The 72,089-nt window shown below is 33.8% G+C and overlaps 2 protein-coding genes and 1 non-coding gene across 5 annotated transcripts; 1 reads left to right on the top strand and 2 right to left on the bottom strand.

Annotated features, from left to right (window-relative positions):
• Positions 1-1,276: 1,276 nt before the first annotated feature.
• LOC130962170 (transcription factor bHLH57-like) lies at positions 1,277-5,301 on the bottom strand. Of its 2 annotated transcripts, none has more exons than XM_057888290.1 (4): positions 4,773-5,301; positions 3,464-4,210; positions 2,425-2,907; positions 1,277-1,660 (listed from the first exon to the last, which is right to left on the bottom strand). In XM_057888290.1, the coding sequence occupies exons 1-4, from the start codon at positions 4,803-4,805 to the stop codon at positions 1,580-1,582; spliced, it is 1,344 nt and encodes a 447-aa protein (XP_057744273.1). In that variant the 5' UTR covers positions 4,806-5,301; the 3' UTR covers positions 1,277-1,579. The 2 variants fall into 2 exon arrangements, with proteins under 2 accessions (XP_057744273.1, XP_057744274.1); XM_057888291.1 differs by having other exon boundaries at positions 3,464-4,146.
• An 18,272-nt stretch (positions 5,302-23,573) lies between these two features.
• LOC130963956 (small nucleolar RNA R71) lies at positions 23,574-23,681 on the top strand. Its single transcript, XR_009080071.1, has one exon. It is a non-coding gene; the product is annotated as a small nucleolar RNA R71 (small nucleolar RNA).
• Positions 23,682-46,416: 22,735 nt separating this feature from the next.
• On the bottom strand, positions 46,417-50,191 carry LOC130962119 (metal tolerance protein 1-like). Of its 2 annotated transcripts, XM_057888214.1 has the most exons (3): positions 50,122-50,191; positions 49,779-49,866; positions 46,417-48,303 (listed from the first exon to the last, which is right to left on the bottom strand). In XM_057888214.1, exon 3 carries the CDS (start codon positions 48,301-48,303, stop codon positions 47,011-47,013), a length of 1,293 nt encoding a protein of 430 aa, XP_057744197.1. In that variant the 5' UTR covers positions 49,779-49,866; positions 50,122-50,191; the 3' UTR covers positions 46,417-47,010. The 2 variants fall into 2 exon arrangements, with proteins under 2 accessions (XP_057744197.1, XP_057744196.1); XM_057888213.1 differs by lacking the exon at positions 50,122-50,191 and having other exon boundaries at positions 49,779-50,073.
• Positions 50,192-72,089: the final 21,898 nt, after the last annotated feature.

The raw sequence follows: 72,089 nt of genomic DNA, 5'->3' as shown, positions 1-72,089 counted from the left end.
CCATCCTTCCAAATCTCTCAAATACTTCAATCATATTTTAAACTATGACCTATTCATCTTCATCATTAATAATCACTTCAATGGAATAAGATCACCATCACCACTTGTTTCATTATTATATTTTATTTGTATTTTATTAATAAAAATGAGAATCTTACTCAAAACAATTTTAAAATTGTTGAAAATGATAATAGATGAAAATATATATATATATATATATATATATATATATATATATATATAGATATCTGATTTTTATTCACAAAACATTAATATAAAAAATATATTAATGAAATGGTTGATCTTAATCTAGTTAAAGTGATAAATATTTTAGTCTTTTAATCAAAATTTTAGATTAAAATTTTAAAAATAGAAACAATTCTTGTTATTAGGAGATCTAACACGACTCTATATTTTATAAGTTAAATTAAATCCATCAAGTTCTTGATAATATAAACTATTGAATTAAGCGCTTTGCCAAAAAAAATATTATTATTATTATTATTATATTCTGTTTTAGCTAGTTCTCTTTTATTTTTGATATATTGAATTTTATATTTTATTCTAATTTATTATTAAATAAAATATAAAATATTAATTTTTGTATCTTTGTGTTGTGTCTTATTTTTAATGTATTATCTTGTCTTATTCTCAAAACCAAAAACAGCATAATTAATGCTTCTATTTCTTATAACTAACTTGCTAACACTAGGTAATTTCATCTTCCTAGATCATTCAAATGATGAAATTCAGCTTTTGGTGTTCTTCATCTCATTAATGCAAAATTTATTGCTTCTATTAATGCATTGAGCTTTTGGTGTTCTTCATCTCATTAACCAAAATTTGCAAAAAGATAATAACATCCTTCTATGTATAAAGTAGATTTAACAAACAGTTCTCTTTAATTAATATACTGATCAATGTAAATAAATTTTATTTATTATTCTTTTCAACCGAAAAATAAAAGAAAATATCAACTTAGATAGATTTTGGCTAACGAATGCTGTTACATTTTTTAAGGATTTAAAAATACAAAAAAAAGTTGGATATATACATGCATGAAAAAAACTTACACTTTTCATTATACAAAATATTTTATTTTTTACTCTTTAAAAAATGTTATATTAAATTTAGACCTTAATTATCCAATGGTAGACAAATAATATATTGGGTAAGAGTATAATATATAATCATGAATTAATGATAACTAACTAGCTATATATTATTAAAAAAAAAAATAAAAACAAGAGCATTTCTCAAACAATTAAAAATTACAATATGAAAAACATATCATACAATATTAGACTTCTAATTAAAAAGAAAAATTAACACCCACACACACACACACATACACATGACACATACATTCAAAAAAAAATATCAAAATAGATATATGATCACATGTATATAGTTGGAGTAGTAACCCCCCTCTATAATAATATAATCACCTAACATGGACATTGATACATGTAGACAAGATAATGAGTGCCATGTGTTCCCCGTTTCCCAGCCATTTCTGCCATTTTTGCTTTGGTCCTTTTATTCCTTAAGCTTCTTCTTTCATAATAGAATAATGAAGCTAACCATTAATGAAGTTGAATATGTGATGAACTGCTTCAGCTATCTCATTTGCTGATCTTAGCCTACACCCTTCTTCAATCTGCTTCACCACACAACATGCCAACTTTATTTATATTTATTACACAAAAATTAAAGAATGTACATGTATCTATTTAATGGTGCTACAGCAAAAAGAATATATTAAAGGCTTGTCTACTCTAGAATAATTAGATTAAGATAGGTGTAATGATTACTGTAAAAAAAAAGTGTTTTATTTTTTTTAGAAAAAAATTATTATTTATTGTTGTATTGACACATGTAATTTTTTTCTTTTTTTAGTAGTTTTGGTTTAATTTAAGATTTTTTTTTTAAATGAAAGTAAAATTTGTCTCTATCATCATCTTGAATCACAGGTATGAACTTGAACCACAGAATGAAATAGGGGATGGCTTTATTTATTTTTTTAAAATGTTTAAACCAAATTAACAAGAAAAAAAATTATAAATGCAAATACCATTAAATTTTACTTTTTGTATAATAATGGTTTTCTTCTTTTTGTTTATATATTATTTTGAAATATAGAAATTAGGAAGATGAAGAAATAAAAATTTTTTTGCACTGAAATTTTGAATTTCAAATAACCTAAACATGAACTAGCTGATAATTTCAATTTATCAAGATATTAACTAACAACAATGTTGGAAACAGGGAAGCCATTCTTTTTTTTTTTTTTAATTTTTGCTGAGCTTGCAAGTCAGAAGAGAACAGTACACTGACTTGATTCCACTTTCATGAGTTTGACCAAAAATTTAAAAAAGAAAAAGAAATGTATATGAAGTGATGAAAGAAAAGACAATGTAATACCTTGAGATTGAGGGAGTAGAGTACAGAATCATCAGAAGATGAAGTAATGTTGAGGTGCAAAATTGATAGCCTAAGATCTTCCAAAGCAACTATAGCTTTTACCAATTGACCATGCCTCCTTTTGCATTGAATCTTCAAGTTCACATGTGTTTGAATCAATGTCACTTCTATCTCTGCTGATTCTGATTTGTTCTCAGCTTTTAATTCATCACCATTACCACCGCCACCACCACCAAAGTTTCCTTCTTCAGTGGATAATAATGATAATGATGTTGTTGATGATCTCATTATTCCATCATAACCACCATTTGTTGTTGAAGAAGAATTAGAGGAAGAACCAAAACCAATAGCATCTTCATTTTTGTTACTACTATTATTATTGTTCTTTCTTCTCATTCTTTTTTGTGCTTCAAGGGATTGAAGCAATTGCTCTAATTCCTTCACAAAATCAATTGCACCTCCAATGATTGAAGCTTGGTCACCCTACCACACCCCATTTAACACTTCATCATCATCAAAATATAAATAAAGCATTAAAATATATATTTTTTTTTCAAAAAAAAAAAGAAAAATTTACTGTGTTTTAACATGTGAAACTGAAAAAGATTGGATTTTTAACATTAACAAAGCAAAAGAAACTATTTTGAAGAAATGGGGTTTGTTTATTTACAGAATGCAGAAAATTTTCTTTTACTTTAGCATGTGGGACTGTAAAAAGATTGAATTTTTATGATGAACCAAGTAAAAGAATCTATTTTTTAGAAATGGGGTTGTTTTATTCAAAGAGAAAAATCAGTGTAACCTGTTATTTTTTGTACCCATTATTTGATAATAACAAAAATAATAATAATATACTAAGTAATGAGTATGTAATGAATATAAAATAATAATTCCATTGTAATTTGCCCTTGAAATTTTGTACATTAAAGTAAGTTAAAAAAAAAATTAATTTTGAAGCATTCAGAAACTCATGCCAAAAAAAAGAACACTCAAAATCTGACATACATTCATAATTCATAAATATAAACTTAGAACATACCCTTTGAATATAGGAAGGGGGCATGAGGGACCTTAGAACACTGAGATGATCATTCATTTGGCGCCTTCTATTTCTTTCAACAGCAATGTGAGTCATTCTTTGATTCTCCACATCTTCTTTGTTCTTTGCAGGCCTTGTTCTCTTCCTCTTCTTCCTCTCCCTTGTTGTTGTTGTGGCAACACTTCCCACCTGTTGGGATTTCTGGCACACTTCTTGAGTGTTGCTATTTCCTCTTCCACCACACTTCTCAGTAGCAGCAGTAATAGCTTTTGTTGGTGTGGTTTTGTTATTATTATTCTCAACACAACATGAAGCTGAGGCTGAAGTTTGGTGGTGTTGTTGATGAAGCTCATAGCTCTCAGATTTCACTGGTGAATGTGATTGTTGTTGTTGTTGTTGTTGCATCTCTACCATGACATCATGTGTGACACAACTCTTTTGATCAAGTTCTTGAACATTATTATTATTGTTGTTGTTGTTGTTGTTATGGTTTTTCAAGTGTTGAAGCCTTAGAAGAGTTTGAAAGTTTGTTGGATCTTTGAAAGGGAAGAAGCATTGTTGTTGTGATGAGTAGTTTGGAGAATATTCCACACTTTGAAGCATTTGAAGGAATGGCATGTTATCTTCTAAGCTTGATATCATTAAGACTTGTTCTTCTTCTTCTTCAAGCCTCAATGCTGATTCTGAATCCAAAACCAAACCTTGTTGCTCTAAATAGTTCAATTCCAAATGTGACTCACCAAAGAACTACAAGAAAAAAAAAAGAAATAAAGATAATTAATTTTTTTGTCTTTGTTTGTCTACACTACTAGGTTTATTTAAGCCTTGATAATAATAATAATTATTATTATTATAAAAAAAATAAAATTGGGATTTTTTTTATTTTTCAGTTCTCACACACCCAAAAAAGTAAACCTTTCAAAAAGAAGTAAGGAATATATATTATGCTACCATTAATGGAGGGATGGAGCTAGAAAAGGGTCAAGTCTATAAGTCTATCTAGCTATATATGCAGAATTGAAGAGAGAAAAAAAAAAGTCAAAAAAACATAAATAAAATAGGGAGCAGAGGTAGAATGTCAACAGAGAAGGGAACCTTTTCAGCAGAGAGGGAGCACAGAAGATACATCTTTTTCTCCTTTTGTTTTTCTCAGAAGAAAAAAAAAAGTAATAATGGCAATGCAATGTTGCATTTAATGCAAAAGTGTTTTGAAATGAGCAAAATGGCAGTGGTACCTTTTCCTCAATTCCTTGAGTCTATAGAAAAAGAAAATGGAGATTGTAGAAAATAATTAAATTAAAAAACATACACATGAATTGAGGGGTCCTTGGAGGCTCTCCATATTGAAGGGTGAAGAAGAATGATGAATAGTAGAAATGGTTTTGAATTGTTTCTTTGTTTCTAGTAGATGAGAAGAGTGACCAACATTCCTTAGAATAGTATATATAGTGTTTCCCTCTTATGAATACTATGAAAAGAATGGTAATTAATGTAATGCAGAAGCAGAAGCAGGAGTATAGGACCCCATTTGAGTATCATCACTATATTCCTTTCTTCTTCTTGTGCACTTTCATATATACCCTATTACACTCTCCCTCTCCCCCTTTATATATCTATAGAGGAATGTAATAAATGCTTGTTACTACTATGCACTTTGAGAATGAGAAAGAAAGGAAGATGAGAGAGAGAGAGAGAAAGAAACTAAACAACGGTGGTTGTTGATTGGGGCCTAGATAGCTAGATAGAGAAGAGTTGAAACATGGAACAGTAGTGGAAGCTAAGAAGGAAAGGAAGGGAAGGTGGTAAGAAATGAAAGGTGGGAAATTGAGAAATGGGGTTTGAGCTTTTAGGAATAGATAATAACACTACTAATATAGTAGTATGCTGGTATATAGTAGTAGAAGATGATGCATTTGAAGTTGTCAATACATAAAGGGGTTACAAGAAATCAATTTGTGTTACTAGAGTAACCAACTCACTCGCCAACTTAATCAAATATTGAAAATTTAAAGATGAAGTATACAAAATTAATGAAATATCTGTACAATATGTACAACAAAAATTTAGGAATGTTCGATTTAGATGTTTATTATTTTTTGGTACCTGGATGATTATTTTAGATAATATGAATGTATTGTGTTTGAGAAATTAATAATATTTTAGTTTGAATGTTCATTTTTTAACTCATATTAAACCAAATAAATAATCTATTGCACACAGTGTATAAATATTTCATTAACTCTCTAATGAAATTCAAATTTAAATTATACTTTATATATATAATAATTTATTAGTTAATAATAAATTTTTATTCATAAAGAATTAATTCTTAATTTATTAAATTTATAAAAAATAAGAGAGAGAAAAGAGGAGGACTAAATAACTAATAAGGTCCCAAAGAGGCATTATTGGCGGTGGCAGTTTTTTGTCCAGCAGGGGGGACACAAGGTTGTGGGACTCTCTTCTACCCTTCTCTCTTTGCTATAATAAGGTCTAAATATTAGAAGTAATATTCGGAATTAGTTTTCAGAAAATATTTTATATGATACTTTTATTTTTAATAAATTTTAATTATTTGAACTTGTGTTTTAGTTTTTTATTTTGTTCAACAAATTAATTGTTATTTTTTTATATAAAAGAATTAATTAGAGAATTTTAAATTTTTTAGAGATTTGTATACTTTTATTATAAGAACTGATTTTATATAATTTTTAAATTTGATGTGAAAATTAATCTGTTTAATAAAATAAAAAATAAAAAATTAATTTAATAATCAAAATTTATTAAAAATTGAATTGAATTATTATATTTATTAATAAATTTATTCATTTAGTTTGAGTTTGAAACATATATATATATATATATATATATATATAAGTAAGTAATAATTAATTTTATAAGTAGTTAATCTTAACATCAAATCTGTAAATTTATATATTACTATTGCTAATTTTAAAGTGTGTAATTGAATTGAAGTGGTTATTTCTTTTTAATTAAGTAAATTTATATATAACTATTGCTAGTTTAGAGTGTGTAATTGAATTGAAGTGATTAGTTTTTAATTAAGTATTAATAATTTAATTATCAACGAACTATAATTTAATGATATAATTTTTTTATTTTTATTTAAAAATTTTGAGTTCAAATTTCATTCTTAACTTTAAAAACAAAAGTAAATGTCAATAATTCAATTATTACTTTAAGTATGAAGACGCTTAAATAAGATCTATATATAGATGTATATATGTAACATCTATATATACGTACTAATTTAAATTGGTTAAATGGTCAGTTTACTTATTTATTTAATTTAGTGTCAAAAATTTAAATATTTTTTGAAAATATAATAATTTATTGATTAATAATAAATTCTTAAATAAATTTAAATTTACGATAAATTAATTATTAATCTATTAAAATAAGATGATAAGCGATTTAATAAGCAACAAAAAAAATCTATATATCCATAAACAAGAAAGAATAAAAGAAAATTGTATTATTGTTGATTTCTCTCTCTCTCTCATGTATATTGACTAGTGAGAAGGAGAGAGTGTACGGCAAGGCAGGCTAAGCAGAGCTTTGGAAAGGGCTTCCATGGATTGTGTGGTCGGATAAGATATGATGGATGGATCATTTATCTATCACAAAAATACTCAAAATAACGTTTAGCTAGCTGTTTTCATGGCAGAAACACCTTCAAAAAAAAACTTTATTACTTCTTATGGATTTTATATATTTTCATTTATTGTTTTGGGTTTGACTTTATTCTGCCATGCATATTATTTTGGTCTTCATACTGTATACTAATTTTTCCAATTTGTCAACCATATAAAATATGAGTATTAAGATAATACATTCTTCAGAAATTTTGCCATGAATTTATTTGTAGGTTTTTTAACAAAATAAGTATTAAATAATAAGATTTGATAAAATTTTGTGATAAATATATATACGTTTTTTTCTATATATATATATATGTGTGTCTCTTTAAAAAATTAGATCTATAAGTTTATAATTGATAATATAAAAAGTTGACAGATGGAAGATAGGTGTCAAATGTATTTTATCAGTAAGTACAGGGAAGAAAAGAAATTAGTCTTATATAAAAAAAGAAAAAAAAATGAAGGATATATAATATAAGAGACATGTAAACTCTGTATGATCCAACCATGTAATTATTAAAATTCTAAAAATTAAATCGGTAATAAAATCAATAAAATTAAAAATTTAAAAGTTTAATTAAAATTTAACTGAAGTTAAATTGAATATAATAAAATAATATATTTATATGTAAAAAATATTATTTTAAAAAATATTTTATTATTTTAAATTGATTAATTATTAAAAATTAAACTGATTCAGTCGAATAACAATTGTTTACTTAATTTTTTTTTTATTTTTTGATTGATTTATTGTTGATTGATTTTTAGTCTGAACTGAATTGATTTGATAATTTTTAATTAATTCGATTATACAATTAGTTGAATCTAGTTCTAAAAATTAAATCGGCAATTGAATCAATAAAATTAAAAATTTTAAAATTAAAAAATTTAATCAGAGTTTAACTGAAATTGAACTGAATATAATAAAATAATATATTTATATATAAAATATATTTAAAAATAATTTTTTTATATTTTATTATTTTAAATTGATCAATTATTAAAAATTGAACTGATTTAATCGAATAACAGTTGTTTGATTAATTTTTTAATTTTTTGATTGATTTATTGTCGACTGATTTTTAGTCTGAACCGAACTGACTTGATAATTTTTAATTAATTTGATTGTACGATTAGTTGGGTCCAGTTCTTAGAACAATTATAATTAGACTTAGTGGTGAGACTAGCCCAGAAACGCCCCACTTGAAAGAACAACTCTAGCCTGTAAAAGAAAAACATTCGGATGGTATCTTGTAAATCCTGACATATATCCCGGATGCATTCATTTAAATCTTCAACAAATTCACCCTGTAAATATTATAACTCATAGCATTTAATTGTTGGTTGTCATTTTTCACATTGGATACTCCCTTCTAGCATTGGCATTTTGTTAGACAATACACTAAATTTGTTAGTGTCCATGTTTAGAGCTTATCCTCTTACTTTCTTATTATCTAGCTCTATATAGCATTAGGTTAACATATTCATTTATAGTGCCTTACTTATTTGTACTTGATTGTATTATAAGAAATTTTAACTATTATTTTAATTTTTCTATTTTAAAATATTTATTTAAAGCATATTGCGAAGAGTAAGACTAAATACACTAATATGTGACGGTATTTAATTATGTCTAAGTGTGTTTTGGAAAGAATTTTTTATTCTTTATTAAGATACGGTCAAACACAACAAACACGTATGTCGGACGAATATCGATAAATATCGTGTCCGAAATGTGTCTAATACGTGAACGCAATAACTCAGCAAAGTATCCGCATTTCATAAGGTATATATATATACAAAAAATTAAGTTAAATTATATGTATTTATATACAAATACATAATAGTTAATTTTTAGTATATATATAATATAATTATAAATTAATTATAAGATCAAGGAAATTAGAATAAATCTTAGCAACATTTTAAAATATAATATTTTGGCTTTTAATATTTTTTTGTTGAAAACTACATTTAATATTACTTGACTAGTAGTTGTCAAACTAGAATTTTACAAAATTGTTTTTTTCTAACATTGTCTCTGCTCTAAAGAGTCAAAACTGAACGTTCAATTTTATCCAGGCTAAAGTGCCACTAATTGTCAATTTATACAGCACATGGGATGGGACCATGCCACGTACGCCTTCAAAAACTATATAGCAGCTTTTTAATATAATTCTTCAAATAAAATAAATAACACTGCTTCCTTAAAATTGAGTTTGAAATTGCATTTGCAAACACATATGATCATTTATATTTCTTTTTTTATCGGATTAAATATTTTAAAAAAAATTATAATATAATATTAAAATTTTTATAATTTAAAATTTTAAAATTTAATATTTAAAAATAAAAAAAAAACATATAAAAATTATATAAAAATTTACGCAAACTTAAGAAATTTTTAAGTACGGTGCATTTTATAACAGATACAAACATTAAATGGAGTATAAAGAATTATTTTGCTTACTAATATTAAAGTCATTTTTAATATTTCAAATAGCAATTTTTTTTCTAAAATTATTCTTCTCTGTTAACTTCAGTATCAATAAATCAGTTTTTTACCATCGTTAAAACTCCAATACTAATGTTGTGGTCACCACTGCTATCACATTCATGGCCTCTGTCACCGAAACTATAAATAAATCTAGTAAGTTTATTCATTTTGATATATCTTCCTTTTTTTATTTATTTTCTCTTCTATTATGAAATTATTTTTTTAAACCTAAGATGATAGAGAAAGGAAAAAGGATAATTATATATCTAATATTTTGTACCTTTTAATTTTTTTCTATTTATTTTGGCTTTATTTTTAAGTTATAAATAGTGTAAATTTAGTTTCTACGCCTCAATTTATTTTTTTGTGTTATTTCTTGCGGTAAAACTAAAAAGGTATGCCTTACTTCAGGTTTAATGTTTGTCTAAATGCAATAATGTACAACGTAACATACAAAATGTTATATATGACGATATATATACTTGGTTAAATTTAGTGTTTATTGTACCAGATGACCTAATAGTGTGTTTAAAATTACTCGACAAACACCTTTTTATTTTAATATATATTTTATTAATTTAAAAAATTGTTGAAAATAATTTTGGATGCGTATTTACTATTTAATATAGTATAGTGTTCATTGTTCAATGTTATATCATTTGTATGCAAGTCTAAGCGGATGTCCTCACCTATAGGAATGCTAGTATGGATATAGAATACGACACGATATAAAATATGTGATTATATGAAATTTAAAATTTTATAATATAAAATATAAAATATAATAATATTTTAATATTTTATTGATATTACGTATATCGAACAAATATCATATTTAAAATATATTCAATACATAAATATAATAACTTAGTGAAGTATTCATATTTTATAGCCTCTCCTCTTGTTTCATCAAAATTAGTTCAAAAATAAGATGAGACCTGTCAATCCATAAAAATAAAGAGATACTCTCGTCAAATAGTTTTAAAACACTTTTTTTTTTAAAATGCTTAAATGTCAAACTATGATTGGATGTATTTAATAAATTGTTTAATAATTAAGAGATTAAAAATCAGAAAAAATCGATCTTTTATAATAATATCAATAAATTTAATTGTCCAGACCATAATTATTAGATTCGGTTCAATCCGGCCCATTTACATAATCAGACTGGGTCATGTTTTATTTTTGAGGTAAATACTAAATTGGTACTCGAAAGATTTTGGCGCTGGCAAAATGGTATCTGATTTTTGTTATTGATAAAATGATCCCTGAAAGATTTTAAAATTTGACAAACGTATCCCCGAACTCGTCGGAACACATCTTCAGCATGTTCTGGTGACCTGGCAACCCCCAGCCCAAACCCTAATCTCTCCCCCCCACCCCCAAACACACTCCCCTCTCTAACGCACTCTGATCTCCCCCTCCCCAATGTAGCCTCCCTCACCTTCCCCAACGCACTCTCTCCCTTTCCGACACAGTTTACACCATTGTTCTTATATTTTTTCTGCCGATTTGCCATCTCTCTCTTCTTCTTTCTCTTTCTGACATCCTCTGTTTTAGCTTAGAACAGAGCTTTGAGCTTTCACAGAGACCAATAATGAAGATACATGGTAAGTGCTTGAAACCACAACTCAATCGCTGCAACACCATGTAGAACATCACTTACGAAGTCCCCTCTTTTTTCACCTCTTCCTCCATTGATCTTTCTCTTTCTTTGAATAGCAAAAAAAGCTTCAGGGTCAAGGTCATCGATGATGGCGAATTTGACCCCCATCTTCCGCACCCTCGATATCTTTGGACTCGAAGACTTTTCTTTTCCAACTGCAGCTTAGGAACAAGCCCAAAGGTCTCACCTTTCTCCTTCTTCTGTCACCAACAAGAACATCATCAACCTCCATGTTGTTAACGAAGGACATGAACACTAAGTCTCACTTCTAATTCCACCTAAAACTGAATCTGGGGTTAGCTTCAATGTTGATGTTAGGCTAAAAAATCTAAACTTTCAACAACTTGCTCAACATAATGTTAATAATGGTGGTGATGATAGGGGCATCAAAGGTGTGAAGCCTCCATTGGTGATGTTGCAGCCACCACATGATGATGATATTGTGGATTCACCTTTAAAGGAGGGAAAGGAGGTTGCGTTGGGAAAGGGGAGTGCGTTAGAGAGGGAGAGAGGGGAGGAAGGGAGGGATTAGGGTTTGGGTTGGGGAGTTATCAGGTCACCAGAATACGATGGCCATGCCAACATCGTGCTCGTCGGAGATGTGCTCCGGCGAGTTCGGGGGTACATTTGTCAAATTTTAAATTTTTCAAGGACTACTTTGTCAATAACAAAAGTCAGTTACCATTTTGTCAGCACCAAAATATTTTGGGTACCGATTTAGTATTTTCCTCTTTATTTTTTTCCTTCTTTTAATTTGCAAGAACGACGTCGTTCATTAATCCTAAGTTTCCTTCCTCAACGTCAAACTCGAGCTCTGTGGCTCACTGCGTGCTCTCCCGCCCAAGCTCTCTCCCTCTCTCGGCTCTGGTCTCTCTCAGTGTCTCCGATGTCGTGCTCTCTTCATTGTCGCTCTCATGGCTCTGGTATCTCTCACTCTCTCCGGTCTAGCACTCAATTGCAATCGTGCGCCATTCCTACAATCGTCGTCGCTGGCGGCAGACGCAGCAGGTCCCGGGATTTGTCTTCATCCCTCCCTGTCTCGTCACCGTCTCGCAGTCAGTCCCACGCCTTCATTTCGCTCGCAGTCGTCTCCGCCCCCTTTCCCCACAATTTCTCTTGGTATGTTGCAGTTTCTCTTCATAACTTGGTTTTAATTTATCAATTTCTGCTTGAAGGTTTGATGGTCTTGGTGTAGTTACTTCTAGAGATCCTTCAGTTAGGACTTGTCGTTTTATTTTGAGTGTTAGGGATAGCTTCTGATTCATCTGCTTCCCATATAACAACAACATATAAATATCATTTGTGCATTATGCTGATAATTTTAATCATCCAATAAATTTTTTAAGTAATGTGTAAATTTAGAAGTTTTATAATCGGGTTTTTGAGGGATGATGGATATAAAAGTTAAAGTAGAATTATGTAGTTTTATAATAGGGTTTAGAATTGAATTTGTATTATTATTAACTTGAATTTGTATCACATTTGAATTGAATTCTGAACTTATTTGCTGAGAATTTGATTTTTTTTAATTTTTTCGATTTTGCTATGCCTTATGTATTGAGAATATTTTTGTATTACAGTGAAAAACATGCTTTTTGATTTTATTAGATCGGTTTTGAACGATCTGTTTCCACCCTCCAATAGCTAGTACTTCTATGTTTCCATGGAAGTTTCTTCGCAAGACAAGTTCTTAGCAGGTCTGGTGGGTTTCTTAATCGACGCAGCAATCACCGCTACGCTCTATTTGGGTTACCAGCGGAGATCCCACTGGCGTTTACAGATGAGAGACTCGTTATGGCTAGTGCTAGTGGCGCTTTCGCAGCTGCCGGTGAGCAACGCATTCGTTATGGATGTCGATGTGATTATTGTAACACCCTACCACACGGAGTCTTATGCTTAAGTCATAAAGCTGAGGTGGCAATGTATTACGACCTCTAGAAGGAATATATATATATATATATAAAATAACGATAGTAATCGAAAGGAAATTATACTGAGGAGCCTGTGAAGAAAAGTTTATAACAAAAGTCGTAATGCTCAGATAAACGGAAAACTTAGGTGCGAGAAAACCTAAAATTCATAAGTATAGTAAACAGAAAGTAGGAATAGAGGGTCAAAAGTACAAAATAACAAGCTCCTAACTCAGCCTGCGAAGCTAAGGCTGGCAGGAGAATATTTACATACTTATATACAAAATCTGAAACCCAAAATACATACATAAAACCCTAATTCTTCATAAACCTCTATAAGGAGCAAATAAACAAGTTTATCAGAGGAGAATTTATATATACATATATCAAAAGATTAAAAGACACCCCAAAAGAAACCACTTCGCTTCAGAAGCTCCAGACGCCTAACGAGGTGCCTCTCGACCTGCATCTCAAAAACACAACATAGTATGGGATGAGAACTGGAGGTTCTCAGCATGGTAAAGGTGCCACGCACATAAGATATAAGGTCCTGAGAATGCCAGAGGCAATCCTAGAACGCTGACACTCATATTATAATTCTTAAAGAACTAAAACAGAAACCATAATAAGCAGGGGTAGATATCCAAGGTTCTTAAGGTTCTAACTCAATCCTAACTTATTAATCTCTCAAATTACAATCCACTCACTGTCTCATTCAACTCTAACCCTTGCCACTGACCTAACCAGTCACGACCTACAGCCCAAATCAAACCAATACGGCCTCCGGCCCAAATAAACTCAACCCGGCCTCTGGCCCATTCCAAATCAAATCAATGTTATCACCCGTCCCCTACCAAGGTACTCAAACAGAAAGACAATCACAAACACAAGCAAATATAAGGCAAACACATTTAAAGAACAGTTAAAACAAGTATCACAGTTATCAGTTAAGCAGAATTTATTAGATAAGAAAACCAAAACAATTATGCACACCCAAACAAAGCAAACAAATGCAACATGATGCATGTCTATCCTACTAGCCGTGAGATCACGTGTTGTTTACTTTGGCAGAATCCGACACATCTGGTAGCTAACCCAGACATTAGTCTCTAGGTTGCGCATCTCCAAGAGGACCATAAAAAAAGGAGAGTGCCTTTCCACATCGAAGGAGTGTGCCTTTCCATCTTCTCCTGGAAAGGATACAAAGGAGAGTGCATTTCCACATCGAAGGAGCGTGCCTTTCCACCTTGCAACCAGAGAAGAATGTGGGGAAAACGATACGAATGAGAGTGCTTTTCCACTTTTCCCACACCCTCATCATGACAAGAGAGGGAACTTCTGTCCTCAACCTGTTATTTGAATACATTTTTCAAGTTATCGAGCAAGTGGGATCGCACCCAAATCTTGCCCTCTCGACCATTCTGGCCACACACACATCTCGACCATTCCGGCCACACACATCTCGACCATTTCGGCCACACACATATCTCGACCATTCTGACCACACATAGCAATCCCCAATCTCATCATTAACATCTCAGTTCAATTATTCTAGACATTCTTTTACTTCCAAGTAACCTTTCTTCTCATAGCTTAATCTCATCATTTTCAACCTTTACTTCATCTCCAAGTTACCACCACTTCCTAACTTCTTCCTATTACTAGACTTACTAACAAGATCTAGGGCCAAGGGAATAAAAATAGAAGTTTAGAGGTTCGAATTTGAGCTTTAAAATACAAAATCCATTTTCACTGAAACAGGGGTACGCGTGGGAGTGCCTTACTGAAAAGTCACGCGCAAGTGTGGGTCACAGGTACGCGTGAACGCACTTTTTCCTTCCTCGCGTATGCAAGCACCTTGCTCGCATACGCGAGATTTCCAACCCAAAAAGGTTGGTCGCGTCGCGTGTAGATGGTCGCATATGCAAGCTTATGCAGAACAGCAAAAATGCTAAATGCTGCAGAATTTTCAGTTTGCATTCCGAACTTCCGATGCGTATAACTTTTTCATTTTAAATCATTTTTCTTCCGTTCTTCGAATAATGTAAACTTCACGTACCCAATTTTATATAAAATAAGTTTGAAACTATTTGGGGATTTGTAAGCCGAGTTATGGCTTGCTAAAGTTCGGCCAAAAATCAATTTAACACAAAAATGCTCTAACCTTTATTTTCATCAACTCATCATTCAAAACCAACACTCTATGTTCATAATCAATACCAAGACATACCATATCACAGCTCTAAAATCTATCACATCCTTACTTCAACCCTTTTAATCAAGTAAAACTTCCACATTCCAATCAACATACACTTAGCTCATTATATATATAATTATAGATATCACACTTCGTCTTCAACAATCAACCTTCATTTTCCATACAACCAAACCTAATTTCAACTTTCATTACACATGCTTAATATTACCATATACCAATTTAATTACCACAGCCTCCCTTTCATTTAAAGCTAACTTTACCATTCCTACAACCGTCAACACGACATCCTACCATTTCTCAATTTAACAATATCATGCATCAACGAGGTTCTTATTCACCTAATCAACATATATACATACACTTATCATCATCAAAACATCATTTATCCAACAAAGGTCACTGAACATTAAACATATTCATACGTTCCAACCTATCCTACGGTCGTCTAGCCTAAGTTTTCCCAGAACATTACATATTAAATATGAGAAACCTAAACCATACCTTGACCGATTCCTTGTAATTTCTGAAACGCCTCAACTAGCACCGTCCCACAAATTCCAAGGTTCCAAAATTACATCCCAAACAGAAAACTCAGCTACCTCAGCTCAACATCCAGCTTTCTGATACCCCCAATTCCATCAACAAGCCTCAATTAACATCACAACTCATTCTAATACCAATGAACATTAATAAATCAATATAATTCACACTTGAATTCAGATCTCACAAGGGTTAGAGTTATCCTCACCTTACCAACAGAGAATTGAGTCAAAACCCGACAATACCTGTGAGTTAATTCGAACCTAAACACCGAATTCAAGCAAAATCCAACATAATTACACATTGAATTCAAAATTGAAAAAGAGGAAATTGAAAAGGAAAATGTAGCTTACCTCTGGAATAAGTTTATGGGCATTGTAGAGCTCGACGCGCTGATCGCGTGGCCACAAACGGTGCAACAATTTGAGCTCGGTGCGAAAAGTTATGTGGAACTGAAATTGAAGTTAGGGTTTGGGGTTTTCCTTTTCTCCTCCCTTTACCCCCACCAGCGTGCCTCGTATGATTACGAGGAAGAAAGAGGCTGAAATGGCCTTATATATATTGGGCCTGGGGCTCGGTTCAAGCCAAGTTCGTTCGGTTTGATCTGTTTAGTCCAATTTTAGGTCAAATCTTATAAAATTAGTATTAAAATTCTTATTTTAATTTTTTCTATCTCATTAAACTATAAAATTCCATTTTCTAATTTGTTAGAAAAATAATTAATTTATTGATTAATTATTTACTAATTACTCGGGGTTTACAATTGTTGCTAGGGGTGCGTACGAAGCGGATAGTGACTACAACCCCAAGGGACGATGTGCCGCCGCCACCACCGTTTACGTCATGCGAAGACCTGACACCACGCCTAATGGGATAGTCAAATTCTTTAAGATTTAAATTTGGGGCATCTTTGTTTTTATGTTAATCTTTTATTTGTTTCTAGGATATTTCATTTTTTGGTGTGTGATATACTTTAACAAAATAGCATTTTTGCGACAATTTTTTTCAGAGTTATATTCTCTACTATTCATGTGCCGAAAAAGTGTAAATAACTACCATTAGTAAAGGAAGACTACAAAACTCATTTTTTGAGTTTAGAGTATTGTTACATAATAGTGTTGGATTATTATGTTGTGTTTAAATTATAATTCATGAATCTTTGGACCTGTAAACCCAAAGAATCATGCTATTGTTAAGTCCTATCAAAAACTGCACAACAAAGTGTAAGTAAATTGCATTGAAGATTTTTGGAAACCAATTATTTTTTCTATTTTACATATGGTTTAGGTGCTGAGAAGGAAAAGTAGCAAAGACTAAAATGCTTATGAATTATGAATAGAACACAACTTTGGTTTAAGTGTATTGTATTCGGAGTCAACTTATATCCAAAAAAATTGGATGACAAATTTTGAAATGTATTATTATTTGTTCAGCCATTATGTTAAATCTCGGGTTAACTGCTGGTGCGCGAAATTGTGAACAATACTTTTTCACAACTCAAATAATCCCCGGTAATGGCTCCAAGAACTTGGTGGCTCAATACCATGGCATTACACAACTTCGCACAACTAACCAGCAAGTGCACTGGGTCGTCCAAGTAATAAACCTTACGTGAGTAAGGGTCGATCCCACGGAGATTGTTAGTATTGAAGCAAGCTATGGTCATCTTGTAAATCTTAGTCAGGCAAACTCAAATATATATGATGATGAACGAAAATAACATAGAAGATAAGGATAGTGATACTTATGTATATCATTGGTGTAAGAGCTTCAGACAAGTGTATGAAGATGCCTTCCCTTCCGTCTCTCTGCTTTCCTAATGCCTTCATCCAACCCTTTCTTACTCCTTTCCATGGCAAGCTCGTGTAAGGTTTCACTGTTGTCAGCAGCTACCTCCCATCCGCGCAGTGAAAGCTAATGCACACACTCTGTCACAGTGCTGCCAATCACCGGTTTGGTTCCCTCCCCTACCGGAATAGAATAACTCTTTTGCGTCTGTCACTAACGCCCAATAGGTTACAGGTTTGAAGCACGTCACAGTCATTCAATCATTGAATCCTACTCAGAATACCACAGACAAGGTTTAGACCTTCCGGATTCTCTTGAATGCCGCCATCAGGTCCTGCCTATACCACGATGATTCCGAAGAATCCAAGAGATATTCACTAAGCCTCAGATGCTTGTAGAACAAGAATGGTTGTCAGTCACCTTGTTCATGGGTGAGAATGGTGATGGGCGTCAATCATCACCTTCATCATGTTGAAGAACAAGTGATATCTTGGATAAAGAACAAGTGGAATTGAATGGAAGAACAATAGTAATTGCATTAATACTCGAGGTACAGCAGAGCTCCACACCTTAATCTATGGTGTGTAGAAACTCCACCGTTGAAAATACATAAGCATAAGGTCTAGGCATGGCCGAATGGCCAGCCTCCCAATGATCTAAGATAGCATAAAACTCAAAGATAGCTACCAAGATGTTCTAATACAATAGTAAAAGGTCCTACTTATAGAAAACTAGTACATAGATGAGTAAATGACATAAAAATCCACTTCCGGGCCCACTTGGTGTGTGCTTGGGCTGAGCAATGAAGCTTTTTTCGTGTAGAGACTCTCCTTGGAGTTAAACGCCAGCTTTGGTGCCAGTTTGGGCGTTTAACTCCCATTTAGGTGCCAGTTCCAGCGTTTAACGCTGGGATTTCTTGAGGTGACTTTGAACGCCGGTTTGGGCCATCAAATCTTGGGCAAAGTATGGACTATCATATATTGCTGGAAAGCCCAGGATGTCTACTTTCCAACGCCGTTGAGAGCGCGCCAATTGGGCTTCTGTAGCTCCAGAAAATCCACTTCGAGTGCAGGGAGGTCAGAATCCAACAGCATCTGCAGTCCTTTTGAGTCTCTGGATCAGATTTTTGCTCAGGTCCCTCAATTTCAGCCAGAAAATACCTGAAATCACAGAAAAACACACAAACTCATAGTGAAGTCCAGAAAAGTGAATTTTAACTAAAAACTAATAAAAATATACTAAAAACTAACTAGATCATATCAAAAACATACTAAAAACAATGCCAAAAAGTATACAAATCATCCGCTCATCACAACACCAAACTTAAATTGTTGCTTGTCCCCAAGCAACTGAAAATCAAATAAGATAAAAGGAAGAGAATATGCAATGAATTCCAAAAACATCTGTGAAGATCAGTATTAATTAGATGAGCGGGGCTTTTAACTTTTTGCCTCTGAACAGTTTTGGCATCTCAATCTATCCTTTGAAATTCAGAATGGTTGGCTTCTTTAGGAACTTAGAATCCAGATAGTGTTAATGATTCTCCTAGTAAAGTATGATGATTCTTGAACATAGCTATTTATTGAGTCTTGGCTGTGGCCCAAAGCACTCTGTCTTTCCAGTATTACCACCGGATACATACATGCCACAGACACATAATTGGGTGAACCTTTTCAGATTGTGACTTAGCTTTGCTAAAGTCCCCAATTAGAGGTGTTCAGGGTTCTTAAGCACACTCTTATTTGCCTTGGATCACAACTCTTATTATTATTTTTTCGTTTTCTTTTTTTTTCGGTTTTTTTTTTTTTTTGAATAGCAATGCTTTTTCTTGCTTCAAGAATCATTTTATTGATTTTTCAGATCCTCAATAACATGTCTCCTTTTTCATCATTCTTTCAAGAGCCAACATTCATGAACCACAAATTCAAGATACATATGCACTGTTTAAGCATACATTCAGAGAACAAAAATATTGCCACCACATCAAAATAATTAAACTATTATAAAATTCAAAATTCATGCAATTCTTCCTTTTTCAATTAAGCACATTTTTATTCAAGAAAGGTGATGGATTCATAGGACATTCATAACTTTAAGGCATAGACACTAAGACACTAATGATCATAAGACACAAGCATGGATAACATAAAGCACTAAAATTCGAAAAACAAAGGAATAAAGAACAAGGAAATCAAGGAATGGGTCCACCTTAGTGATGGCGGCTCTTCCTTGCTTTTGAAGATCCTATGGAGTGCTTGAGCTCCTCAATGTCTCTTCCTTGCCTTTGTTGCTCCTCTCTCATGATTCTTTGTTCTTCTCTAATTTCATGGAGGAGAATGGAGTGTTCTTGGTGCTCCACCCTTAGTTGTCCCATATTGGAACTCAACTCTCCTAGGGAGGTGTTTAGTTGCCCCCAATAGTCTTGTGGAGGAAAATTCATCCCTTGAGGAATCTCAGGGATCTCATGATGAGTGGGATCTCTTGTGTACTCCATCCTTTTCTTAGTGATGGGCTTGTCCTCATCAATGGTGATGTCTCCCTCTATGTCAACTCCCACTGAATAACAGAGGTGACAAATGAGGTGAGGAAAGGCTAACCTTGCCAAGGTAGAGGTCTTGTCCGCCACCCTATAGAGTTCTTGGGCTATAACCTCATGAACCTCTATTTCTTCTCCAATCATGATGCTATGGATCATGATAGCCCGGTCTATGGTAACTTCGGACCGGTTGCTAGTGGGAATGATTGAGCGTTGTATGAACTCTAACCATCCTCTAGCCACGGGTTTGAGGTCATGCCTTCTCAATTGGACCGGCTTTCCTCTTGAATCTTGCTTCCATTGTGCGCCCTCTTCACATATGACTGTGAGGACTTGGTCCAACCTTTGATCAAAGTTGACCCTTCTAGTGTAAGGATGCTCATCTCCATGCATCATAGGCAAGTTGAACGCCACCCTCACACTTTCCGGACTAAAATCCAAGTATTTCCCCCGAACCATAGTAAGATAATTCTTTGGATCCGGGTTCACACTTTGGTTATGGTTCTTGGTGATCCATGCATTGGCATAGAACTCTTGAACCATCAAGATTCCGACTTGTTGAATGGGGTTGGTAAGTACTTCCCAACCTCTTCTTCGGATCTCATGGCGGATCTCCGGATATTCACCCTTCTTGAGTGAAAAGGGGACTTCGGGGATCACCTTCTTCAAGGCCACAACTTCATAGAAGTGGTCTTGATGCACCCTTGAGAGGAATCTATCCATCTCCCATGACTCGGAGGTGGAAGCCTTTGCCTTCCCTTTCCTCTTTCTAGAGGTTTCTCCGGCCTTGGATGCCATAAATGGTTATGGAAAAATGAAAAAGCAACGCTTTCACCACACCAAACTTAAAATGTTTGCTCGTCCTCGAGCAAAAGAAGAAAGAAGAGAGTAGAAGAAGAAGAAATGAGGAAGAGGGAGATGGTGGTGTTTAGGTAGTGGGAAAATGAAGGGGAAAGAGGGGTTTATATAGGAAAGAGGGGAATGAGGGTTCGGCCATATGAGGGTGTTTTAGGAGGGAAAGTGGTTTGAATTTGAAGGGTGAGGTTGGTGGGGTTTTATGAAGGATGGATGTGAGTGGTGAAGAGAAAGATGAGATTTGATAGGTGAGGGGTTTTTTGGGGAAGAGGTGTTGAGGTGATTGGGGAATGGGGGAAGAAGAGAGAGAGTGATGGTAGGGTCCTGTGGGGTCCACAGATCCTGTAGTGTCAAGGAAAAGGCATCCTTGCACCAAATGGCATCAAAATCCACGTTTTGAGCCTTTTCTGGCGTTAAACGCCGGGCTGGTGCCCATTCCTGGCGTTTAACGCCAGGTTTTTGCCCTTTACTGGCGTTTAACGCCAGTCTGGTGCCCCTTTCTGGCGTTAAACGCCCAGAAGGGTGCCAGACTGGGCGTTAAACGCCCAACTGCTAGGCTGACTGGCGTTTGAACGGCAGCAGCATCTTCCTCCAGGGTGTGCTGTTTTTCTTCCTGTTTTTCATTTTGTTTTTGCTTTTTTCATTGTTTTTGTGACTTCTTATGATCATCAACCTACAAAAAAGATAAAATAACAAAAGAAAATAATTAATTATAAAACATTGGGTTGCCTCCCAACAAGCGCTTCTTTACTGTCATTAGCTTGACAGAGGACTCTCATGGAGCCTCAGAGATGCTCAGAACCGTGTTGGAACTTCCCAACACCAAACTTAGAGTTTGATTGTGGCCTCCCAACACCAAACTTAGAGTCTGACTGTGGGGGCTCTGTTTGGCTCTGTTTTGAGAGAAGCTCTTCATGCTTCTTCTCCATGATGACAGAGGGATATCCTTGGGCCTTAAACACCAAGGATTCTTCATTCACTTGAATGATCAACTCTCCTCTATCAACATCAATCACAGCCCTTGCTATGGCTAGGAAGGGTCTGCCAAGGATGATTGATTCATCCATGCACTTCCTAGTCTCTAGGACTATGAAATCAGTAGGAATGTAATGGTCTTCAACCTTAACCAGAACATCCTCTACAAGTCCATAGGCTTGTTTTCTTGAGTTGTCTGCCATCTCTAGTGAGATTTTTGCAGCTTGCACCTCAAAGATCCCTAATTTCTCCATTACAGAGAGGGGCATGAGGTTTATACTTGACCCCAAGTCACACAAGGCCTTCTTGAAGGTCATGGTGCCTATGGTACAAGGTATAGAAAACTTCCCAGGATCCTGTCTCTTTTGAGGCAATTGCTGCCTAGACAAGTTATCCAGTTCTTTGGTGAGCAAAGGGGGTTCATCCTCCCAAGTCTCATTTCCAAATAACTTGTCATTCAGCTTCATGATTGCTCCAAGGTATTTAGCAACTTGCTCCTCAGTGACATACTCCTCCTCTTCAGAGGAAGAACACTCATCAGAGCTCATGAAAGGCAGTAATAAGTCCAAGGGAATCTCTATGGTCTCAGTTTGAGCCTTAGATTCCCAAGGTTCCTCATTGGGGAACTCATTGGAGGCCAGTGGACGTCCAGTGAGGCCTTCCTCAGTGGCGTTCACTGCCTCTTCTTCCTCCCAGAATTCGGCCATATTTATGGCTTTGCACTCTCCTTTTGGATTTTCTTCAGTGTTACTTGGGAGAGTGCTTGGGGGAAGTTCAGTAATTTTCTTGCTCAGCTGACCCACTTGTCCTTCCAAATTCCTAATGGAGGATCTAGTTTCAGTCATGAAACTTTGAATGGTTTTGATTAGATCAGAGACCATGGTTGCCAAGTCAGAGGTATTCTGCTTAGAGCTCTCTGTCTGTTGCTGAGAAAATGATGGAAAAGGTTTACCATTGTTAAACCTGTTTCTTCCACCATTATTATTGAAACCTTGTTGAGGTCTCTCTTGATTCTTCCATGAGAGATTTGGGTGATTTCTCCATGAAGAATTATAGGTGTTACCATAGGGTTCTCCCAGGTAATTTACCTCTTCCACTAAAGGGTTCTCAGGATCATAAGCTTCTTCCTCAGATGAAGCATCCTTAGTACTGTTTGGTGCATTTTGCATTCCAGACAGACTTTGAGAAATCAGATTGACTTGTTGAGTCAATATTTTATTCTGAGCCAAAATGGCATTCAAAGTGTCAATTTCAAGAACTCCTTTCTTCTGACTAGTCCCATTGTTCACAGGATTCCTTTCAGAAGTGTACATGAATTGGTTATGTGCAACCATTTCAATCAGTTCTTGAGCCTCAGTAGGCGTCTTCTTCAGATGAAGAGATCCTCCAGCAGAGCTATCCAAAGACATCTTGGATAGTTCAGAGAGACCATCATAGAAAATACCTATGATGCTCCATTCAGAAAGCATGTCAGAGGGACATTTTCTGATTAACTGTTTGTATCTTTCCCAAGCTTCATAGAGGGATTCTCCATCCTTCTGTCTGAAGGTTTGGACTTCCACTCTAAGCTTACTCCATCTTTGTGGTGGAAAGAACTTTGCCAAGAAGGCATTGACTAGCTTTTCCCAAGAGTCCAGGCTTTCTTTAGGTTGGGAGTCCAACCATATTCTAGCTCTGTCTCTCACAGCAAAAGGGAATAGCATCAGTCTATAGACCTCAGGGTTAACCCCATTAGTCTTGACTGTGTCACAGATTTGCAAGAACTCAGCTAAAAACTGATGAGGATCTTCCATTGGAAGTCCATGGAACTTGCAATTCTGTTGCATTAGAGAAACTAATTGAGGCTTAAGCTCAAAGTTGTTTGCTCCAATGGCAGGGATAGAGATGCTTCTCCCATAAAAATCAGGAGTAGGTGCAGTAAAGTCACCTAGCACCTTCCTTGCATTGTTGGCATTGTTGTTGTTTTCGGCTGCCATGTGTTCTTCTTCCTTGAAGAATTCGGTCAGGTGCTCTAAAGAGAGTTGTGCCTTGGCTTCTCTTAGCTTTCGCTTCAAGGTCCTCTCAGGTTCAGGGTCAGCTTCAACAAGAATGCCTTTGTCTCTGCTCCTGCTCATATGAAAGAGAAGAGAAAAAGAAAATGTGGAATCCTCTATGTCACAGTATAGAGATTCCTTGAGGTGTCAGAGGAAAAAAAAATGGAAGACAGAAGTAGAAAATTCGAACTTATCAAAGAAGATGGAGTTCAAATTTTGCATTAAGGAATAGAGTTAGTCCAAAAATAGAAGGATGTGAGAAGAAGGGAAGTAATTTTCGAAAATTTAAGTAAAAGATTTTGAAAACATTTTGAAAAACACTTAATTGATTTTCGAAAATAAGAGTGGAAAAGAAATCAAGTAATTTTTGAAAAAGATTTTAAATTAGAAATCAAAAAGATATGATTGAAAACTTATTTTGAAAAAGATGTGATTGAAAAATTATGGTTTTAAAAAGATATGATTGAAAAGATATGATTTGAAAACAATTTTAAAAAGATTTGATTTTAAAAATTAATGACTTGCCTAACAAGAAAAGATATGATTCAAACATAAAACCTTCCTCAAGGCAAAAAATGTTCAATCAAATCATTAATTGTTAGTAAGTATCTTTGAAAAAGGAAAGAAATTGATTTTGAAAACATTTGATTGAAAAGATATGATTTGAAAAAGATTTGATTTTGAAAAACTTTGAAAACTTAAAAAAAAATTGATTTTGAAAACAAAATCTTCCCCTAGCACCATCCTGGCGTTAAACGCCCAGAATGGTGCACATTCTGGCGTTTAACGCCCAAACTACTACCCTTTTGGGCGTTAAACGCCCAACCAGGCACCCTGGCTGGCGTTTAAACGCCAGTCTGTCTTCTTCACTGGGCATTTTTGAATGCCCAGCTTTTTCTGTGTGATTCCTCTGCAGTATGTTCTGAATCTTCAATTCTCTGTATTATTGACTTGAAAAGACACAAATTAAAAATATTTTTGGATTTTTAATAATAAGGAATAATCAAAATGCAACTAAAATCAAATAACAATGCATGCAAGACACCAAACTTAGCAGTTTGTATACTACTGACACTAACAATATGAGAATGCATATGAGACACACAAAATGCTTCAAGTCAATAGAATTCAAAGATTAGAATACAAAAATCATCAAGAATCACTTGAGGATCCTTAAGACACATGAATGCATGCAATTGACACCAAACTTAAGATGAGACACTAGACTTAAGCATGAAACATCAAATATTTTTTTGGTTTTATGATTTTGTAATTTTTTTTTGTGTTTTTCGAAAATTAAGTGGGAAAAGGTATCAAAATCCTTGATTAGAATTCCAGGGATCAGCGCAATGCTAGTCTAAGACTCCGGTCCAGGAATTAGACATGGCTTCACAGCCAGCCAAGCCTTCAAGGAAAGCTTCGGTCCAAAACACTAGACATGACCAAAGGTCAGCCAAATCTTAGCAGATCACTGCTCCAAGAGCAAAATTGATGAGAATCAACAAGCTCTTGTGGTGATAAGTTGAAACCTCGGTCCAATCAGATTAGACATGGCTTCTCAGCCAGCCAGATTTCAACAAATCATCATGAAACTCTAGAATTCATCTTCAAGAATTTCGAAAAAAAAATATAATACCTAATCTAAGCAACAAGATGAACCGTCAGTTGTACAGCCTAAACAATCCCGGGCAATAACACCAAAAATTTGATGTTGTTGCCGGATCTTGGCACTGATGTTACCAAAAGCTTGCTCAAAACTTGAACAATCCCCGGCAACGGCGCCAAAAACTTGGTGCGCGAAGTTGTGAACAATACTTTTTCACAACTCAAATAATCCCCGGTAATGGCTCCAAGAACTTGGTGGCTCAATACCATGGCATTACACAACTTCGCACAACTAACCAGCAAGTGCACTGGGTCGTCCAAGTAATAAACCTTACGTGAGTAAGGGTCGATCCCACGGAGATTGTTAGTATTGAAGCAAGCTATGGTCATCTTGTAAATCTTAGTCAGGCAAACTCAAATATATATGATGATGAACGAAAATAACATAGAAGATAAGGATAGTGATACTTATGTATATCATTGGTGTAAGAGCTTCAGACAAGTGTATGAAGATGCCTTCCCTTCCGTCTCTCTGCTTTCCTAATGCCTTCATCCAACCCTTTCTTACTCCTTTCCATGGCAAGCTCGTGTAAGGTTTCACTGTTGTCAGCAGCTACCTCCCATCCGCGCAGTGAAAGCTAATGCACACACTCTGTCACAGTGCTGCCAATCACCGGTTTGGTTCCCTCCCCTACCGGAATAGAATAACTCTTTTGCGTCTGTCACTAACGCCCAATAGGTTACAGGTTTGAAGCACGTCACAGTCATTCAATCATTGAATCCTACTCAGAATACCACAGACAAGGTTTAGACCTTCCGGATTCTCTTGAATGCCGCCATCAGGTCCTGCCTATACCACGATGATTCCGAAGAATCCAAGAGATATTCACTAAGCCTCAGATGCTTGTAGAACAAGAATGGTTGTCAGTCACCTTGTTCATGGGTGAGAATGGTGATGGGCGTCAATCATCACCTTCATCATGTTGAAGAACAAGTGATATCTTGGATAAAGAACAAGTGGAATTGAATGGAAGAACAATAGTAATTGCATTAATACTCGAGGTACAGCAGAGCTCCACACCTTAATCTATGGTGTGTAGAAACTCCACCGTTGAAAATACATAAGCATAAGGTCTAGGCATGGCCGAATGGCCAGCCTCCCAATGATCTAAGATAGCATAAAACTCAAAGATAGCTACCAAGATGTTCTAATACAATAGTAAAAGGTCCTACTTATAGAAAACTAGTACATAGATGAGTAAATGACATAAAAATCCACTTCCGGGCCCACTTGGTGTGTGCTTGGGCTGAGCAATGAAGCTTTTTTCGTGTAGAGACTCTCCTTGGAGTTAAACGCCAGCTTTGGTGCCAGTTTGGGCGTTTAACTCCCATTTAGGTGCCAGTTCCAGCGTTTAACGCTGGGATTTCTTGAGGTGACTTTGAACGCCGGTTTGGGCCATCAAATCTTGGGCAAAGTATGGACTATCATATATTGCTGGAAAGCCCAGGATGTCTACTTTCCAACGCCGTTGAGAGCGCGCCAATTGGGCTTCTGTAGCTCCAGAAAATCCACTTCGAGTGCAGGGAGGTCAGAATCCAACAGCATCTGCAGTCCTTTTGAGTCTCTGGATCAGATTTTTGCTCAGGTCCCTCAATTTCAGTCAGAAAATACCTGAAATCACAGAAAAACACACAAACTCATAGTGAAGTACAGAAAAGTGAATTTTAACTAAAAACTAATAAAAATATACTAAAAACTAACTAGATCATATCAAAAACATACTAAAAACAATGCCAAAAAGTATACAAATCATCCGCTCATCAACTGCTAAATCATCAAAGCGCCACTTATAATGATTCCAACAATTATATGCTTAGAGAAGGCGTGCAAGTGCGGCTGAATGCGAGACGGTAACGACTGAAGAGACGGAAGTGACGAGGACTTTGGGTGTGAGACAGGAGACGAGAGAGGGAGAGAGCTTGAGATTGCGATAGCTAGTGAACAAAGAGATGAGGAGCTCGAACTTCAATGAGAAAAGGAGAGAAAGGAGATGTTAGGGCTAGGTTTTTTTCTTTTTCGGGTCAGCTTGAGAGATTAGGGAGAGGTTGGGCTTGGGTTTGGACTTGGGCAGAGACAAAGGGCTAGGGTTGGGGTTTTTTTTCTTCTAGGAATTTAATTGTAATTTTATATTTTAGGGATTTAAATGTTCATTAAACAAAAGTTAAGGATATATTTATCTTTTTTATCAAAAAATTTAAATATGATTCGGTTCAAAATGTGTAAATCGATCAGATCAAATCGGGTCTAATACTTATAATGCAGACAATTAGGTTTATTATTGTTGCTATAGTAACCGATTTTGTTTTGGTTTATTAAAAAATAAATTATTAACCGATTTAATAAAGATATCCAATAATATTATGACACATATAAACGTCTTTAAAAAAAAGATATATTTAATGTCTTTATCAAAGTGACTTCCTAAAAATAAAACGAACGTAAAATGCTAATTTATTCCCGTTTTATGATAGATTGATTGAGCGGTTAGTTAGCCCTCTTTATTAAAAAAATTAAAAATTTAATCATAAATCAAATTCAAATAAAAAAGTTAATCAAATTACAAAATAAATTTTTTACAAATCTTTTTTTAAAGTTTTCAATGCCAATAAAATTCTCCATAATAATATCTATTTTTAAATTACTATAAAGATTAAAAAATAATATTTATAATTTAATTTTTAAATAAAATCAATCATAAAATATAATTTTGTGATAGAAACAAGTTATATACCATCGTGTATATATATATATATATGAAAGGATAAAATAAAATAAATAAAGAAAAAGATAAAAAAAATAAAAAGTAAAAGAAATGTATTTAAAAATTATAATTTTAAATTTTTGTACATATATTCTTACAGTAATCACCACTTCTCTTTTTTTTAAAAAAAAAAAATTGGGTCGATCACTCATCAAAATTTATGGTTTGACGAGTTCAAAATTTTAGATCGATCTATTTTTTTCGATAAGTTTAACAGATTAGCTTGATAACTTCGTTCTGACATTGTCTCTTTTAGGTTTTATTTTTTTTTTATTACTTATTTGGTATCTGTCATTTTATCTCTTCTAATCGAGAGTCGACCTTAAGTGCACGATTGAATAAAGCTTTTAGCGAGAATAATTATATACACTAAGCCTCAAAACCGGCTTAAGCAAAATTTGAATGTTCTAACAAGTAATTATTTATTAGTTTTTATTGTTTCTATTAAGTTTAATAAAAATTGAGTGATTTAATAAGTAAATACTGAATTTATTTATTTTATTTTATTTTATATCATAGATTTTTTTACTAAAATTAAAAGAAAAATTTTTATAATTATTTACGATTCACAATAAACAAAATGAATTAATTGAGAAACTAACAAATTTAACGAATAAACATTGTTTTTTATTTACCAAAAAATAAGGTAATATACATACGTATATTAATATAAAAAGAATATATATTTAAAAATATTTTTTTATTAAATATTTATATTAATTCAGTTAAATGACAATAACAACAAAAAAATTAACATAAAAAAATTTAAAAATTCATCATGTATGTGAAACATGAACATGACACGTAAACATAAACATTAGCTATGATTGTGCCTAAACTTTTACTTTTTCCGTTGAACTCTAACCAATTTCAGATTCACAATTCTATCAAGAATTTCGGGATTTTGTTGCATGAAAAGAAGTCCAAAAACTGTTAGTTAAAATCCACCTTTCGTCCTTGTTTGTCTCATTTATATGTTGTCAGGAACATATATATGTAGCTAGCTGTGGAATTTGTTGCTAAGAAATTGATTAAATTTTGGACTGTGGCTTCATGACATTAGCTACGCTTCCATTTTTCGTATTAATTGTGTCTTCGAATATATCTTTTTTGTTTTAATATAATCCTATTGTCCTATATTTTGGCTATATTTAAAGGAGTATTTTAGACTTATTTATTATTTTATATCTATAGTATTTAATATCACCAAGAAATTTTTATTTACATAAATTATTATTCTAAGCGTGATGCCAATTAATGAGTGAAGGATAGATTGGCTTTATTCCATGTTTCTCTTTTTTTTCTTTTTTTTTTTAATATATGATTTATCAAAAATATTAGTAAAAAATGGTTAAAACTTATTATTTTGGTTTTATTTAATATTTTTTACCACAGATAAATATTAAATAAGACAAATTCAAATTATTTAAACTAATTATTTTTTGTCTTTTTAACATTATCGATAATTTTATAATATCAACCACATTATATTTACATTAAAAAAATAGCTATTAAATTAGTCACATGTAAAGAATATATATTAAAAATAAATTAAATAATATATAATTATATTGTGATTAATTTAGTAACTGATTTTTTATACACATGTAGTAATTTTGTATAAATATTTTTTGTAATTGTTTATTGGTTTAATTAGAAAAGAAGTTCTTAGAATGTCAATCAATTTAATTAAAACGCTAATTTGTCCCATCTTGGAGCTAAATAGATGGATTTTTAGGTTTTAAAATTAATTTTAGTTCATTAATCCCAAAATGTTTCAATTTTTTTTCAATTTAAATTAAAAATTTATGTATAATATAATGCAATACATGGTACTTTAAACTTATAGTACTATAAAGTGCTCTTAATCTTGGTTTTTTACAGTTGCTAGCTTTGTTATCCATGAATGTTTAAACGTGTAAATTATGTATAATAAACTGAAACTCAATTTACATTATCATTTAAAAATAAGTATATGTGGCTTAAATTATGCAAATTGAATATTATATTTTGAAACATGTTATATGTCGGGCAACTTGAATATTAGTTAAACCAAAACAAGGTCACGTTCAGATACCTCCAATTTTAGTGTTTGGTCGTCGCTTATCATCATTTATATCTTGAAAATCCACACTAACTGATGAATCACAAATTTGGTTCTCAAATGTTTAAGTAGCTTTAGACTTGACACTCTTGTAAGTTAAAAAGAGAAAGTGTGGACGGTGGCTACTATAATTTAATCTGGATAGCTTAGTAGGCAATGAATAACCTAGTATCTTAACCACAACGAACCACGTATCTCATATACTATGATACATGGACACTGACACGAACATACACGACATAATATGGAACACGCCGACAAGTAAATTTTAATATTTTACATGATACAGGAACACACATATATACGAAATATAAAGTATTTTTTAGATAAATCATAATGATATTTTGATATTTTATTGATATTAAAATATAAATTAAATTTGTTTAATTATTTTTAATGTCTTATTTTAATTATATCAAATATTTAAAATAATTTTTTATTTTAATAAATAATAATATATACTATATCTAAAGTTATTTTAAGAATATATGTTAAGAATAAAACTAGACATACTAACACATGATGGTATTTAGATGTGTCTAAACGTGTCCAAAATTTTTTTTCACTTTTTATTAATACACGGTTAGACACAGCTGACACGCATGTCGGACGAATATCGGTGAGTGTCGTGTTCGAAATGTGTTCAATACATAGACACAATTCAGTGAAATATCCGTACTTCATAGTTCATATATAAAAAATTTTGCTATGGTGTCTCAACGATAGAGTGTAACTTGCCAAAATAAAAATTATAAATTAATATTCAATTTAAAAATATAAAAATAAATAATTTTTAAAATTTATTATAAAAAATAAGTTAAATAAAAATTAAATATCAAATAATAGACGTTATAAAAGTAATATATATATATATCTTTTTATTAGTTTAAAATTAAAAAAAAATCAAAATTTTTATAACTTAAAAGTTTAGAATTTTATCTTTAGTGATTTTAATAAAAAATAAAAAAATTATCATAAGACAAATAAAAAAAATTATACAAAAGTTCAAAAATATTCTTGCATAGAAAAAACGTATTAAAAATACAATTAGTTATGTGTATTTTACTATTAATTTAAACTTTAAAAGAATAATATCATAAATCATATATATATATATATCAAAAAAATGTCACGAACCAATGGTTGGCCTCAAAATTCTACAAACATTATCCACTATTTATATTTTTCTGCCGAGTCAATTGGTACAATGATAATCCCCTATGAGATATATAATTTACACATTCAAATTTCGTTAAGGCCTAATACGGACAATTTCTTATGCATGCTGGACCAATGTGATATATAAATATTGTTTTTTACTTTGATAGTTATCATACCACAGCAAATATTCTGTCGTATAAGGCGAATTTTAGTGTCATAATATTTCCCTTTCCCACGGTAATATTCTCAATGATGCTATTTCAACATCACTTTTTTAAAACCCTATATGAAGGACGACTTTATTTTCTCACTCACGTACATAATAAAAGTAGTATCAATTAAGTTATATCGACCTAATTTTAAACAAGAATAAACTACCAAAATTACCTGTAATTTTTGAAAATGCAAACAAAAATATCTTCGAATTTTGTATTCAGCAAAATATTTATGCATTTGATTCAAAATTCTGTAGTAATATTTGGATAATTATTTAATATATATATATATAAACAATTAGATCAAAATTTAATCTTTAAAATTTTTTATTTTTTAAAAGTATTTTTGATAATTGAAAAAAGAGTTATGCTACGTAATGTACACTAAAATCAGTTACTAAAATCAGTTATCAGTATAAAATATATACTAAAATACAAATATACATTAAAAATAAATTAAATTACACATATATTTATACACAAATATATTAGTAGCTGATTTTAGTGGTTAATTTTGATGTACAAATAACATTTTTGTCAAAAAAATAAAAAATATATTTAACATAAAATTATAAATTTTTAAGAATAAAAATATCTCATTTTTTAAATTATATTTATAAAAAATTACATCAAAATTTAATATCTAAAATATTTTTTAAAAATATATATTTAATATCTTAAAAATAAAGAATATTTTATCGGCAAATTCAAAAATCGAGAGGCATTTTGATAGCCTTTAAATAATTACATGTTAATTAAATGTGTAAAATGCTTCATATGTATGTTTATATTTTGATAGCCTTTATATAAACTTGATGTTATATTTAATTAAGGGTGATGGAGGAGGTGATGGGGAGGGAAAAAGAAAGCTTTTTGGAGGAGAGTGAATACGAAGGAAAGAGAATAAGGAACATAAGGATATTTTTTGTGCGAAAAACTATTTTAAAATTAAATTTAATATTAAGATAATTAGGTAAAAAAAAATTTTAGGGATGATTTTAATTTTTGGTCAAAATTATAAGAACGAAAATTATACTTAGTCTATATAAGAACCAAAATCTTAAAGTGAATATTTATCTCTTAATAATAAATAATTTTATAAAAGTTGGATTAATTTAATAGTTAACTCACTAGATTGCTTAAACAAGTGTTAGGGTTTTAAATTCTGCCTTGTGCATGCAGTAATCTATTAGCCAACGACAAACCCTTAAATAGAACTCTAATCCGAAACGGATTAGTTCTTAACTTGTCGGGTTAAGAGATACCGTGAATAAACCAAAATAATAATAATAATATTGTAAAATAAATAAATAAATAAGATGTATTAAATATAAAAAAAAGATGTGTAAATAGAAGACTCTAGTAGGAGTGTTCATGGATCGGATCCGATCCGCATATCCGTGGTGTTTATCCGAATTCGATCCAAAAATTGCAGATATGGATCCGATTCGCAAGACTATCGGATAGGATTGCGGATTTTGTGTAAGTATCCCCATATCCGCGTATCCACAAAAATAAAGAAACAAATACGTAAATATTATTTTTATATTTTATTTTAACTAATAATTATCATATATGTTGTATTATTTTAATTTATTATTTAAAAAAATATGTTTAATATTATTTTAACAGTAAACATATTTAAAAGAATAGAAAAATAAATTTCATTGATATTTTTTAATAAAAATAAGCTTTTAAAAATATTTTGTATTTTGCGGATATTTCCAATATCCGATCCGATCCAATCCGCACGAATAGGATCCAAGCTTAAAAATTGTGGATATGAGATATGATCCGATGATTTTAGTGCGGATCGATTCGAAATTTTGGCCATATCCAATCCGATCCGATCCGCGTTCACCTCTAGACTCTAGTATTAATATTCACCAATATAAGTAACTTAATATAATAGAGATGATTCATATATTTATTTAATATATATAATAATGAAAAAAGAGAAAGAAGAATATTAGCAGTATATAAAAAAAGAAGGATTATTGTTATTGTTGTGTGTGTTATTCTCGGGCCACACTTTTTCTATTTATACATGTAGGAGATTCTCTTTTCATGGTTTCACAAATGTGCAGTCCAACCTTGGAACTTTTGCACCGTCCACTATTAAGTTTTTGGACCTCCAAAATGATTTAATTGGACGAATGGTGTAAGGTCGCACATTGGTTGGGGAGGGGAACGAAGCATGCCTTATAAGGGTGTGGATACCTCTCCCTAGCATGACGCGTTTTGACGAGTGAGTGTGGGGAATTTCAACTATCATCCCTATCGTCAAAGGCAAAACCGTGAGGCATTGTGTGCCAAAACGGACAATATCATGCTAACGGGTGGTCTGGGCTGTTACAGATGGTATCAGAGTCGGAGCCCGGATCGATGTGTCAGCGAAGGCGCTGGGCTCCCTTAGGGGGGTGGATTGTAAAGACCCACATCGGTTGGAAAGGAGAACGAAGCATGGCTTATAAGGGTGTGGATACCTCTCCCTAGCATGACACGTTTTGACCAGTGAGTGTGGGGGGCTTCGGCTATCATCCCTATTGTCAAAGGCAAAACCGTGAGGCCTTGTGTGACAAAGTGGACAATATCGTGCTAGCGGGTGATTTGGGCTGTTACAGATGGACATTCATATTTATCACAATACTCCCATTGGATATCCATTTATGATTATGACTCGTTAAAACTTTACTAAAGAAAAACCTGTAATACCCTCACTATTAGAATGTCACGTTTCCGTCTGCGCCACTCTGATAGCAAGAAGTATTATGACGACTTCATATACTTAATAATAAATTAGGAGCCTTTGACTCAAAATCGTATCGTTGTTTTCTTTTTAATAAAAACGGAAATACTTTTTAATTGAAAATAAACAAGCTTATACATATATGCAAAACTTCTTACTTAGGTAACTTAAAAGCATTATATACCTACATATTATTACAGTCACGACTCCTTCTCTCTTACAAAAATATAATAATAAAGGCGAGGAAAAATCTATAACATATGTATACAAACAAAAACAACATAATTAGAAATTTAACAAAAATTCTGCAAACTTCTTCGTTTGTCCTGAAAAGATAAAAACTGTAGGGGAGTGAGAACTTAACCACACGGTCTCACCACTGAGTTTCAGAATTGTCATAAGAAGATATTTAAAGAGAAATCAGTTAAGTATCCAGAAATCTAAAACTCACTTTTCTTATAAAAGAATCTTAAAAGTTTCCTAATAGTATGCATGACCAACTTATTCCAAACATGGGTTCATTAAACCTATGCTGAACCAGTTTGATATTTCATACTTTACTAAACCTCAATCAGAAACCAATCTTGTAATCAACCAACACTATCATCAATTCAGCACTAAAACTTAATCTCAAAAATACCATACCAAAACAAATACAGGCAAAACAGATAAGGAAAACACAGGTATAGGTAGCAGTTATAGCAAGTAGCTCATATAGCAGTTAGAGATAGTTAAGTAGTTAGGCAAACCAAAACAAATTCAAACCCAAACAAAGCATGCAAATGCATATGATGCATATCTGCCCTATGGTTAATAAACTCATCTGTCGGTTATACAACCAACCGGACATGTCCTGGTAGCTAACCATTGGACAGAACACCAAATACGGAGCAAGTAGAACCTTGCCTCAACCCTTGCATCTTACCCACGTACCCGGAGCAGGGGACATCTTCACGCTGCTTCTTACCCAGGTGGTGTTACATTTTCTTAATAAATCGAATTGAAAACAAAATTTTTTTCGTAATAAATCGAAATCAAATAATATTCTTAAATTAGATTTACTTTTAAATAACACTTTAAAATTTGACAGCATTTTCTCTAAAATTCGGGTTATGCCACCCTTTCACGGTCCCAACTAAACAATCTCTCAACCATTTTGAATATCAAATCCTTTTCAATAATCAAAACCATTTTCAAATATCGAATAATTCTCAATAATCAAATCGTTTTCTTTAAAACTAAGCCACGTTCTATTTCAATAAAATTTAGCTTTCTTTCAAATTCTTTGCTCTTGAATCAAACTAATAATTACTAATGAATCAAACCAATATTTTTCTAAACTCTTTCCAACAGTTTCAAATCCAAGTCACTCCTTAGTATAAATTTTATAACTCAGACTTTGAATATAAAATTTTTTCCTCAATATGAGTAAATATGCAATCAGATCTTTTTCAATATAAGATCATTTTCTTAAAATAGGTTTATAAATCGGATTTTCAATAAAAAGATAATTTCTTAATATAAATATATATATAAATCAAGTTTCGAAACAAAATCACTTTTTCGTTTGTTTTAACAAGAATACAGGCGGAACCCCTCCTCAAAACTCGACTTCACCACCCTTACGGGTTCCCTCACTTTCATATCTTCTCAACAGTTTACCAGCCTTTCATCAGCGCTTTTCAAATACAAGGTTTTCAATAATCGACATATGATTCCAATCCTAGTAAAATCATTTATTTAGTAACATCAAAATCAATTACCATTCACTTTCTCAACCAAAAACTCAATCACAATCACAGCCAATCATCCACAGCAAAAAAAATCCAAACTCAATAACGTTATAATTACTAACATATTTGCAATTATTTACTATATTTTTTGGCATTCTTAAATTGAAAATGGTTAATTTTAAAATAAAACCCCTTACAAATTTTTCTTTCAGTAACAGGTTCAGGAATCTTTGGCGCGGAGCTACGACTGAACATCATGTATATATGTATCCGTATTTTCTGTATTTGGTTTAGTCTTATTCTTCCCCCTTGTCGTTTATTGTTTTTAGTTTTAGAGGGGTAGGATTTGTAATTGAGGTTCTTTGACATAAGTATATGTATATAAAGCTATGTGAATATATACTTTTATGGTTAAGTGATTTAAAAGTAAAAATTTTTCATTTTCTTAATTAGGGATTTTGGTTCGTATTCGCGAAAGTTCAATATTAAATAAATATAGTATAAAATTAAAGAAGTAGAAGTAGGTGACTCCCGGAGTTTTAGTGCGATCTTGAGGTGTTAAAAGTTAGGGTGTTACAAAACCCAATTGAAAAAAATTAGTGAAAGAAAAAGAGTACAATATCTTTTGTGATGGGAAATGTCTCATTGAAAACCTTTTGTCTAAAAAAATCTAATGGAAAAAAATCTGATTAAGAAAAAAAGAGTACAGTCTCCCCATCTTGTTACCATTATTTAATATCTCAAAATCGGCATCTCAATTTGATGTATCAATCTTTCAAAAGAGGATTTTTGAAATGAATTTGTAAATAAATCTACCAGATTATCGCTTGAGCAGATCTATTGGACATCAATTGTTCCTTGATTTTGAAAATCATGGTGAAGAAAAATTTGAGAGAAATATGCTTTGTTCTATCACCTTTGATATATCCACCTTTAAGGTGTGTAATGCATGCTGTATTATCTTCAAATAGAACAGTTGGAGCTATCTTATGATCAATTAGTCCACATGATGACAGAATATATTGGATCAAACTCCTGAGCTAAAAACACTCACGACTTGTTTCATGTATCGCTAGTATTTTAGCGTGATTAGAGGATGTTGCTGCAATCGTCTGTTTCGTAAACCTCTATGGTATATCTGTATTACCATATGTGAACATAAATTTTCTTCCTTTCATAAATTTTATTGTCACCAAAACCTTGTTATTTAACTCTTATGGGGTTATGATTTGCCGCATTTGCTTCAAGAAATAGGTAGCGTCAGCTAGGTGCGCTTCATGATTTCTTAAAAGCAATTCATTGTTACAGTTAGCAATAAGAAGGTAAGAAATTAGCTCAAAATATTTTTTAAATTCATTTTCTCAATATTGCTGCTGCAGGAACACATTCGAGATATGGAAGATCGAAAAAGTTTTCTCTAACATGTCATTATCAGTTATCTTTTTTCCACATAATTTTATTTGTGAGGTAATTTGTAAGATTGTTGAAATGTATTCATTTATGGATTTAAAATCCTGCAGACGTAAGTGCGTCCACTTATATCGGGCTTGAGGAAGTATCACTGTCTTTTGATGATTATACCTTTTTTCAAGGTTTTTCCACACATCTGCAGGATCTTTTAGTGTGAGATATTCATTTTTCAATCTTTCGTCAAGATGACGACGAAGAAAGATCATGACTTTGGTTTTATCCTTTTGTGATGTATTATTTTCAGCCCTAATGGTATTTTCTAGATCCATTGAATCAAGATGGATTTCGGCATCTAGTATCCATGATAAGTAGTTGTTTTCAGATATATCAAGAGCATTAAATTCAAAATGAGAGAGCTTTAACATAATGAAATTTTATTATCTAAGTCTTTCTAAAATTTGATCAGAGTCTCGTGCTAATAATGTGTTGTAAAATAAATAAATAAAAAAGATGTAATAAATATAAAATAAAGATATATAAATAGAAGACTCTAATATTAATATTTACCAATATAATTAACTCAATATAATAGAGATGATTCATATGTTTATTTAATATATATAGTAACGTAAAAAGAAAAAAAATATTAGCAGTATCTAAAAAAAAATTATTATTATTACTGTGTATATTCTCTGACCACACGTTTTTTATTTATACATGTAAAAACATTATATTTTTATGGCTTCATAAATATATATCTAGCCTTAAAAATTTTACACCATTCACTATTAAGTTTTTGAATCGCACAAAATGATTTGATTGAAAGAATGGACATTTATATTTATCACAACAAATAAATAATTCTGGGAGTGTAATTTCCTATTTTCCGGTTTTGGAATAATGATTATTCCTCACATATGATGTTTTAAAAATAATGATTATTCCTATTTTTATATGTTTTGAATTTAAAATCAAATTTACCTTGTATTCTTTTCCGTGCCAAAATGGTGTAACAGAGGAATTAACAGAAAATTAAAAGACATTTTTCATTAGCTTTGCTTTGATTATTCAACTCATAAGCTAAGCAAGTTGGTTGAAGGAAGAGATTTAAATGATTAGTTGATTACAGATTACAAAGTCATCAATAAATAAATAACTCAATTTTTGTACATACATGTCTTAAAAGTAATTTATGCCAAAAAAAAAATCAAATTAACGGAGAAAAATATATAAATTATTATGTTATTAATATATTTTTTTATTTAAGAACTCCTTTTAAATTTGAAGCGTAATAATTATGTATAATTTTTTTTATGTTGATTTTTTTCAGATAATAAAAATTGGTTTTAAATATTTAATTTATAAAATTCTAATATTATATTATTATAAAATTATTTATCTAAAAAATTTAATTAATAGAAAATATAAATTTTATATCTTTAAAAACACTCAAAGTTGAAAAGACGCTTAGTAGGTCAATTACTGAATAACATGTATAAACTAGACACTGTGCATAGATGCCTTTCTTGAATCCAAGGGTAAGTGATGTACTTTATGTCTGTACTACTAGGTTAACACTCAGGCCACTGTATTTATTATTTAACAACTTGGTAGCACAAAAAAAAATCATTTTGAACTTTTAACAATACCAATAATGTTATTTTAATCTAAAATTATGTTCATCTTCTATAAATATACTAGCATTATTGTTTTTATAATACCAAATAAATTATTAAGATCTTGGTAGTATCTTTTTTTTTTTTTAAATAAAAGAGTTATTGATGTTGTCAGGAGTTTACTAAAAATTTAGATGGATATACTTACTTTTAATAAAAAAAATTTAAAAATATTTTTGTTAAAAAGGAAAAATTAGAGAAGTAGCTAAATAATGTTAAGATTTTTTTCGAGAATAAAAAAGACTCAGAGTTGAGGGTGAAAGAGCAAGATATTCATGAGGAGCTTAATTCTATCATTCTTCAAGAAGAATTTCTGTAGTACTAAAATTCTAGAGAACAGTAAGTTCGATGTGGTGACAAAAATACTAAATTTTTTCACCTGCAGATAGTTATTAGACAAAAGAGGAATAAAATCTATGAGTTGTTATTAGATGATGAAATTTAGGCCACTCAGACATAGGTGTTTGAGCAGGAAAAAAAATTCTTTCTTTCAAAAACTATTTTTTACAAAGAAGAATATTGACCTGAATGTTATGCGAGATTTTTCTTATCCCTCTCTTAGCATTGAGACCTGTCAAAAATTTGTTAAACTGGTGGCGTTAGAAGAGGTGAAAAGAACTGTAATGACTATTAATTCTTCCAAAGTTCTTAAACCGGATGGTTTTCAAGCTCTGTTTATAAAGAATTTTTGGACTCTCTTAGTTATGATGTGTGGGAGTTAGTCAAGAGAGCATTTGAAGGCAAGATTTTAAATTCCGCTACTTTTGAGACCTTCATTGTTCTAATTTCTAAAATGAAAGCTCCTTATTTGTTAAGAGATTTATGTCCCATTAGTTTATGTAATGTTCTTTACAAAATTATTATAAAAGTACTGGTGAACAAGGTCAGACCGTTTTTTTTTTTGGAGATCATTGACGCGCTCCAGGATGGTATCCCAGAGAGAGGAACAATGGAGAACATCATTATGGCACAGAAAATTATGCATTTTATGAGAAACATTATGTCTAGAAAGCAGACTATGACTTTTAAGATTGATTTAGAGAAAACTTATGACAGAGTGGATTGAAAATTTCTTGAATTTTTGTTGGTCAGATTTGGTTTTTCGAGTGCTACTATTAATATTATTATGACCTATATGATGTCATCTTCCTTGGCTATTTTGTGAAATGGTGAGAGACTTCAAAATTTCAACCCGAAGAGGGGTTTAAGGCAAGAAAATCCTATGTATTCATATCTTTTTATGCTTTGTATGAAGGCTCTTGCTTGTTTTATTACTCATCGAATTTTTCAAGGATTGTGGATACCTGTGTCGGTCTCCAGGCATGGCTCTAAAATCTCCCATTTGATGTTTGCTGATGATCTCCTGTTTTTCTGTAAAGCTACGAAAGCTCAGATAGGGGAGATTATGCAGACTATGGAGTTATTTTCCAAAGCATCAGGATTGAAGGTGAACTTTAGTAAATCTAAGGTTCAATGCTCAAAGAATATTTTTGAGAGAAGAAAAGAGGTGCTCTTGGGAGTTTCTACAATCCGCTTTGTCAGCATTTTAGGAAAATATCTAGGGATGAATATTGGGCATGAAAGGTCTTCCAAAAGGATGGCTCAGGATGTTATTGAAAGGATTCAGAAGAAACTTGTTAGTTGGAAGAGGTGTTTGTTGAAAAAGGCAAAAAGACTTTATTTGGTTAAATCGGTAATGACTTCTATTCCGGTTTACAACATGCAAATTACTCTTCTTCTGAAGTATGCTTGTGAAAAGATAGATTTTTTATGAGACAATTTTTATGTAGATGCCAAACTAATGGGAGAGGATTACCGTTAATTAAGTGAGATGTTGCTATAACTCCTAAATGAGCAGGTGGCTTTTGGTGTTAGGGATACCTACTCAGCTAATATGGCGCTTCTTGGCAAATTGGTTGGGGATCGCTTCAATAATAGAGACAAGTTGTAGGTGCAGATTATGATGCATAAATATTTTCAGAATTTAACGTCAGAATGCTTCAGCCATTTGAAAGAACATTCTCAAAGCATTTGATACTCTCAAGGATAGATTTAGATGAAATGTTGAGGATGTGCAACAATTTGTGTAATATGATGAGTGGACTCCTTTTGAAAAACTTTGTGATATTGCTCCCTATGTTTATATACCTGAGTCTGATTTTATAGTAACGAATTTGTGGCATGATGGATCTTGGAAGGTGGAGAGACTTGCATCGACAATTTTTCTTAAGGTCAAGCATTTCATTCACTGCCTGCACTATTTGACTTTGGTTGACATAGAATTAGGGTGGAGTTGGTGACCTGCAGAGACAAAAGCGTATAGTGCAAGAGAGGGTTATCGTTGGTTGTTAAAAATTAAATTGAATTGGAATAAAAATAGCAATTGAAACTAGTTTTGGCACTTAAAACTTTTGAAAAATATCAACTTGATTATGTGGTTTAGGGTTCATAACGCTCTCCCAATGGAGGTCTTTCGCTTCAGGCGACATCTAGCTAGTTTGGTTATGTGCCAGAGATGTAATGCGTCTGCGGAGACAATAGAACATTACCTTAGAAATTGTGTATATTACAGAGTTATTTGGCAGATGCTACATTCAAGATCCTCGGGTTATTGATTCGGTTGAAGGCTTTTCTATAGAAGCCTGGTTTCGGAAGGTCTTGTCTGGTAAGGAAACTCTTTTAAGGGCCGAAATGTGGTGGTTGTAGAGGCATATGTGCAATGACATTTTGAATGTTGAAAATTATTAGACAGATCACAAGGTGGTTGCTCTCATCAGAAGCACGATCATGGATCTAAAGTTATATATGAATAGGGGGTACTTCTTTTAGTACCTTCAGGAACCGTTTGTCTTGAAAACTTCCTGTAGGTAATAGCTTTAAAGTTAATTATAATGCTAGTTTGTTTACTGATTTGAGCTTGGTTGGATTTGGTTGTCTTATTAAAAATTTTAATGAGGGTTGAATTGTGGGTTGTTCTGGTAGCTCTCCTTCCTGTTGATCATCCGATGTGAAGTTTTTGCAGTTTGGAGGGGCCTTGTTTTAACTTGGGATTATAGATTGAGAGACATAGTGTGTGAAATAGATTGTCTGCACATTCGTCATCTTTTACATGACTCTCCTGGTGGGTGTAAATATGAAATTGTTGATTTAATTAACAAAATTTAGGAGTTGTTATCAAAACTCTAGTACATACAATTTGATTGGATATGTATGAAAGCAAATAAAGTTGCAGATTAGATAGCTAGATATGAATTTAGAAGTAATCCTAATAATATTATTTGGTCTGAAGCTTGTAAAACTTTTCAGCAAATCATTGTCTTATTGTTTTGTGTTTTCCTTTGTTGTTTAGACACAAAAAAATGACTATAGCAAAATCAGCTTACAAACAATTTATTATCATTTTTGACATTGTCATCAATAATCAAATAAGTCAGTACCATATCACTCTTTATAGCTCAAGAAGAATCTGCTGACAAGGCACACTTATCTCTTTATTCTTAAAAATTCTTTCATTTCTTTCTTTTTAAATATTCTAAGTTACCGCCAAAAACATAGTCAACTACTTTTTTTATCTTCTTTTCTATTAATCTTCTCTATCCAACTCTCAAAGTGTTGTCTAATGCTCTCTAAAATGATATAGGGGTGAAAGCGGATCAGATTGGATTGTATATGCCCAAAATTTCGATCCGATCTGCACTGAAATCATCGGATCAGATCAGATCCAATACTCGCAATTTTTAAGTTTGGATCCGATCCGCACATTTGCGAATCGGATTGGATCGGATATCAGATATATCCACAAAATACAAACATATTTTTAAAAAGCTTATTTTTATTAAAAAACAGCAATAAAATTCACGTTTTCTATTCTTTTAAATATGTTTACTCTTAAAACAGTATTAAACATACTTTTTTTAAATAATAAATTAAAATAATATAATATATATGATAATTATTAGTTAAAATAAAACATAAAAAGAATATTTACTTAATTATTTATTTCTTTATTTTTGCGGATACGCAGATATGCGGATATCTATACAAAATTCGCAATCTAATCCTATTGGTATGCGAATCAAATTCGATCCGATCCGATAACTCTGCGAATTGGATCTATATCCGCAACTTTTGGATTGGATTTGGATAAACACCGCGGATATACGGATCGAATCCGATACATGAACATCTCTAAAATAATCCATGCTTTATCGAATAATGTCATCTATACACTCTAAATCTATCAAATAAACTCACAATAAAAAAATAAGTGATAAATAAATTCAATATTCTTCTTATACAGAACACAAATAATAATAATAATAATAATAATAATAATAATAATAATAATAATAATACTAGTAATAATAATAATAATAATAATAATAATAATAATAATAAATAATGTATAACTGTAGATGCCGTCTATATTGGGGTAGAAGCAATTTAGGATGTTTTTCCTTTGTCTGCAAATGTCATGTCACCAATTTTCATGATTGCTATGAAAAATTGAAAACACTTTACCTTGAACAAATTAAATAAACAAAAAAACTTGGAAACACCACCAAAAAATCACTTGAATACTATCTTGGTGCTACATTGTTGCCTTGGAACTGTGGATTCATAAGCAATATAGTATCGGAACTCCTATGATAATTTGTACGACATCAATCACAATAATAGGAAGCATTCTTAGCTTTCTCTCTATCTTAGGACACTGCAAAACTTGGATTTGTCTATACCCTTTAAAACATACACACAAAATATATATTATATTTGTGAATTCTAGCAGTACTAATTTTTGTCCCGTAACAAAGTAGCACTATTCATCAATAAATATTACTTTTAAGGTTTAATTTTAAACGTTTTCTAATAAGTGAACAGTACTTTTTTTATTAATTAGATAAATCTTAATTCTTCATTCAAATTTAAGATTTAAAATTTAAAATATTTTATTTTATATTTTATATTTTTTACGTTTAATAACAAATTGATTTTTAGAAAAATATTGCATTTCTTATTTTTTTTTTCAGAATATGTTAGTATTTAGTATTTACTTTTTTAAAACTATACTGTAAAATATTCAAGTATTGACAATTCTAATAATAAAATATAGAAATTAATTATATATCCATCAAAGTTACGTTAGTTGGACAAAATTATTAAAAAGGTTTTCTAAAACTATAGAAAAATTATGAAATAAATAGTTACATAATATACAAAAATCTCTGTTACCCAACTCTTTGCTCATCAGACATTGACCAAAGAATCTTCTCGATTTTTACAAAGGACTTCATGTGTAGGAGAGAAAAGGAGCAGGTTCTAACTTTGTTGATTCACCGAAACTAGTGTGTTTGTTTGTTTTAACAATGGATGATTATTCCAAATCATTGTTTGAAGTAAACACAGTAAATTTTGATTTCATATATTATTGTTTGAGCAGAATTTACACAAAAAAAAGGTTGCATTGCTTTCTAGTTAATTAGTCTAAGTTATGGTTTAACAACTATAAACCAAGCACACACCTTACTACGTTAGAACATAGGGTTTATTTGGATGAGTTTCTAAAAAAAAGATCTTTTTTCGAGTTATCTTTTTTTAAAAGATCTTATGGAAAAGTAAAAGTAATTTTATGTTTGGATATCTCATGCAAAAAAATTTTTTTATCTATTAATTATATTTGGATATAACAATATAAAAATACTTTTTGTTTATTTATTACATAGAAAATATCTTTTTTTTAAGAAAAAAAGATCTTTTAAAAAAAATATAAATTACTTCTCAAAAAAGATATTTTTTTTCTAATACTTTTATTTTTACTACTAAAAATTTGCCAAAAATGCTAAAAAATAAAAAAAGATCTTTTTTATTGAAAAAAGATCTTTTTTTTAATAAAATAATAGCGCTCAAATAAGCACATAAATAGCATTAGCAAAAACTTATTTTTTGATAAAAATTTGCAAAATTATTAAACACCGAGAAACTCCAACCATACATATACAGGGATGACAATAAGATGGATAGAGTAGATTTTAGCGCTATCCAATCTGTTTCTATGTCATATCTTATTCAAAACTCGTTCACTCTTGTCTGTTCGTTTTGTCCATTTTAAATTTTCTTTGGTCACTGGTTAGATTTAAATTGATAAAATTTAGGTTATAACATTAAAAAATATATATGAATGAATGATATATATATATATATATATATATATATACGAGTATTCACCTATAGGACAAATTGTCTCCATTTCCGTGGCAAGTTTTGTCATGGGACGACTGAGCCGGAATTAGTGTCATAGTGTGTACCTATTCAGATAAATATATAATTACTATAATTATTATAATATATAAAAATAATAAATTTATAAAGTTATAAAGTAGGATTTTAGTTAAGCATATATATATTCAGGTAGTATTATCATCCCTAACTTCGTATCCATTAATAACAATTTAGCCTAATTTCACAAAATAAAGTCGATTATCTAATATTTGATCTGTTTACATTTTAAATCATTTTTGATTGTTTATCTGAATTTTCTTGAGTTTCTCTCTTACCATACCACCGAATAGGTAAAATTTTATATCCACACGAATACTCATTTGTAAAAGCAAAAACGAAACAAACACCAAGAAAATGAACGTGTACTAATTAAATTTAATCATATCCCACTCAAATACAAACACCCCTTTATAACAAAGAGAGAAAATTTCAAACGGAATCTACCTTAAGAGATATATATATTCAGGTGATGTGACTATCCATCCATATAGACACTAAAAAGTTACATTAGGTAGAGTGAGGTGTAAAATTTTGTCATAGCCACCATCACCAAAACAAATTTCTGAGAAACAGTTACAGTCTCACGTGCTTGTGACATTGAATTTGTCAGTAAAATACACACTCTAAAACACAGTTTGCAGGTGCCAATCTGTGTGATGGGGACCCTTTTGATTCTTAGAAGTAACAATGGATTTTTTATATGACCAAGGCACTCTTGTGATGCAACAAACAAAGATTCAAACTTTCAAACTGGCCAATTCTTCAGTGAACCTTGTAATTTTGTGAGTACAGAAATTCTTGGATCTTAACCATTTAGGATCATTTCAATGGTTTAGATTCAACTACCAGGTAACAATTCAACTCAAAATACCCAATACAATGCTAAGAACTATGGAATATGGCGAAAAATTGGCTTACAATGTCTAGTAGCTTGAAAATTTGGCATGCAAAATATCTAATTCTCAATATCAACAATCTTAAAAACTGCTACTGCTAAAGAGAATCTGCAAGCATTATTGTCATAGAGAAATTTGAGTTCTAGAAACATGATAATGCCCCCCAAGTCTAAACTAAATCCTTCCCTCATAATCTCAAAACCTGATGGAAAAAGAACTAACGCTCTATCTGTATTGTAACATGGCTGATGTTATGGACCCTTTTGATGTAGTCAATAACCTTGTCTAGGACCATGTCTGCATCGGCGTCGGGTCTGATTTTAACATGGCAAGCTAGCAAGATTTTACCGACGGTTATGGCCCATATATGCAGCTCATGAACAGCCACTACTTCTTCCATCTCCAGCAGCCCACTTTCCAGCTTAGTAGCATCGATCTCTCGTGGTGTGCTCTCCATCAGAACCTCCAATATGTTTCGAAGCATATTGATAGTCGTCCCCAGAACAATTACCGAAAAGATTAGAGTACAGATCAAATCAACTATCTGCCACTCAGGCTTATACCATATGATTGCTCCACCGATCATTACACCAACACTTTGGATAGAGTCCCCGAGGACATGGAGATAAGCACCCTGTACATTTATGTTAAATCGCTTCTTCTTCTCCGGTTCAGGTTCACCAAGAAGTGGTTTAGTAACATCCTGGTGAGCATGATTATGCCCATGATGTCCCTCTTTTGGAGGGTTTTCATCACCATGGTGTGTGTGATCATCATGAGCATGATGGTGCACGTCACTTGTATGATGATGATGATGGGGATGATGATCATGTGTAGACAAGGTGAATCCATGGCCATGGCCATGATCATCATGGCCATGCTCATGTCCGTGTTCATGGCCGTGCCCGTGTTCATGCCCGTGGCCATGCCCATGCCCATGCCCATGTCCATGCCCATGTCCATGATCGTGGCCCAATAGCACAGCCATGATGATGTTAACCACTAGACCAAATGCAGAAACTAAAAACATTAGAAAACCATCCACTTCACGAGGACCGGCTACCATTCTGTCAATTGCTTCGTATACCAGAATTCCAGCAAGCAACCATATCATTTGGATGGAAACCAAAGCCCCAAGAATCTCTATTCTAAAAAATCCATATGATTGGCGGGGGGTAGCTTCCCATCCAGCAGCCCATAACGAAAATAACGAGATGGCAAAGGCTGCAACATCCGAAAGCAAATGTGCCGCATCAGTTAATATTGCAAGACTGTTGGCTTTGATCCCTCCAATTACTTCAACAGTCATGAAAACAAAACAAAGGCCCACTGCTATCAAAAGCTTCCGCATGGAAGTTGATCGTTCCTCAGAATCTTTAGAGATGGATCCTGCATCTGCAAAACCACATGGTGCTTCACTACAGATCTTACTCCCTCCTGGATTCCTTGTTTCATCATGATCTCCACTTATTTCAATGACTTGTGCATCCTTATAGCTATGTGCTTCCATCTACAATATTACCGAAAATACAATCTTTAGAGTTGGAAAGAAAATATAACAAAAACATACACTCCTCCTATCATTAAAGAAGCAACACCAATAACAGCAGGCATCAACAATTTAGGGAGTATGGACAATATGATGAAAAGGCTTGATGAAACCACTATAGTAGTTGCTGTTTCATCGATAACCCACTATTAGTCATAGCAATTATATACATCATATTAAAAAGCATCAGACATCCTTAAGAGAATTTGTATTATATTTGGCTAATAAAGTTTTCTAAACCAATCCTCAAACAAATTCAATGTAGATGAAATTTCAATAGAATTTCCACTCTTGTGGTTCAATCAAATGACACAATTCAATTAATGACTGAATTTGATACCACCCTTTGATGTACATAACAAGTTACTACGGGCACAAAAAAGTGATTTTCAGACTTGATTTAACAATTACTACAATCCATAGGCGGTGTTCGATGTTACATTTTCAACTACCACTACTATTTATTTAGACCTTGCTGAGCAGTTGAATAGACAAAGAAAGGGAACATAAATGCCATCATTAGAGACATAAAAAATAAGAGATAGAGCCTCATATAAGCAAAGGGGGGTGATGACCCCCCAACCTTCAAATGTCTCATGCAGATTATCTGTATTTCTCAGTTTAGTTCCCCATGATTTTTTTTTTTGGCCCCCCTTACAAAACTAACCTAGCTCTGCGCCTGATAAAAATCCCTTTGAATCGTGGAACTAAAGGTGACCAAATGAGTACGAATATGAATTTAAATTCCTACGAAAGGAAGATCACGATACATTTTCAGAATTGTTCAGCAGCATGTATGGTTATTGTGACTAAACTCATCAAACTAGAAGGCCTTGCAAAGCCTCCAATTGCAACCTTAGCTCAAAAACATCATATACAAGTAACTGCTTTATGATCTAACAACCCCCTAATCTTGAATCCAAATATAAGAGAAAGGATATGAATTATCAAATAAAATAGTTAACCCAAAATCTCAACCATTGAACAGTTTAATTAGTCATGTGGTTGTTAAGAGCAAGATAATCATTGATTCACTAATTAATTGCACTTCCGCAAAAGATAAAATAAGAAAAAGACATAACCGAGCTGAGACCAAGAACAAACAGGTGGTGGGTGTCGTTAATCAATCAACAAAATTCACATTGAAATCACTGTGAATGAGCTGGTTATAGCTACAACAAACATACATTTACAAAACAATTGCACAATTTCACATTAACAGACGTAAATTATGCAAAAGGAGCATCAAAAGTTCAAAATCAAGAGCTGCATAAACATGAATTCGAAAAAACCAAGCAGAACCAAAACCAATTCATCAGAAGCATTAACACAAACAGCACAAACGCAATTGATGAAACAAGATATGAGTATTGATGATTCAAACACAAATCGCATCGAAAAGACAAAAGAAAGATTCTAATAGTAGTACTACTCACCTTGGATTCAAAAAGCGATTTTTCTTTCTTCTTTCTAGCTCAGGCTTTGTTAATCCACCTCACTTCCATGCAAAGGAAGAGAAAAACCCTTTTTGGAAGAAAAAAAAAACGAAGATTTCGTTTATGAGTGTTATCTCCTTCACGAGATTGAAGAATATACTGTGTATATCGTATATACTATATATATACACGATACCCAAACCAAACCAACATCATTGGGGAAAAGAAAGATTAAAGAAAATTTTTAAAAGAAATTAAAAACAGAATCTTTATTGAAAATAAAAAAAAAAAAGAAAGGAAAGGGTTAAAAGATTCAGATGGAAATAGAATAATTAGCGCTCACCAGGATTTGAGTGTGGAGGCTCTGAGATTTCTTTGTGGTGTATGTAGTCCTAGTTATCTTTGAATTTATAATAATACTACGGATTTACCTAATTTTTGTTGTAAAGACACATCTTAAAAATATAATAAATTTTTTTAATATATTAAAAATATAAAAAAAATAATTTTTATAATATTTTTTATAATATATTTAACTTATATGCTTAAGATACAAATTGATAAAATTCTATAAAATTGTGTCATATTTTTTTAATTATATTACCTGAATACTAAAAATCAATTACAATTATAAAGTATATATTAAAATATAAAATATATATTAAAAATAAATTAAATAATATATATTTATAATACATAATTAATTTAATTATTAATTTTTAGTGTGAACTAACTTCTTTTATTTTTTTATTTTTATCGAATACAATAAATCAATAACTAATTTTTTTATTAATTTATAAACACTTCAATAAATAATAAAATAATTAGGGTAAAATTTTAAGTGTTTTTCATACCCAAAAGTAAACTAAAAGTCTAAAATCAAATTTTAACAGTAAAGAGATAAGGTCTTCGTATGGTCATAATATGACATTATATGATATGACTATTGTGTAAAGCCACGATAATTGTTTTAAACTGATTCAGCCTAACACATTATGGATTCATCCAAACTCTAGAAGACATGTAAGATATTTTATTATTATTTTATTTTATTTAAAAAAATTTTTAGTATATAACATTTGAAAAAGATATTAAAACTGAAATTGAAAGATAAAAATAAAAAAAATTGAGATTAAAATAATTTCAGTATTATATTTAATATAAAATATGCAAAATTAAATTTTGTCTCAATATTTTTTTTTTATTTTAGATAAAAATAAAAATAAAAATATTTAAAATTATCAAAATAATCTTATTAATTAAAAAAAATAAAATCCTAAATTCATCCATCTCTATCCGTTTTCCTTTCCCTTTCTCTTTCTCTCTTTTATGTCACCGTTGTTCTCTTTCTCTCTTTTCTGTCACCGTCGTTTTCACCGCCTGCGAGATAGATAGAGCCAAATCTGTCGTAGCAGATCTTACATTTAGGATCGAATCCATTGCACCTCTTTTTTCTATACTCGCCGATAATCCACCGTACTATCTTTATCTTTTGTGCTTGCTGTGTTGTCTGTTTCAATTCCACGTTGTCCTGCCACTTCTATGTCTTACTATTCTTTTCTTTTTCTATTGAGATTGTTGTTTTTTATAAAATTGTTCTTATTTTTTATATTATTGTTACTGTACAATCTGATTTATAAAATTATTATATTGTTAAATCGAATTATGAAATTGTTGTCATAATTAAATTTGATTGATGAGATTATTGTTGTTGCTGTCCGTATTGTTATTGTTGGCGGCAAAAATTGAGTAATGAAGTAAGAAGTAAAAGATAAATTTAGAATATAAAATTTTGAATGAGGAGATTTGAAAAAAAAAATTTATTAAAATTTATCCGTTTTCAAAAATTTGTTTCATATATTTTTTATTTTTTGAAAATATTAAAATATTGATTTTTTAAAAATAGAAACTAAAATTTTAATATATGAATTGATCAATAAATATGATATTAAATTTTAATTTTTTAATTTCAATTTAAATACCTTAAAATAAATGTTACATTAAATTTAAAAAGAAGAATTTTATTGTTCTAAAACTTTTACATAATTTGATTAGTGTGGTATAAACGAATTTATCCCACCCTTTCAATACCTCCCATATAAGATACTTGTGTTTAGAAAAATAATAATAAATAAATAAATATTATGACCTTTAGCGACTATTTCCATAGTCCGTGCTATACCCTCTATGGTATATTCTCATAAAATATCGCCATATAGATTAATAATTAGCACGTTTTTTTTGTGGGATTGCTAGATCAACCATTTATGTTTAGTAGCCAAAAATTGTTTTACAAAAAAAATTGTTATGGTAACATTTAAGTGTTTCTAAAATAAAATTTAAAATGTAAATATATTAAGTATCTGGTAACAGTTTCTAAAGGAAAATAATTATGCATAAATTGTTGGAGAAAAATAAAAATTTATAGAATTTGTAGAAAGTAGCTAAATTTCTTATATATATCAGTAGAGGACAACCGTAAAATTAGTTGAGTAATAATAGAAAGTGAAGAGAATTTTTTATTTTAAAGACAGTTACATATTTAACTTAATTCTAAATAAATTTTAAAATAAAAAATTAATATATTTCATTTTGTCAAGTATTATATTATTTTATATCTTAATAAAAAAATAAAAAATAAAAAAACATTAATTTAATTGCTAGATTAAAATAAAATCATTTAAAAAGTTTATACTATTTTTTTATCAAAATAAAACTATTTATATTAGGAATTTTTTTATATTTTACGATTCTATTTTTATTATTAAATTTATATTTAACATTGTGTGTGGCATAAAATCTCATTTTTAATTCTATTTTTTTACATATGGTTTTGTTTTCATATAGTTTGCTAATTTTTTTTTATAGTTAAACAAGTTCTAAACCCCAACAAAATATACATGACATACATTTCATATTTGTTTTCTATTTTTACCTACTGTATCATACATAATAAAACATTAAACACTAACTATACAATAATTTTTTTTCATCTATCACATTATACACAACAAAATATTTTTACTTTATATTAATTTTTTTACACTACCAATATATGTGAAACGAATCCTTAATCATCATTTAAATAAGATAATTAAGTTTAAAATACAATTTCTTTGTTCTCTCCTTGATACAGTACAATAATTACACTTCAAATGAGAGAGAACAATAAAATTGTATTTTAAACTCAATTGTCTTATTTAAATGATGATTAATGATTCGCTTCACATAGACTAATAATGTAAAAAAAAATTAATATAAAATAAAAATATTTTGTTGTGAAGAATATGATAGGTAAAAAAATTATTGTATAGTTAGTGTTTAATGTTTAGTGTTTTATTGTGTATGATATGATAAATAAAAATAGAAAATAAACATGAAATGGGTATATTTTGTTAGGGTCTAGAACTTGCTGCACTATGAAAAATAGCAAACTATATAAAAACAAAATCATATATAAAAAAAATTAAAACTAAAATTTTATACCACACACAATGTTAAATACAAATTTAATAATAAAAGTAGAGTAATAAAATATAAAAAAATCTTATTAAATAGTTTTATTTTAATAAAAAAATTGTATAAATTTTTAAATAGTTTTATTTTGATATAGCAATCAAATTAATGTTTCTTTATTTTTTATTTTTTATTAAGATATAAAAAATATAATATTTAAAAAATAAAATATGTTAATTATTTAATTTAAAATTTATTCAGAATTAAGTTAAATACTTAAATATGTAAAAATAGAAAACTCTCTTCATTCTCTATTGTGAAGAATGACACTCAACGACTTTACATTTGTCCTCCACAGCTATATATAGGGAGTTTAGCTATGTATAATCTGCGGCTCCCTCCCACAGATTCTATAAGCCTTTATTTTCGTATAAACCACTACACCCTCTAATAGTTTATGCATATTTATTCTCTTTCGAAAATCACTACACTGTGTAATAGTTTTTAGTTAATCAGCTTCTCTTCCTAATCCGTGTTAGGCTTGTAAGGTGACAATTTTTTCTTTTAGAAAACAGAAGAAAAGGAAACTAGAGATAATGTTAAAGATCATGTGAACCTAGCAACCATCAAGCCCAGCAAGCCCTTCCTTCTATTCAGCTTTCAGTTATTCTGTTCTCTATGTTTTTTGTATTTAGTGCTGAGTTGTACTTGCAGAAGCTCCTAGAAGTGTGTGTCAGACTGTTAGTTAGTTTTTTAGTCAGTTACAGTTATGTGCTAGCTGTTGGGTTGTTGAGTTAGTTAGTCCATGTACTAGAAGGTTCCAGCTGTCTATATATACCTCTCCTCTGTAACTTGTGATTCACATTTTCTGCACAATGAGATTTAACTCACTCTCAATTCAGCTCTCAGCTTTCTCTCTACTCTTTCCTCTTTTCTGAAATCTGCCTCTGGGGTCTAATACCTTTCATGGTATCAGAGCCATTGGCTTCACAACATTCAACACTCCACAAGTAACCACGAGCTGATCAATCAACAATGGCGTGGAGCTTTATTGCAACACCAATCTCCATGAAACTGGATGAGGACAACTTCTTGCAGTGGAAGGATCAAGCAATTGCAACTATAGAAGGGAATGATATGCTAAGTCACATCACAAGGAGAAAAATTCCTCAACAGTTCATAGCTTCGGAGAATGGCACAGACATAGCAATCAATCTAACTTATCAACAATGGAAACAGCAAGATGCACTTCTTAAGTCTTGGTTATTGGCTTCGATGAGCAAACCTTTCACCACAAGAATGGTAGGCTGCGTGTATACACATCAAGTATGGAAAAGATTGGAAGATTATTTTTCTTCACAGATCAAAACTAAGGTGATGCAGTTGAAAAACAAGCTTAGCACTCTTCAAATTGCAGGATCTGTGATGAGCGGATAATTTATACGCTTTTTGACATTGTTTTTAGTATATTTTTAGTATGTTTTAGTTAGTTTTAATTATATTTTTATTAGTTTTTAGTTAAAATTTACTTTTCTGGACTTTACTATGAGTTTGTGTATTTTTCTGTGATTTCAGGAATTTTTTGGCTGAAATTGAGGGACCTGAGCAAAAATCTGATTCAGAGGCTGAAAAGGACTGCAGATGCCGTTGGATTCTGACCTCCCAGCACTCGAAGTGAATTTTCTGGAGCTACAGAAGTCCAATTGGCGCGTTCTCAATTGTGTTGGAAAGTAGACATCCTGGGCTTTCCATCAATGTATAATAGTCCATACTTTGCCCGAGATTTGATGGCCCAAACTGGCGTTTCAAATCAGCTCAAAACTGCCCAGCGTTAAACGCCAGAACTGGCACAAGAATGGGAGTTAAACGCCCAAACTGGCACAAAAGCTGGCGTTTAACTCCAAGAAAAGTCTCTACACATGAAAGCTTCAATGCTCAGTCCAAGCACACACCAAGTGGGCCCGAAAGTGGATTTTGATGTCATTTACTCATCTTTGTAAACCATAAGCTACTAGTTCTCTACAAATAGGACCTTTTACTATTGTATTCTTATCTTTGACTAGTCTTATGCTATCTTAGATCACGTTTTGGGGGGCTGGCCTCACGGCCATGCCTAGACCTTGTTCTTATGTATTTTTAACGGTGGAGTTTCTACACACTATAGATTAAGGTGTGGAGCTCTGCTGTACCTCGAGTATCAATGCAATTACTATTGTTCTTCTATTCAATTCAGCTTATTCTTGTTCTAAGATATCACTTGTTCCTCAACTTGATGAATGTGATGATCCGTGACACTCATCATCATTCTTACCTATGAACGTGTGCCTGACAACTACCTCCGTTCTACCTTAGATTGAGTGTTTATCTCTTGGATCCCTTAATCGGAATCTTCGTGGTATAAGCTAGAATTGATGGCGGCATTCAAGAGAATTCGGAAGGTCTAAACCTTGTCTGTGGTATTCTGAGTAGGATTCAAGGATTGAATGACTGTGACGAGCTTCAAACTCGCGATTGTGGGGCGTTAGTGACAGACGCAAAAGAATCACGGGATTCTATTCCGACATGATCGAGAACCGACAGCTGAATAGCCATGCTGTGACAGAGCGCGTTGAACATTTTCACTGAGAGGACGGGACTGTAGCCATTGACAACGGTGATGCCCAACATACAGCTTTCCATGAAAAGGAATAAGAATGATTGGATGAAGACAGTAGGAAAGCAGAGAGACGGAAGGGACAAAGCATCTCCATACGCTTATCTGAAATTCTCACCAATGAATTGCATAAGTATCTCTATCTTTATTTTATGTTTTATTTATCTTTTAATCATTAATCCTCCATAACCATTTGAATCCGCCTGACTGAGATTTACAAGATGACCATAGCTTGCTTCATACCAACAATCTCCGTGGGATCGACCCTTACTCGCGTAAGGTTTATTACTTGGACGACCCAGTGCACTTGCTGGTTAGTTGTGCAAAGTTGTGATAAAAAGTTGAGATTGCAATTGAGCGTACCATGTTGATGGCGCCATTGATGATCACAATTCCGCGCACCAAGTTTTTGGCGCTGTTGCCGGGGATTGTTTGATTTTGGACAACTGACGGTTCATCTTGTTGCTTAGCTTAGGTATTTTTTTTCAGAATTCTTAAGAATGAATTCTAGTGTTTCAAGGTGATGTTCTTATCATCACCAAAGCTGATTGATTCTCATCAATTTAGCTCTTGAATGCAATGTCCTGCTGAAGCTTGGCTAGCCATGTCTAATTTCTTTAGACTAAAGCTTTAGACTAACATTGCATGATTCCTGGAATTCTCATTAAGAATTTTGATATCCTTATTTTCTTTTTCACTCAATTTTCAAAAAAAAAAAACCAAAAAAATTACAAAATCATAAAAACCAAAAATATTTTATGTTTCTTGTTGAGTCTAGTGTCTCATTTTAAGTTTGGTGTCAATTGCATGTTTCTATTCTTCTTGCATTTTTTTCGAATTCAATCATGTGTCTTCATTGATCCTCAAGTTGTTCTTGATGATTTCCTTACTCTGATCTTTAAATTCTCTTGTCTTGAGTGTTTTGTTGTTTCTCATATGCATTCTCAATTTGTTGGTGTCAATAGTATACAAACTTCTAAGTTTGGTGTCTTGCATGCATTATTTATTTGATCTTAGTTTCATTTTGATTATTCCTCATTATTAAAAATCCAAAAAAATTTTTAATTTGTGTCTTTTCAAGTCAATAATACAGAGAATTGAAGATTCAGAACATTCAGTAGAGGAATTACACAGAAAAAGGTGGGCGTTCAAAACGCCCAGTGAGGAAGGAAAACTGGCGTTTAAACGCCAGCCAGGGTACCTGGCTGAGCGTTTAACGCCCAAAAGGGTAGCATTTTGGGCGTTAAACGCCAGAATGGATACCATTCTGGGCGTTTAACGCCAGGATGGCACAAGAGGGAAGATTTTGTTTTTAATTCAAATTTTTTTCAAGTTTTCAAAATTTTTCAAAATCAAATCTTTTTTCAAATCATATCTTTTCAATCATATTTTTTCAAAATCAATTTCTTTCCATTTTCAAAGATATTTGCTAACAATTAATGATTTGATTCAACATTTCAAGTATGTTGCCTTTTCTGTTGAGAAAGGTTTAATGTTTGAATCATATCTTTTCTTGTTAGCCAAGTCATTAATTTTAAAAATCAAATCTTTTTAAATTGTTTCTCAATCATATCTTTTCAATCACATCTTTTTAAAACCATAACTTTTCAATCATATCTTCTTAATCACATCTTTTTCAAAATAGTTTTCAATAATATCTTTTTGATTTCTAATTTCAAAATCTTTTTCAAAAATCACTTTATTTCTTTCCCAATCATATTTTTCGAAAATCATTCTTCAATTTTTCAAAATGTTTTTAAAATCTTTTTAATTTATTTTCGAAAATTTCTTCCCCTCTTCTCACATCCTTCTATTTATGGACTAACACTCCTCCTCAATGCACAATTTGAACTCTATCTTTCTTGATAAGTTCGAATTCTTCTACCTCTTCCTTCTATTTTTCTTTTCCTCTGACACCTCAAGGAATCTCTATACTATGACATAGAGGATTCCATATTTTCTTGTTCTCTTCTCTTTCATATGAGCAGGAGCAAAGACAAAAGCATTCTTGTTGAGGCTGGCCCTGAACCTGAAAGGACCTTGAAGCGAAAGCTAAGAGTAGCTAAGGCACAACTCTCTGTAGAGAACCTAACAGAAATCTTCAAACAAGAGGAAGACATGGCAGCCGAAAATAACAACAATGCCAACAATGCAAGGAAGGTGCTGGGTGACTTTACTGCACCTACTTCCGACTTCTATGGGAGAAGCATCTCTATCCCTGCCATTGGAGCAAACAACTTTGAGCTTAAGCCTCAATTAGTTTCTCTAATGCAACAGAATTGCAAGTTCCATGGACTTCCATTGGAAGATCCTCATCAGTTTTTAGCTGAATTCTTGCAAATCTGTGACACTGTCAAGACTAATGGGGTTGACTCTGAGGTCTACAGACTTATGCTATTTCCTTTTGCTGTAAGAGACAGAGCTAGGATATGGTTGGACTCACAACCTAAAGAAAGCCTGAACTCTTGGGAAAAGCTAGTCAATGCCTTCTTGGCAAAGTTCTTTCCACCTCAAAAATTGAGTAAGCTTAGAGTGGAAGTCCAAACCTTCAGACAAAAGGAAGGTGAATCCCTCTATGAAGCTTGGGAAAGATACAAACAATTGATCAGAAAGTGTCCCTCTGACATGCTTTCTGAATGGAGCATCATAGGTATCTTCTATGATGGTCTGTCTGAACTGTCCAAGATGTCATTGGACAGCTCTGCTGGAGGATCTCTTCATCTGAAGAAGACGCCTGCAGAAGCTCAAGAACTCATTGAAATGGTTGCAAATAACCAATTCATGTACACTTCTGAAAGGAATCCTGTAAATAATGGGACGAATCAGAAGAAATGAGTTCTTGAGATTGATACTCTGAATGCCATATTGGCTCAGAACAAAATATTGACTTAGCAAGTCAATATGATTTCTCAAAGTCTGTCTGGAATGCAAGCTACACCAGGCAGTACTAAGGACGCTTCATCTGAAGAAGAAGCTTATGATCCTGAGAACCCTTCAATGGAAGAGGTGAATTACATGGGAGAACCCTATGGAAACACCTATAATCCTTCATGGAGAAATCATCCAAATCTCTCATGGAAGGATCAACAGAGACCTCAACAAGGTTTCAACAACAATAATGCTGGAAGAAACAGGTTTAGCAATGGCAAGCCTTTTCCATCATCTTCTCAGCAACAGACAGAGAATTCTAAGCAGAGCCACTCTGACTTAGCAACCATGGTCTCTGATCTAATCAAAACCACTCAAAGTTTCATGATTGAAACAAGGTCCTCCATTAGAAACTTGGAGGCACAAGTGGGTCAGCTGAGTAAGAAAGTTACTGAACTCCCTCCTAGCACTCTTCCAAGCAATACAGAAGAGAATCCAAAAGGAGAGTGTAAGGCCATCAACATGGCCGAATTTGGAGAGGAGGAAGAGGCAGTGAGCGCCACTGAAGAAGACCTCAATGGACGTCCACTGGCCTCCAATGAGTTCCCTAATGAGGAACCATGGGAATCTAAGGCTCACACTGAGACCATAGAGATTCCATTGGATTTACTTCTGCCATTCATGAGTTCTGATGAGTATTCTTCCTCTAAAGAGGATGAATATGTCACTGAAGAGCAAGTTGCTAAGTACCTTGGAGCAATCATGAAGCTAAATGACAAGTTATTTGGTAATGAGACTTGGGAGGATGAATCCCCTTTGCTCACCAAAGAACTGGATGACTTGACTAGGCAGAGATTACCTCAAAAGAGATAGGACCCTGGAAAGTTCTCAATACCTTGTACCATAGGCACCATGACCTTTAAGAATGCTCTGTGTGATTTAGGGTCAAGTATAAACCTCATGCCTTTCTCTGTAATGGAGAAGCTAGGGATCTTTGAGGTGCAAGCTGCAAGAATCTCACTAGAGATGGCAGACAATTCAAGAAAATAAGCTTATGGACTTGTAGAGGATGTTTTGGTAAAGGTTGAAGACCATTACATCCCTACTGATTTCATAGTCCTAGAGACTGGAAAGTGCATGGATGAATCTATCATCCTTGGCAGACCCTTCTTAGCCACAGCAAATGCTGTGATTGATGTTGACAGAGGAGAATTGATCATTCAAGTGAATGAAGAATCCCTTGTGTTTAAGGCTCTAGGATATCCCTCTGTTACCATGGAGAGGAAGCATGAAGAGCTTCTCTCAAAACAGAGTCAAACAGAGCCCCCACAGTCAAACTCTAAGTTTGGTGTTGGGAGGCCACAACCAAATTCTAAGTTTGGTGTTGAACCCCCACATTCAAACTCTAAGTTTGGTGTTGGGAGGTTCCAACATTGCTCTGAGTATATGTGAGGCTCCATGAGAGCCCACTGTCAAGCTACTGACATTAAAGAAGCGCTTGTTGGGAGGTAACCCAATGTTATATTTATCTATTTTCCTTTGTTATTTTATATTTTCTGTAGGTTGATGATCATGTGAAGTCACAAAATCAATTGAAAAAGCAAAAATAGAATGAAAAACAGAAAGAAAAATAGCACACCCTGGAGGAGAAACTTGCTGGCGTTTAAACGCCAGTAAGGGCAGCAAATGGGCGTTTAACGCCCAGTCTGGCACCATTCTGGGCGTTTAACGCCAGAAAGGGGCACCAGACTGGCGTTTAATGCCAGGAATGGGCAAGAAGCTGGCGTTAAACGCCAGAAATGGGCACCAGCCCGGTGTTTAACGCCAGAATTGGCAGAAGGAGCATTTTTGCTCGCCACTTGGTGCAGTGATGACTTATCCTTGATACCTCAGGATCTGTGGATCCCACAGGATCCCCACCTACCCCACCACTCTCTCTCTTCTTCACCCATTCACCAATCACCTCAACACCTCTTCCCCAAAAACCCCTCACCTATCAAATCCTACCATTCTCTTCACCACTCACATCCATCCTTCATAAAACCTGTTCCGAGGGTTACCTGAAACTGTAGGTCGATCTCGGACGAGATCTTCGGTGTTGGTCGGAGCCGACGTGTCCGGCAGGTGTACGGCGGCCGGAGCTGATGTGTCCGACTTGTTGGATGTGGTGGTGGTGCTGATCCTTCATCCCCGGAGGGTGGGGGGTACCTGCAAGGGACTCCGATGCTTAAGTTAGCAAGGGTATTAAGCAGGTATTAAGTAGAATCAGAGTATGAGTTATACCTGGGTGCTCCAGTGTATTTATAATAGTGAGATGTGGCCTTTTGTGGATAAGATAAGTTAGTTATCTTATCTTATCTTATCTTTTAAGTGAGGTCATCTTATCTTTTAAGGGAACCTCCCTTCTCTCTGTAGGCTTGGGCCGCCTTTAGGATTTGGGGCGTGTTCCTCTATTTTGGGCCCTTCTTTGGGCTTTCCTAGGGACTTGACCGAGCTCTCTGTGAAGAGGTCGGGTTGTCCTGACCTGAAGAGGTCGGTCGCTTTGTCTGTCGAACATCCCGGGTCGGACACCTCGACCCAGGGTATGAACAGTGCCCCTGCTTGAGCTCGGTCTTCTTTTTGAGGTCGAGTCCTTGACTTCGGTCCTTTTTTTGGTGAAGCCGAACTCAAGCATTTTGTAGTAGCTTTTGAATGTAGAACGTTTCCTCTAAAAAGCGCGCGCTTTTATATCGGCGCTTTGGGAACGTGCGAGGGTTTAATGCTTTCCTTAATTTTAGCATTAATTGCCCCGTTTTCCTTTGGCTTTTTATTTCGATTTTGAAAGCCCAAAAACGGTTTCTCTCCTTTTGCTCTTTTCATAACTTCTTTTCTCCGCTCTCTCCGCTTTTCTATTTTTGCGGCGTCGTTTGGCATTTCTGGAGCTTCTGTTTTTGCCTGGAGTTTTGCGTTTCTCCCTGCGACATTGCTCTTTTGTTCGCTGGTGGACGAAATTGTGATCAACAATATTGGCTCTTTGGTATGTGCACAAAAACGTTAACTCAGCACTTTCTTTCCACAATCTTGTTCAACTAACCAGCAAGTGTACTGGGTCGTCCAAGTAATAAACCTTACGTGAGTAAGGGTCGATCCCACAGAGATTGTTGGTATGAAGCAAGCTATGGTCACCTTGTAAATCTCAATTAGGCAGATTAAATGGTTATAGGTTTCGAAAATTAATAATAAATAAAAAATAAAATAAGATAGAAATACTTATGTAAATCAATAGTGGGAATTTCAGATAGGTGTATGGAGATGCTGTGTTCCTCTTGAAACTCTACTTCACTACTCACTCTTCCTTCAATCCTTCTTACTCCTTTCCATGGCAAGCTGTATGTAGGGCATCACCGTTGTCAATGGCTACATCCCATCCTCTCAGTGAAAACGTTCCTATGCTCTGTCACAGCACGGCTAATCATCTGTCGGTTCTCAATCAGGTTGGAATAGAATCCCTTGATTCTTTTGCGCTTGTCATCACGCCCAGCCTTCAGGAGTTTGAAGCTCGTCACAGTCATTCAATCCCAGAATCCTACTCGAAATACCACAAACAAGGTTTAGACTTTCTGGATTCTCATGAATGCCGCCATCAATTCTAGCTTATACCACGAAGATTCTGATTAAGGAATCCAAGAGATATGCGCCCGGTCTAAGGTAGAACGGAAGTGGTTGTCAGTCACGCGCGTTCATAGGTGAGAATGATGATGAGTGTCACGGATCATCACATTCATCAAGTTGAAGTGCAACGAATATCTTAGAATAGGAATAAAGAGAATTGAATAGAAAATAGTAGTAATTGCATTAAAACTTGAGGTACAGCAGAGCTCCACACCCTTAATCTATGGTGTGTAGAAACTCCACCGTTGAAAATACATAAGTGATGAAGGTTCAGGCATGGCCGAATGGCCAGCCCCCTGAATGATCAAGAGACCGAATGGCCAAAAGATGACTAATACACTAGTAAAAAGTCCTATTTATAATAAACTAGCTACTAGGGTTTACAGGAGTAAGTAATTGATGCATAAATCCACTTCCAGGGCCCACTTGGTGTATGTTTGGGCTGAGCTTGATCTATCCACGAGCTGAGGCTTCTTTTGTAGTTGAACGCCAAGTTGTAACGTGTTTTGGGCGTTCAACTCTGGGTCGTGACGTGTTTTTGGCGTTTGACTCCAGACAGCAACATGGAACTGGCGTTGAGCACCATTTTACGTCATCAATTCCCGAATAAAGTATGAAGTATTATATATTGATGGAAAGCTCTGGATGTCTACTTTCTAACGCCATTGAGAGCGCGCCATTTGGAGTTCTGTAGCTCCAGAAAATTCATTTCGAGTGCAGGGAGGTCAGAATCCAACAGCATCAGCAGTCCTTTGTCAGCCTCCTATAAGAGTTTTGCTCAAGTCCCTCAATTTCAGCCAGAAATTACCTGAAATCACAGAAAAACACACAAACACATAGTAAAGTCCAGAAATGTGAATTTAACATAAAAACTAATGAAAACATCCCTAAAAGTAGCTTGAACTTACTAAAAATACCTAAAAACAATGCCAGAAAGCGTATAAATTATCCGCTCATCACAACACCAAACTTAAATTGTTGCTTGTCCCCAAGCAACTGAAAATCAAATAGGATAAAAAGAAGAGAATATACTATAAATCTCAAAATATCAATGAATATTAATTATAATTAGATGAGCGGGACTTGTAGCTTTTTGCTTCTGAACAGTTTTGGCATCTCCCTTTTTCCTTTGAAGTTTAGAATGATTGGCTTCTCTAGGAACTTAGAATTTCGGATAGTGTTATTGATTTTCCTAGTTAAGCATGTTGATTCTTGAACACAGCTACTTATGAGTCTTAGCCGTGGCCCTAAGCACTTTGTTTTCCAGTATTACCACCGGATACATAAATGCCACAGACACATGACTGGGTGAACCTTTTCAGATTGTGACTCAGCTTTGCTAGAGTCCCCAGTTAGTGGTGTCCAGAGCTCTTAAGCATACTCTTTTTGCTTTGGATCACGACTTTAACCACTCAGTCTCAAGCTTTTCACTTGGACCTTCATGCCACAAGCACATGGTTAGGGACAGCTTGGTTTAGCCGCTTAGGCCTGGATTTAATTTCCTTGGGCCCTCCTATCCATTGATGCTCAAAGCCTTGAATCCTTTTTACCCTTGCCTTTTGGTTTTAAGGGCTATTGGCTTTTTCTGCTTGCTTTTTCTTTTTCTTTCTATTTTTTTTGCCACTTTTTTTTTCTCGCAAACTTTTCACTGCTTTTTCTTGCTTCAAGAATCAATTTCATGATTTTTCAGATCATCAATAACATTTCTCTTTGTTCATCGTTCTTTCAAGAGCCAACAGTTTTAACATTCATAAACAACAAGATCAAAAGACATATGCACTGTTCAAGCATTCATTCAGAAAACAAAAAGTATTGTCACCACATCAATATAATTAAATTAAATTCAAGGATAAATTCGAATTTCATGTACTTCTTGTTCTTTTGAATTAAAACATATTTCATTTAAGAGAGGTGAAGGATTAATGGATTTTATTCATAGCCTTAAGACATGGTTACTACATACTAATGATCATGAAGTAGAGACACAAAACATAGATAAACATACAACATAAAAACCGAAAAGCAGAAAGAAAATAAGAACAAGGAATGAATCCACCTTTAGTGGCGTCTTCTTCTTGAAGGACCAACAATGTCCTTAAGCTCTTCTATGTCCCTTCCTTGCCTTTGTTGCTCCTCCCTCATTGCTCTTTGATCTTTTCTTATTTCTTGGAGAATGATGAAGTGCTCATGATGTTCCACCCTTAATTGTTCCACATTGTGGCTCAAATCTTCTAAGGAAGTGTTGAGTTGTTCCCAATAGTTGTTGGGAGGAAAGTGCATCCCTTGAGGCATCTCAGGGATTTCTTGATGATGAGCTTCCTCATGCATCTCTTGAGAACCGTGAATGGTCTCTCTTGCTTGCTCCATCCTCTTCTTGGTGATGGGCTTATCCTCTTCAATGAGGATGTCTCCTTCTATGATAACTCCAGCTGAGTAACATAGATGGCAAATAAGGTGAGGAAAAGCTAGCCTTGCCATGGTGGAGGGCTTGTCAGCTATTTTGTAGATTTCATTGGAGATGACCTCATGAACTTCTACTTCCTCTCCAATCATGATGCTATGAATCATGATGGCCCGATCCACAGTAACTTCAGATCGGTTGCTATTGGGAATGATGGAGCGTTGAATGAACTCCAACCATCCTCTAGCTACAGGCTTGAGGTCCAGTCTTCTTAGTTGGACTGGCTTGCCTTTGGAGTCTCTCTTCCATTGAGCTCCTTCCACACATATGTCTATTAGGACTTGGTCCAACCTTTGATTAAAGTTGACCCTTCTAGTGTAGGGGCGTTCATCTCCTTGCATCATGGGCAAGTGGAACGCCAACCTCACATTTTCCGGACTAAAATCTAAGTATTTCCCCCGAACCATTGTGAGATAATTCTTTGGACTCGGGTTCATACTTTGATAATGGTTCCTAGTGATCCATGCATTGGCATAGAACTCTTGAACCATTAAGATTCCGACTTGTTGCATGGGGTTGGTTAGGACTTCCCAACCTCTTCTTCGAATTTCATGTCGGATCTCCGGATACTCATTTTTCTTGAGCTTGAAAGGGACCTCAGGGATCACCTTCTTCTTTGCCACAACATCATAGAAGTGGTCTTGATGGCTCTTGGAGATGAATCTTTCCACCTCCCATGACTCGGAGGTGGAAGCTTTTGTCTTCCCTTTTCCTTTTCTAGAGGATTCTCCGGTCTTAGGTGCCATTGATGGTAATGGAAAAACAAAAAGCTTTATACTTTTACCACACCAAACTTAAAATATTGCTCGCCCTCGAGCAAGAGAAGAAAGAAAAGAAGAAGAGGAAGAAGAGAATATGGAGGAGAAGGGGAAGTGTAGGTTCGGTCAAGGTATGGAAGAGGGGGTTGTGTTGTGTGAAAATAAAGTAGAATGGGAGGGTATATATAAGGAGAGGGGAGAGTGAAGTTTCGGCCATATAGGGTGGGAATGGGTGGGAAAATGTTTTTGAATATTTGAAGGTATGTGGGGTTTATGGGGAAGAGTGGATGGATGTGAGTGGTGAAGGGGGTGATTGGGAAGTGTGACATGGGGAATACAAATCACAAAAATAGGATTAGGAGGTAAGGTGGGAATATAGTAGGTGGGAATCCTGTGGGGGCCACAGATCTTGAGGTGATCCTGTGGGGTCCACAGATCCTGAGGTGTCAAGGAATTCCATCCCTGCACCAAATAGGCATGTAAATTACCTTTGCACACCATTCTGGCGTTTAAACGCCGTGTGGTGCACATTCTGGGCGTTCAACGCCCACATGTAGCATGTTTCTGGCGTTGAACGCCAGTTTCATACTTGTTACTAGCGTTCAGTGCCAGCTTTTCTTCTCGAGGCACATTCCTGGCGTTCAGCGCCAGAATGTTGCTTGTTTCTGGCGTTCAGCGCCAGAATGATGCTCTGTTCTAGCATTGAACGCCGGCCAGATGCATCTTACTGGCGTTGAACGCCAACCTGTGCATCCTCCAGGGTGTGATTTTTTTTCTGCTGTTTTTGATTCTGTTTTTAATTTTTATGATTTTTTTTTCATGACTCCTCATGATCATGTACCTAATAAAACACAAAATAACAATAAAATAAAATTGGGTTGCCTCCCAACAAGCGCTTCTTTAATGTCAATAGCTTGACAGTGGCTCTCATGGAGCCACAAGGTGATCAGGTCAATGTTTGTATAGTCCCAACACCAACTTAGAGTTTGGATATGGGGTCTTAACACCAAACTTAGAGTTTGGTTGTGGCCTCCCAACACCAAACTTAAAGTTTGACTGTGGGGGCTCTTCTTGACTCTGAACTGAGAGAAGCTCTTCATGCTTACTCTCTTTTGTCACAGAGGGATGGCCATGTACCTTAAACACAAGGTAGTCCCCATTTATTTGAAGGACTAATTCACCTCTGTTGACATCTATCACAGCTCCTGTTGTGGCTAGGAAAGGTCTTCCAAGGATGATGCATTCATCATCTTCCTTTCTAGTGTCTAAGATTATGAAATCAGCAGGGATGTAAAGGCCTTCAACCTTTACTAACACGTCCTCTACTATTCCATAAGCTTGTCTCAATGACTTGTCTGCCAATTGTAATGAGAACAGGGCAGGTTGTACCTCAATGATCCCCATCTTCTCCATTACAGAGAGTGGCATAAGATTTATCCCTGACCCCAGATCACATAGAGCTTTTTCAAAGATCATGGTGCCTATGGTGCAAGGTATCAAGAATTTGCCAGGATCTTGTTTCTTTTGAGGTAAAGTTTGCTGAATCCAGGTATCTAGTTCACTAATGAGCAAGGGAGGTTCACTTTCCCAAGTCTTATTACCAAACAACTTGGCATTCAGCTTCATGATAGCTCCTAAATATTGAGCAACTTGCTCTCCAGTCACATCTTCATCCTCTTCAGAGGAAGAATAGTCTTCAGAGCTCATGAATGGCAGAAGGAGATTTAATGGAATCTCTATGGTCTCTATATGAGCCTCAGATTCCCTTGGATCCTTATTAGGAAACTCCTTCTTGCTTGAGGGACGTCCCAGGAGGTCTTCCTCACTAGGATTTTCGTCCTCCTCCTCCCTTGTGCATTCGGCCATATTGATTATATCAATGGCCTTGCACTCTCCTTTTGGATTCTCTTCTGTATTGCTTGGGAGAATACTGGGAGGAGTTTCAATGACTTTCTTACTCAGCTGGCCCACCTGTGCCTCCAGATTTCTAATGGAAGATCTTGTTTCACTCATGAAACTGAAAGTGGCCTTTGACAGATCAGAGACTATATTGGCTAAATTAGAAGTGTTTTGTTCAGAATTCTCTGTCTGTTGCTGAGAAGATGATGGATATGGCTTGCTATTGCTCAGCCTATTGCGTCCACCATTGTTAAAGCCTTGTTGAGGCTTTTGTTGATCCTTCCATGAGAAATTTGGATGATTTCTCCATGATGAGTTATAGGTGTTTCCATAAGGTTCACCCATGTAATTAACCTCTGCCATGGCAGGGTTCTCAGGATCATAAGCTTCTTCAGAAGCTTCCTCTTTAGTACTGTTGGATGCATGTTGCCATCCATTCAGACTTTGAGAGATCATGTTGACCTGTTGAGTCAACACTTTGTTCTGAGCCAATATGGCATTCAGAGCATCAATTTCAAGAACTCCTTTCTTCTGAGGTATCCCATCATTCATGGAATTTCTCTCAGAAGTGTACATGAATTGGTTGTTTGCAACCATGTCAATGAGTTCTTGAGCCTCTTCAGGCGTTTTCTTTAGGTGAATAGATCCACCTGCAGAATGGTCCAATGACATTTTCGAAAATTCAGATAGACCATAATAGAATATATCTAATATGGTCCATTCTGAGAACATGTCAGATGGACATCTTTTGGTCAGCTGCTTGTATCTTTCCCAAGCTTCATAGAGGGATTCACCATCTTTTTGTTTGAAGGTTTGAACATCCACTCTCAGCTTGCTCAGCTTTTGAGGAGGAAAGAATTTATCCAAGAAGGCAGTGACCAGCTTATCCCAGGAGTCCAGGCTATCCTTGGGTTGTGAATCCAACCATATTCTAGCTCTGTCTCTTACAACAAAAGGGAAAAACATGAGTCTGTAGACTTCAGGATCAACTCCATTCGTCTTTACAGTCTCACAGATCTGCAAGAACTCAGTTAAAAACTGATAAGGATCTTCAGATGGAAGTCCATAAAACTTGCAGTTTTGTTGCATTAAAGCAACTAGTTGAGGCTTAAGCTCAAAATTATTGGCTCCAATGGCAGGAATAGAGATGCTTCTTCCATCAAATTTGGACGTTGGCTTTGTGAAGTCACCAAGTATTCTCCTTGCATTATTATTATTTTCGGCTGCCATCTTCTCTTGTTCAAATATTTCTGAAAGGTTACCTTTAAATTGTTGTAACTTAGCTTCTCTTAATTTTCTCTTCAGGGTCCTTTCAGGTTCTGGATCAATTTCAACAAGAGTGCCTTTATCCTTGTTCCTGCTCATATGAAAGAGAAGAAAACAAGAAGAGAAAGAGGAATCCTCTAATCTGAGCAACAAGATGAACCGTCAGTTGTCCATACTCGAACAATCCCCGGCAACGGCGCCAAAAACTTGGTGGACGAAATTGTGATCAACAATATTGGCTCTTTGGTATGTGCACAAAAACATTAACTCAGCACTTTCTTTCCACAATCTCGTTCAACTAACCAGCAAGTGTACTGGGTCGTCCAAGTAATAAACCTTACGTGAGTAAGGGTCGATCCCACAGAGATTGTTGGTATGAAGCAAGCTATGGTCACCTTGTAAATCTCAGTTAGGCAGATTAAATGGTTATAGGTTTCAAAAATTAATAATAAATAGAAAATAAAATAAGATAGAAATACTTATGTAAATCAATAGTGGGAATTTCAGATAGGTGTATGGAGATGCTGTGTTCCTCTTGAAACTCTACTTCACTACTCACTCTTCCTTCAATCCTTCTTACTCCTTTCCATGGCAAGCTGTATGTAGGGCATCACCGTTGTCAATGGCTACATCCCATCCTATCAGTGAAAATGTTCCTATGCTCTGTCACAGCACGGCTAATCATCTGTCGGTTCTCAATCAGGTTGGAATAGAATCCCTTGATTCTTTTGCGCTTGTCATCACGCCCAGCCTTCAGGAGTTTGAAGCTCGTCACAGTCATTCAATCCCAGAATCCTACTCGGAATACCACAGACAAGGTTTAGACTTTCTGGATTCTCATGAATGCCGCCATCAATTCTAGCTTATACCACGAAGATTCTGATTAAGGAATCCAAGAGATATGCGCCCGGTCTAAGGTAGAACGGAAGTGGTTGTCAGTCACGCGCGTTCATAGGTGAGAATGATGATGAGTGTCATGGATCATCACATTCATCAAGTTGAAGTGCAACGAATATCTTAGAATAGGAATAAAGAGAATTGAATAGAAAATAGTAGTAATTGCATTAAAACTTGAGGTACAGCAGAGCTCCACACCCTTAATCTATGGTGTGTAGAAACTCCACCGTTGAAAATACATAAGTGATGAAGGTTCAGGCATGGCCGAATGGCCAGCCCCCTGAATGATCAAGAGACCGAATGGCCAAAAGATGACTAATACACTAGTAAAAAGTCCTATTTATAATAAACTAGCTACTAGGGTTTACAGAAGTAAGTAATTGATGCATAAATCCACTTCCAGGGCCCACTTGGTGTATGTTTGGGCTGAGCTTGATCTATCCACAAGTTGAGGCTTCTTTTAGAGTTGAACGCCAAGTTGTAACGTGTTTTGTGCGTTCAACTCTGGGTCGTGACGTGTTTTTGGCGTTTGACTCCAAACAGCAACATGGAACTGGCGTTGAGCACCATTTTACGTTGTCAATTCCCGAATAAAGTATGGAGTATTATATATTGCTGGAAAGCTCTGGATGTCTACTTTCCAAGCCGTTGAGAGAGCACCATTTGGAGTTCTGTAGCTCCAGAAAATTCATTTCGAGTGCAGGGAGGTCAGAATCCAACAGCATCAGCAGTCCTTTGTCAGCCTCCTATAAGAGTTTTGCTCAAGTCCCTCAATTTCAGCCAGAAATTACCTGAAATCACAAAAAAACACACAAACACATAGTAAAGTCCAGAAATGTGAATTTAACATAAAAACTAATGAAAACATCCCTAAAAGTAGCTTGAACTTACTAAAAACTACCTAAAAACAATGCCAAAAAGCGTATAAATTATCCGCTCATCATTCGCGTTCTTTCCTTTGCTTGTGAGGAGGTATTCCCAGATTCCGTCTTCCATCTTCAGTTTTCTTTGAAGCTTGCTGCTTTTTCCAGGTTGGTACTAGCTTTCCTGCTTCTTTCGTAGCTTTGTTTTTAGTTTTTTGGTGAAGTTTTGATTTTGCATGTTTGGAAGTTTGAATCTTTTCGAGGTCCTGTATTTGCTTGTCACTGTAACATGCTTTTCCTATCTTTCTTTTATGCATTCTTTTTGGCTTTTTCGTCGAGGCTTTTCTAGGGATTTGTTGCTTCTGACAGAGAATCTGCATCTTGTTCCTTGCTTTTGGGGGTTTTGCTTTTTGCATGTTCTTTTGAAAAAGGTTGCATCTTTCAATGGTCTCTGTTTGGCATGTTTGATGTTTGGGAATGTTTTTTGCTTGGCAGGCTTGTAATGATTTGCTGTGTTTTTCTTTGGTGAAAATCGTTTGTTGTTTTGAATCCTTTTTTGAGAAATGCTAGGATGTAAGCTGTAGAGTATTTCTGGGAACCTTGCTTTGCTAATGCCTCCAAAGGATGCCCCAGGACTTTTGGTTTGAGTCTTGGGGTTTTCCTTTTCGCTGTTTCATCTACTGACCGAGTTGTTTTCTCCCTTTGTCCGAGATGTTTGTAGTAACCCTTATCTTCTTTTCTTACTTTGTAGGATTAGTTGGCCTCATGTCTTCTCGCAATAACATTGTAGAGATGTCTTCCAGAGTTCCCGAGGGGATGTCTGATTGGCTGGACTCCCTTGTTTTGTTGTGTGTTTCTGTTGTGGATGCTAAATTTTGCACAGAGCTGAGGAAGCGCCATAGGATTTGTGGTAACAATACCCGTGAGGAGGATTATGAGCTTGTTGCCCCTGACTCTGACGAGAGAGTGTGCTTTCCGACTTCTTTTGAGGGAGAACGCTCCTTCTTTTATGCTTATGAATACTTTTTCAGCCAGTTGAACGTTTCTTTTCCTTTTACTGCTTTTGAGACTGATCTGTTGTGGTCGTGTAATATTGCTCCATCCCAGCTTCACCCCAATTCCTGGGGTTTTATTAAAATTTTCCAACTTCTCTGTCGTGAACTAGATGTAACACCTTCCCAGACTCTTTTTCTTTACTTGTTTGTTTCTGCCAAGCCTGGCGGTACTTCAAAAAAGAAACCTTCTTGGGTTTCTTTCCGGTCCGCCCAGGGCCATAAAGTGTTTGCAATGTATGATGAGTCCTTTAAGGATTTCAAGAACTACTTTTTTAAAGTTCGACCTGTTGAGGGGGCCCGCCCCTTTTTTCTTGATGAGAATGACGAGCCTGCTTTTCCTCTAGAGTGGCAAAAGAATGTAAGAGTGCCACGTTTCACATGGGAAATGCTTAGTGAGGTTGAGCGGGCTTTTGTAGTTGTTCTTGAAGATTTGTAGGGGAAGCCTCCCCATCTGGATACGAAGAGATTTCTGAACGATCCGTCT

The sequence above is a fragment of the Arachis stenosperma genome, chromosome 2, assembly GCF_014773155.1.
Source record: "Arachis stenosperma cultivar V10309 chromosome 2, arast.V10309.gnm1.PFL2, whole genome shotgun sequence".
NCBI classification, from domain to species: domain Eukaryota; kingdom Viridiplantae; phylum Streptophyta; class Magnoliopsida; order Fabales; family Fabaceae; genus Arachis; species Arachis stenosperma.
This window is presented reverse-complemented; position numbering and strand designations above follow the sequence as displayed.

Coding starts and splice junctions, on each gene's coding strand:
- LOC130962170 (XM_057888290.1), bottom strand. CDS start 4,805: ATGGAGAGCCTCCAAGGACCCCTCAATTCATGT. Junction 4,211..4,772: donor AAGGACCCCTCAATTCATGT/GTATGTTTTTTA, acceptor TTTTTCTTGTAG/TTCTTTGGTGAGTCACATTT. Junction 1,661..2,424: donor TCTACTCCCTCAATCTCAAG/GTATTACATTGT, acceptor GTGGTGAAGCAG/ATTGAAGAAGGGTGTAGGCT.
- LOC130962119 (XM_057888214.1), bottom strand. CDS start 48,303: ATGGAAGCACATAGCTATAAGGATGCACAAGTCATTGAAATAAGTGGA.